The 52,814-nt window shown below is 41.8% G+C and overlaps 2 protein-coding genes across 3 annotated transcripts; both read right to left on the bottom strand.

Moving 5' to 3' along the window:
* Positions 1-252: 252 nt before the first annotated feature.
* On the bottom strand, positions 253-27,955 carry far1 (fatty acyl CoA reductase 1). Of its 2 annotated transcripts, none has more exons than XM_061721191.1 (13): positions 27,840-27,955; positions 21,444-21,547; positions 20,543-20,659; positions 18,972-19,147; positions 18,292-18,471; positions 15,554-15,731; positions 14,714-14,758; positions 14,299-14,426; positions 14,160-14,227; positions 11,902-12,073; positions 8,261-8,390; positions 7,698-7,825; positions 253-5,493 (listed from the first exon to the last, which is right to left on the bottom strand). In XM_061721191.1, exons 2-13 carry the CDS (start codon positions 21,513-21,515, stop codon positions 5,334-5,336), a joined length of 1,554 nt encoding a protein of 517 aa, XP_061577175.1. In that variant the 5' UTR covers positions 21,516-21,547; positions 27,840-27,955; the 3' UTR covers positions 253-5,333. The 2 variants fall into 2 exon arrangements, with proteins under 2 accessions (XP_061577175.1, XP_061577174.1); XM_061721190.1 differs by lacking the exon at positions 11,902-12,073 and adding an exon at positions 12,657-12,828 and having other exon boundaries at positions 507-5,493.
* A 5,446-nt stretch (positions 27,956-33,401) lies between these two features.
* dkk3b (dickkopf WNT signaling pathway inhibitor 3b) lies at positions 33,402-40,600 on the bottom strand. The gene is made up of 7 exons (XM_061722516.1): positions 40,338-40,600; positions 39,243-39,368; positions 39,057-39,137; positions 35,568-35,660; positions 34,435-34,579; positions 33,740-33,890; positions 33,402-33,639 (listed from the first exon to the last, which is right to left on the bottom strand). The coding sequence occupies exons 1-7, from the start codon at positions 40,533-40,535 to the stop codon at positions 33,615-33,617; spliced, it is 819 nt and encodes a 272-aa protein (XP_061578500.1). The 5' UTR covers positions 40,536-40,600; the 3' UTR covers positions 33,402-33,614.
* Between the last annotated feature and the right edge of the window lie 12,214 nt (positions 40,601-52,814).

The raw sequence follows: 52,814 nt of genomic DNA, 5'->3' as shown, positions 1-52,814 counted from the left end.
TGTGGGAAGGAAATTAAATCATGAGCCCTTGATGTAGGGAAAAGTTCAATTCATAGCAAGACTTTTCTTTTAATTGGTTTAACACAACAAATCTTCAAAGGAATTTCATAAATGTATTTTGTACTGCTAAAATGAACTTCCACATGACATTTAATGTAGAATGGAGAAGGAGATATTTAGAAATAAAAAAAAACAGAAGTCAAAACGATGAGATTTTAAAGTTGAATTTTGACTCAATAAAAAGCAAACAATCATTTGATCAGTTTCCATCATAGTTGTGTTTATCTCACCATTATTCATAAAACATTGAATAATGGACATTCAATAGTGTGTTCATTGTGGTTTCAGTGAATACATATGCTGTGTTTTTACAGCCATTTACAGATAAAACTACAGCAAAAATTGCTACTTTAAGATCATCACAGGTCTTTCCTGCTTGGCACTGTGTTCACACACTCCTGAAGGCTGCAGATCCAAAACACTCAAAGCAATTGCTTTGGCAGGGATCCACACACTCGCCGATGATCATTTCATCACAGGCTGATTTTCGGCAGCATCTGCAACCACTTTACCCTCTTAGAAAAGTCTGGAAGCAGTGATGGGGTACCATACCCTGATGGATCAGGCCCAGATCATGACCCAGACGGTCTCCCCATCCAAGGGCAGCACCAGCGGTTGTTCGTGCTCCAACCAATCAGAGCAACGGACAAGCTGACATATTCTGAGCAATAAAAGAGTGAAAAGGAAGAGTGTCGTGTAGAAGAGTGATGGAGTGAGAGATGGCATCCAACGATCTTTAAAATCTTGTATTTTTTAAAGCTCATCTAAAGGGTTTTAAAATGAAATACTAAGCACCAGTTTTGACAAATCTGATACAGGACGGGTCAAACGTCACGATGGCACCGACAACCTCTCGCTGCCGTCGCTAGAAACCGCTCCCAGTGATTTCTAGTAAATGAAAATTGAGCCATCTAAAAACGGCCCAATCCTCCCGTCCGTGGCGTGAAGTTTAATCCTGAAAGGCAGAATTAAATCTTAATGGAGCTGTTCAATACGCCACTTTAATCTGGCTTCCAGATACGGCGGAAGTGAAGGGCTCAGCGCAGCAGGACACAGGTCAGCTGGATGGTTCATCCGCTCCTCCGTCAATCACCGCCACGTCTCAGACGGCAACAAAACCCTCACTAACATGTAGTCGGAATGAAATCAAACCTCTGGATCAGGAGGATTAAAACAGTTTATTCCCTCTTTTTGGTTTACAAAAAAAAAAAAAAAAAAGGCACCAACAGAGTCATTCTTCGAGATTCATATTGAAAAATGACAAAAGCTCCCTTCGTAGCCAGCGATGGCCACAGTGGACAAGAGGCGCGTTTCCACTAGTGGGAGTTCCAGGTAGGTTTTTCAGGGCCGGGCCATGTGTGCGTGTTTCCATTACCAGGAACAGGCCTGTAACGAGGCCTTCAGGAACCTTTATGGGGTCAAAAAACGCCGGTAGTAGGAGAGGGACGTTTTTCGGCCTAGAGGGGCTGGTGGGGGGGTCTCTGCTGATTGGGTTTTCTAAAAGCAGGAAATTACTTCAACCCTCTCAGGTGCACTTAAATCATGTGACCACAAATCATTTAAGCATTTTGGCCAGAGACATTTTGCTACCAGTACATTTGATGAAGTTGGAGATTACATAAAAAAAACAACTTTGGATGGACCGATGAGTCGGTTCAGGTCTTGCTGTCGTATTAAACCAATATAGAGGTCCTGCGGGGGGTGGGGGGTTCTTTTAATCTCAGTATGTTTTTAAAAAGCAAGTAGCATGCATTGCTTACGTGTTACTTCTTTTCATTTTTCTGCTGGCCGTTTGCAAACTGCGAAAAATGAGCATTACCGCCACCTGGCGATTGGCGGTGCTATCTTCCGATCAAAAGTTCTCGTGTGGCGCTACGGTGTAATGGAAACGCAGCGGCTGAACGGGCCGAAGAGACGGTCGGGCCTGATGGGGTTCCTGTCTGGCAGGTTTAGCCGAAGCTCCCGCTAGTGGAAACGCGCCTCTGTGACAGCTCTGAACCAAGAGTGGGAGGGGAAAAAACACAAAACAGATTAAACTCTCGCCCTACGGCAGCTTAAATATATGGACCCATACTTTGAGAACATTTAACAATCAGGGAAATGATGCTGGAAACAAAACAAAGATGGCCGTTACCAACATAAACTTTTCCAATTCGACTCATGCGTCAAGAGGGTTCAGCAGGATGCCTAACATCCTAAAACCGCAAGAAATTACATGAAATAGAGAATAGCAGAAATTACAGAAGAAGAAAGACAAAAATAAATCCCAGAGCCTCAAAAGGTAGTGATAATTAAAAGTGTTTAAATATTCTCCGCGTTTCAGTTTTGTTCTGGCAAAAGGACTAGAAATGTGCTTGTTTATGCTAAAAAAAATAAAGAAATCAGGATTTTGCAACATCTGAATAATTTCACACCTTTGAATAAGAATTTTTTTGTCTAGATTTTTTTGGCCCAATAGACAACGATGACCCAGGAAACACTCATCACATTAAGGTGAGTGAGCAGAACCAGAGAGAGACGAGCAGCCTGGCAGGTGAAGATGAGGCCCATTTGCATGTTCAGATATGCCAGATTACATGAGGCCCAAGACTTTGGTAACATAATAGTCATTTTAAAAAAGGCATAAGCGCCATTTTCACAGGAAACAACATTTTAACTGTGCAGTATATAATGACCTGGTTTGTTAATGGGGAAAAGATTTTAAAAAGCAAAGAAAATCCACATTTTAGTTCCACAGTGTGCACTAATAAGCCATTATCACCAAGAGAGACAGAAGCCCAGCAGGACTGAAGTTTCCAAACCTTTAATGACACCTGTGGCGTCATTACTTGGATTCTCGCTACTCGCAGGAGGTTTCAACCCAAGATCCTGCCTGTTCATTTAGTTTAATGGAGAAATAAAGAGTAGCATGCATTTTGTGTCAACTAAGCAACTGATCAAAATGACTCATTAACATGAGATAAATGTTTATTTTGAGGCATTGAATTCTTTAAAATATGCTTATCTAACTTGTGGGCAATGTCATCTGATAAAAAAACAAAAACAATAAAAAAAAGCCAAACAAACAAAGTCTTGATATGATTGATTAAAGCCTGAGTTCCTGACACTAGTTTTCTTTGTAAATGAAGATTGAGGAGGAAGCGAGGGCAGGGAACAGAAAGAAAAAAGAAAGAAAAAAAGCCATTTTCCCCGCCCTAAACATGACAAACATAGCAACCATTCACAAGACAGATTTAGTCACTCACACTGTAACAAGGACTTACAGCAGCATGCACTTACTCATCTGACTAACAGCCTACTAAAAGTACAGGCATCATTAGTATTGATCATTTGTTTCAGTAAGAGGGAGAATCTGGCTGTGCAAAGAAGTTATTCTCTTACATTCAAAGAAGGTAACACACACACACACACATGCGCACACATCGTTAAGTCCAATGACAAGCGCCTTAAAAGTTAAATTCACCTCTGAACATCAAGTCACATAACTGCATTTATTGTATTCTTATTTACAACAGCTGACGCTGGTTCAGTAAGCTCTCCATATGTAAACGGACCACGCAATGATATTTGCAGGAAAATACATTTCACCATCCGCTGATGTTTATCTAAATAGATCTCTACAGAAAATGTTAGAAAACATACATTTGACCTTTTTCACATTAGAATATTGACAAAAGTTCAGGCACAAGTCGGGACCGACTCCTCCATGCTTCTGTACAACGGCTCATGCTGTGACAAATCACACTCCTTAATGATGTCAGTACAGGGAAAACACGGGCACCTCAATTTCCTAGGACACTTAGGACGCACACAAGCACGCAACACCATTAACTCAGAAACATCCTAATAAATAAACGGAACAGACAAATATGACCAGGCAAGACGAGCCTTGGTTACGGTAGTATGACACTTAATATGGCATGATGGGTTCATTCCCACAAATAGCTCAGTGATAATCTCAAGGTCTGTGGCAAGCCGTACAATAACGTGGAAAGCAAGAATTTTAAAGCAAGAAAAATAACATGGAAGAGTTCAATAGTAGGTCCTGCAGTCTTGTATAAATATAGGCTGAGCAGATATTTAGTGAACCAGTAACATAACAGACTAACATCCCATAAACGCTAAACAAACTGAGCTGCAGTAGAGCAAATATGGTAACAAAACCTCTCACGAAGAAACCGACCTCAAGAGTTACTTGAGAAGCAGTGTATTTGAAAGAAAGGTCAACGGGAAAGGACATTTAATAAAAAAAAAAAAAATAATAAAAAGTTGTTGGGCATGATTCAGCATATAAATGGGTACTGGATGTGTTTAATTTCATATAAAGGGGGACACAATTTGTCTTCTCAGTCTCAACTGCTGCCGAGTTTCTTAACTAAGAGGTTAGAAAAAAAGAAAAAAAAAAAAGGCAATTTTGACTGACTTCCAGACATGAGAAAAGGGACTTGAGGAGGAAGCTTTCACAAGGTCTGCTGATGCAGGAAGAGTCGTGAGGCACTCAGTAAAGCCATTACCATCCGCATTGTGCTTGGTTGTACGACACGCACCTGGCCACCGCCGCGTGAGGCCATGCAGGATCGCAATTTTGTAGAAAGGTTCTTTTTGCCCAGCAGCGGGGAGGAGGAGGAGAGAAGGCCGGCGACAGCTCCTGGTGGACGTGACTCAGCACAAACCGCCACGGTTAAACAACGGGCCGCGCTGGCAACCTGCCTGCACACCAGTCCATTTAAAAATGTTGAAAAGCAAGATTTTCCAGGTTTATGCTCCACTTTCCAAGCGCTGAGCCCCGCTCAGTAAACATGGATTTATACGGTGGGAATGCAGAAGTACAGCTCGTTTTAGGATGAATGCAGAGACCTAAAAGACAAACGTCTGAACCGACTAGGAAACCAGCCGGGGACCTTCGGAGCAGAGCGTAGCCAGAATGCTTGACTCTGTTAAGCGAGGCAAGGTGTGAGCAGGTAAAAAGCCGGCACCGGCAGTACTGGACAGACCGGAGAGGAACAGGAGGAGGCCATGTCGTCGTTAGAGTCGGTCCGAGCACTGCGAGTCGGAGAACTGGTGTGGTGCGAGATAAACTTCATGAAGGATCAACTTGAGACTTATTGGACAGCTACACACTCCAGTAGCTCCTCTTCTTGTGTATTGTGGGATTTTATTTCTTCACTCAAGCGTTGGAAATTATCGATTTGAGCGCAGGCTCCTCTCATCGTCAACAGGCAGCGTTTCCGTCGTTTATCCGCGTTGCCACCGACCACAGCGCTGCCGAGTCATTATCTCATGGTGGAGGAAGCTCGGAAGTAGGAGAGGAATTTGAAGCAGAGGCTCACCACGAAGTACCAGATGTTCCGAGCCATCTGGGACCGGGCGATGAAAACACGCCAAATCAGCACCACCAGGACGGTGTTGAAGGTGTAGCGGATGTTCCTCAGCCTAGAGAAACAGACACACACACACATATCACACCTTTTAAGTCCCATTTCTGCATGCAGAAACATATTTACACGAGTTCTGGTAAAGCTGACAGGATTACATTTCTGTAACTGCTCCATTTATTCAAGCAGCACAGAGTGGAAGGATAAAACAGACAACTGTAAAAGATATCTGCAGTTAATGGGAGGATGAAGCCAAGTATTAGATTTAATAGAGATTTATGTATGAGGTAGTGACCTAAATGGAAGAACAGTCATGTGATGGCACTTTTAAAAGCCCACATAAGGGCATCAGAAATGAGCACAGACCACTGGAACATCACAACTAAAATAATAAATACATGGATTCAGATAACTTCAGCCTCCGCTGCGACACCTCTCTCTCTAGAAAGCTGCTCTGTCCGTCCTGATGTTTTTATGGGGCTGCATTTTGCTGGAAGGGTTTGTGTTGCTACCCAACAGCGGTTCCACTGATTCAAGACAGGCGGCGTACTTTGCTTATATAAAAGGTACATCCTACTCTTCTCCTCCTCTATTCTTTTCTTCCTTCCAACAACGCGTGTCTTAGGCAGTCTGCTTAAGTTCACGATGCCGAAATATTCACAAGTCTGATGTAACGATTCCATGGAAGAGTCCATGTGGAGTTGAACCGCGGGTTTGGGATGGTCTTAACGAAAGGATACTGGAGGAATACACCAGCAAGCTTTGGGAAGCAAAGATGGAAACTTCCCCTACAGGCCACTGTTGACACTGGTTTCCATCAACTACGAACAGAAGAGCCGTATAAAACATTTACGAGAAAATGTGTCCTTATAAGTCATTTTTATACTTTCCCTTCTGTCTGTTTGTGTCACGATCCTTAGAAGGAAAAACCAAAACAGGCCAACCAAGGAGGTGAAAAACTGGAGGTAACCAACTTTTTTTTTAAGCATTTTTGATTTTGCAATGATGATTGAATGTAGAGACATGGGATTAAATACATTTTTCTAAATTGCATTCTTTACAAAAGAAATCATATTTAACTCATTTGTCCGTATGCATAGTTTTCACCTTTGCACACCAAAGATGAGACAGGCAGGAGAAATGTTGCTGGTGAGACCAGGAGTCTGGAGGTTTTACAAGACACTTCCCCTCAATAAGTTGCGTTTAAGATCTCTTTCTGAAGCATTATTTGCTACATTAACTTAAAATAATGAGGACAAAACAAAAATAATCTCTCTCACAATGGAGCCCTGTCCAATCACTGAGACCCTCGCAAAGTCACTGTCCGTCAACTCAACTCTCTCCAGTAAACAGGCATCGCCCCTCTTGCCAGCGTTGGAGTGGCGTATGAGGCGGGTCTGAAGGAAACGGGTTACTCTCTTTAATTGATCATTTTCAACATTGTGCTGACCTCGCATTTCCCCAACTCAAGCTTTGAGAGGAGTTTGCTTGGGACGGCACTCAATGTGGTCGAGCCTCCATGGGGACACAGTTAAAGGTGTTGAGGTGAATGTGAAACTGAGCCAGCCCTCCCGTCACCCTTGACGGAGACTTTGATGTCCCCTCCGACGCCTTATTAACTCATGCAGCTCATAGTTCAGCGTCTGCAAAGCTTTGCATTCACAAAGTGAGATTTGGCCAGATTAATGCCAACCGTCCTCGAATCCATCTGACCAGAACAAATTTATCTTTGCGTTTCATCAGCTACTGTGCTCCAAATATACTTCATAGTTCATGTTATTTAATTTCCTCCAGTTTTAGAGCTGCAGAGCAAACAAAGAGGTTTCAGTTTTTCTCAGATGCCGTTCACAGCAGTTGACTTTCCACAATGTGCGGCCTTTATGATGCGTGACAGAAAGTCTCACTGTGCTAAGTCAGAAGTGCTGACCCGTGCGATTTTTAGCCTGAACATTTCAGCGGATCCTCCTACACCTCCTTGGTTTTGAACCAAACCCATGACATGCCTTGCGTGGTTTCTTTTAAATTCCAAAACAGATCAAGTTCTGACATATAAAGGTTATCTTAGCAAGTGCAACATGGGAATTGTCAAGAAACCTGTGCTCATCGCATTCATGCTAACTTGGAGGTGATAAATGTTACTTTTGATTGTCCATGAGAGGAAATAGTCTGTTACCAAAGCTTAGAAATGATGCAGTTTGTAGTGATCAGGCCTGCAACCGACACGGCAGAGCACCGACTCCTGCGCCTGCACAGGTTCCTTACTTGTTGAGGTGTTTCCGTGCGGCCGGCAGCCCTGACAGCTCCTCATTCAGGACGTATTTCTTGGTGCCCATACAGTAACTTTCCATGTACTCGGCCCAGTGCAGCTGACGCACGTCAAAGTTAAACACCTGCAAGGATAAAGACGAAAAGCCTCAGTTCTCTTCAGTGTGAATGTGAAAGTGAGAATATGATTTTAATTTTGTGATTACAATCAAATAAATACCACTGTTGATACCTCTAAACAGCTTTATTCACAGAACTAGATACAACAGTTTGTGCTTTTTTTTTTTTTTTTGATGAATGGAAGCATATTTAACAAACTTCATCACATTTGCGTGAACAAGCATGTCTTTCAGAGACGGGAATTCTTCTGGACAGTTGTGGGGAACAATGGATCTTTTCACTCCAACCTGACGTCAGCAGTGAGTGAGTGGCTTGCTGCCGTTTCCAGACTACTAGCAGACATTAATGCACTCCGTTGTTGGTCAGGGTGTCCTGCGTCGCAGGGGCGGACGTGAACAAGAATATGACCAATCCAGAGTACAGACGCGAGTCCTTTATACCTTCCTGTCCTCTGGGCTCATCTGGGCCTGCAGCATGGCCATGTTGTCCATGTTCCACACCCAGGAGTGGCTGGTGAAATACTCCAGAACCATCATGGCTTTGTGGAGGCGAGTGATCGTCTTCATCATCCTGTCACCAACGACATGCGAGTGAAGGATGGGAAGAAGAAGCATGAGGCCAGAAACAAACAAACAAAAAAACACAGTGATATGGACAAGAGGTGGTGGAGAAGAGGAAAAGGAGGGATAAAATGGGTGGAGAAAAAAGGACAGTCAGGATTCAGAGGCAGAAGAATTTAATTAATTACATCACGGCCGTGACTTTCCTATAAATATTAATTCAATAAAGACAATTGAGCTTGTGTACTTCTCAAATCATCTCTGGTTTCGGAGACTTTCTGCACTGGGAAATCTTAAAACTCTGAAAACAAAACAAAAAAGACTCCTGTTAACTCTAAATTAAAAGGCGAGGACTACTCAGTTGTCCTTTCAGCAGTAGCTCTAATCCTCCACTTGGGTTTCTCCGAGGACTTAAAGAGCTAAAGAGAAGCTGAATGGCAGGTTTAGACACCTCTAGACTTCAGTTAAACCACCTGGCTCCAACTCACTTCTGACATAAACGCAGGAGTGCCACTAACTTTCTCCAGTCTCCAGCACAAAGTAGATCTTGAATTTCTCAAGATTCAAAAGTCTTTCACCTGACTGCAACAGTGGTCTACTCTAACCGTTTTAAACTAAAGGGTTGTTTAAGCAGTTGGTGTTTGCAAATACCTGCACAAACTCTCACCCTAAATCAACAACTGGAGAATACTTTTACAGGGCTGAGCTAAAGAGTGTTTCTGCGTGTCCGTACACCTCAGCCCATCCCTTCTGACAGAGCACCCATGTGAACCATCATCTAGACAAAACATGAGATCTAACTGACTGCAACGTTTTAAATAAGCTCTCGCTTGTTGCTTTTACACACACGCACGTGCACGCACACGCACACACAGAGAGATGGCAACAGAAATGTTATGAGCAGTGAAATAAGAATAATATAGGAAATGCAAAGCTGTGGGAGTAACATCCACTGCACATTAGGTGACTAAGAATCATAATTTGAGTGGCTATTTTTTTTTTTTTTTTTTCTTTTTCTAATTTTCTTAGTCTGCCTTTCATTGATGTTAACAGAAGAAAGGGTTTCAACATTTCAAAGCACTGTTTGTACTGAGGGCTGCCATTTCACTCCTGTAGAAAGTGATCGATTCAAATCTGCACAAGACAACTGGATTTAATGTGCGTTAAAGACAAAGTACTTTTTCAAATAACCCAATGATGCAAATTTTACGCAGACAAATTTACACAAAGTTCAAAAAATGAAATAAACCAGAATAAGCACCAGCTTCAGTCCCAGTGACCTACTACCCAGGTACGTCACCTTCTTTATTACACAATTAAATCCAGTCAGCATTCATTTCTGTGTTAATCCATGATTAAAAATCAAAGCGACAATTATTCAAAGCATGGAGGTAGGTGGGAGAACACAGAAAACAGCAATAACCACTCTTGTGAGACTTATAAGAAAGAATCTGTGTCTGTTTTCAGGGATTTTTAATGTAACATTAACTAGAAGGCCTTGTTTGTTTTGTTTTATTAAAGCCGATTAAGACACAGAGTCTTTCAGTGCAGGAAAATAATTCAGAGAAAGTGAAGCATGCGTGGTCGATCAGCACAAAGCAGGCAAGGATAATCAAACTGCAAGCCAAGCTAAAAAAAACGCAGAGGGAAAAAAAAAATGGTTAAATCTTTTTGAGCATTCTGAATTACAACCTTAAATCAGAGGTTTGTACCGTAGTGGGGGGGTAGGGGGTTCGAACATTTACATCAGCTCATTCCTTTGCAGACATTATGAAACCCAGATATTTAAGTTGAAATTGTCAGCTTCACTGGTTTATATACATCCACTTCAGCATTTTAGGTCTGCAGCACATTCCAAGAGTTGGGGCAGGAAGACTTTTAGGACTTTTTAATGTCGTCATTGCTTTTCTCAACGTTTAAAAAGGCAGCCCGGCACCAAGGAAGGGGTTTAAGGAGGATATGATCCATGTCAGTTGTTACTTTTGTCCCATTCTCCCAGCAAATCATTAAGTGTGCAACAGTTCATTGTCACACTTTTTAATTCAAAATTCTCCAGGATTGCAGAAGGCCAGTCAGATATCCATACCCTCTTCTTCCTCAGCCAAACCCAACATACATAAAATATGTATTGCATAGTCTTGTTAACAAAACACTGACGTCCTTGGAAAACATCTTGAAGGATTTTGTGGCGCTCCAAGTGTCAGTATTTTTCTGCTATAATTTTAATGCCATTAAAGCAGGAGCCACTGATACCCCGACAAACCATCACAGACCCAGATCTTTGGACTTGGTGCTGCTAACAGTCCGTCTTTAACGTGACAGTACTTCTCCCGAAGTGCCAGCTTGCTTATGTAGATATATCACTCTTTAATGATTAAAAACTTGATTCAGAACCATCCAACTAGGCTTGTGCAGATGGTCTTATACACCAAAATTCCTCCAGAATCGTTTAATGATATGCAAAAATCCCTTCCAATCTTTCATTAGGCAACGTCACTTCTAAAACATCCATCCAGATTCAGGTCAGCGACAGCACCCTAAGAAAGGAGGCCTAAAATCCCTCTCTGGGAACCTCCCCCATCTCTCCCAGGCAGATACAGAGGCGTTCTCAGGCCAGCTGAGGAATCCCCCCCTGACTGGTGTGTCCTGTGTCTGGCTCAGGCCTCAGGCCTCCTCCTGGTTGGACATACCAGCTCAGAGAGGCATCCATCTCTGCCAATGCCCACAGCACCTCCACTGGCTCCTTTTGATGTGGAGGAATGGCAACTCGACTCTACGTTCTTCCAGGATGACTGAACTTCTCACCCTCTCTCCAGAAGAGTCCAGTCAGTGACGGAAAGGCCATGTCAGCCGCTTTCATCTGCTACCTCTCAGTCACCAGCAGAACAAAGTGACCCTGGTGCAAACCTTTTGGAATGTATTGCAGGGCTGAAATCTTAAATGAATAAATGAGTCAACAACTTTCCGTGGATTCATGTTGTCTATAAAGAAATAAAAAGCCAAAAATAAACACATTCGCTAACTAATTCCAACTTGACTTGGGATTGTTGTAAGAGGAACTACCAAGCTCTGCAAGACATTCACTATCTGAAAATCTACTTGGTTAAGACAAACATTCAACATGCAGTGGTGTTGCTTTCAGTGGGATGAGGGGTATTGCCCAAGAAATCCTTTGGTGCCTCAATTTTTCCCATGATTGGATGACAGACGTGGGGGACAAGGAATGGCGCGTTAACAGCAGTTTGTTCTTTTCTTGAAATATATATATATATACATCTATATATAAATAAATGCTGGCGTGGAAGGCGACTCGTGATGTTATGACACAGTCCAGCTGATGCTGTAAGGCCAAGCAAACACTGCAAACACGGCCTCTTCCGCCCTGGACCCATCCTCGTTTCCCCCAAGTCCCAGTCAGGAAAAGAAACAGGCAAAACAGGGAAGGGGGGGTGGGAACATGTGGGGAGAGCGAGGCCGGCTGTCGGGGAGGAAGGGGAGCTGGGAGGCAGTTGCAACCTTACCGGGGTTTGCGGCCCATTAGCCTGAGATAGCCGTCATAGAGGAGGGCGGGCAGCGTGTGGCTGACTGTGGTCCAGTACTGATTTGTAAAGGGGTTGGAGCGCAGATTGACATTGGGCCTTCTGAAGGCCTGCTCTAAGGGATTGGTCTTGAAGATCATGTTTATACAATACTCTGTAGGAGAGAGATACATATGACGGGACAAGGAGGACAGAGAGGATGAGATGATGAATAAAGTGAGCTTCCTCTTCTTAGCAACACAAAGCAAGGTGCAAGCCCTGCATCACAACCAAAAGTGTCTGCTTGACTGCCACTAGCTCCTTCGTGTGACAGTGTTTCCAACTCTCCCTGTTGGGATAATGCAACAACGAGCAGAGACCTGCCCAGGGCCAACACCTGGGGGGGGAAACTTGTGCAAACTTGTGTCCATCTCTTAGCAGGACTGAGGTGAACTTAATGCCTTGCTAAGGGAAGAAAGAAAAAAAAAAAAAACTGAAAACAAACTGCAGAGTGGCAGAGTGCAGAACCCGTCAGCAGCCCCCACTGTTAGGGAAAGTGGTGAGTTATGCATTCATCGACTCTTGCAAGACTGCACACAAGCATACTTGAACACATTAACAGTGCGGCTAAAATGTTAGACGACTACAGTGAAAGAAAAGTGACAGAATAAAGCAGCAGAGATGTGGGAGTGTGAAGGAACGTTGGCCGTTAGGACAGCACAGAGGCAGCACAGTGGAGCCGGCAAAGACGAGGTTACCTGGGATCTCGTCCAATCAGCCTGAGGTACAGATCATAGAGGAAGGCCGGAGCCTTGTGGCTCACAGCGATCCAGTACTGATTGATAAGGTGATTGGATGTGAGATTAACATTGGGCCGTCGGAAGGCCTGCTCAAGGGGGTTCCTCTTGAATGTGGATATTACATGGTACTCTAAGAAGAGAAGGTTGTTCAACACAGAGGATCAATGAGCATTTTAAGACTTGACACATGTGGGCTTTGTGCCTAAAGAGACAAAAATGGCGAGACTTGAATTGTAACGGATCAACTTCAACTTTATGTTCCAAAGAGAAACTACTATCAATTTCCATGAACACCCCAACTATATAGTTGACAAAATGACAACTAGATTTCCTTAAAAGACAAACATTTGACATAACCATCTCTTCAAGAAAGTATTTATACAACGTTTCTATGCCAAATGCTTGAATGTTAAATATCCATTTTCAGTTAATTTGTCAAATGCAGATGATATGAAATTGATTTATGAACTTCAGATTTTAAGTTAAGAAGTTGCATTTTTTGGTATTTTTGCATTTCATTTGGTTCTTTAATCCTGAAAAAACACTTGTTTTTCCTTTAAGATAGACGTTACATTTGGTCAAAGGAATCCTGAAATGATCCATTTGGGTAAATAAGTTAAAGTATAAATAAATAAATAGCTAAATAAGACTATACACACATACCCACCACACTGCAACCCATACCAGGTGATGGAAAAATACAGCTGCTTCACCAAGTCATTAAAATGCCAGGTTTGGCACCAATTTTATATTTTGTTTCCATAAAACTGAGACCTTGGTAATGAGCAGGGTCTCCGGGAGAAAGAAACTAGAGCAAATTACATTGTTGCTCCCCCCAGCCTCCCTTTCATTGTTTTTGTGATAGTCTGGGCCCAAAATTCAATCCAATTTTCCACAGACCTACAAGACATAAGGACTATAAGACTTGATATTGGATGTGGATTGTAGATAATAAATGGGAATTAAAAAAACCCCAACTCAAAACAATTTGAACGTAACCACTTTAGTCAGCAATAAAACAGTGAGTGACTTGTGAAACCCCTTTGATTTGCATTTTCACGAGTTCTCCACTAATCGCCTCAGAAGATATATGTCTCAGCAAAATGAGAACCAAGTGTCATCGTGTGAAAGAATTTACTGAACTTAACATTAAGAGCAGCAAGGTTTGTGTCAACCATAACGCACGGAAACTAGTTTGTATTAAAGATTCTCAATGAAGAGACAGAGTGAGGCTCTGAAAGAGGACAAAAACAAGCAACATAGACCTCCCTTGTTTGACTAACGCTCCTGCAGTAAGCCAGAGACACAAAGAAACAGCTCCTGGTTTAGGTGTGGCAGGCAGTGGATCACATTACAATCAGGGCATCTTATTAGAGGCCACATTTAAGCACACTTCAAAGCTTCCATTGTAAGAGGATTTTACACATGCTGCAATAAAGCAAGATTAAATCAAGTTCCTACCGACTTCACCCCAGCGAAACGGGTTGATACCACCAGTGGTGCAGTTGTAGACCAGGATGTTTTTTGGCCTGAGGGAAGGATGAGATATTTTAGAGCAACTCAGATGAATAGCGAATAGTGACGCGGGTGATCCTCCTACCTGTTAGGCACCTGCGACCCGGAGTACCAAGCTGCAGCTACCGTGGCGTTTATGACCACATCTACCGGTACCAGGTCAGCCACGGCATCATTTGAGGCCCTCATTGTACGGAGGATTCCCTTCCCAGCCTGCAGGGAGGAGGAGAAAGACAAAAGCTCAAAAACAAACACGCCAGTGAAAACTGTAAACCAAAGTGATTAGCCAATTAATTTTCACTGATAATCAGCTGGAAACAAAGGAGACAAAAAGGTTTCGTATCCTCAAGTGGAGCCTTGTTTATTTATAACAAACAGTCAGGTAAAAGGCAGCGCATGGAACATTCTGTCACTTAATAATAACTCCATGACTCATTTACAAGATAATTCATTCAAACTTTCATCACTGCGTTCACGGCTTACTGTTGCTCTGGACTTACTGCAATGAATATTCCACTAGGTCCATTGAAGTTGTCGATCCAACCCTGAAACCAGAGGTCAAAATGTGCATACAATTAGAGGAGAAACAAGTCAAAGTGATCACATTTCTGATAAATTAAAGAAAATAATAAAACAAAATCAAATAACTACGTCAAAACATTCTTAAGCTGAAATTCTGCTTTCAGACAAACATTCAGAAACCAGCCTCACCCAGACTATTTTACAAACCCTCCTGGTCTTCTTGCTTCCCAGAGACTGACCGGGTGCCAAGGTGACCTTCACTTCTCTGAACCACATTTCACGCATTCCTCCGCAGACATCTCCACATTACATAACACATTACCGTGTAGGCGGGAGAGAGACTGAGATGTGGATACATTATGAGTAATGACGAGGAAATCGCTGGGACTCATGCCTTCCTTCAAGCATAGGTGGTGTTCAAGGTAGAACATTAACACTTGTGAGCTGCCCGTTAATGTAAAATAAACACTTTTAATTGCTTTATTTAAGCGCACCCCATTCCAGTTAACTTACCCCTGCTCAGATATGAAATCAGCATTCTGGGGACAGAAGATGCTGATGTCATGAGAGGAGAGGAATGACATGATCGTATTATTGCACAAATATTGAGAACTATAAAACTAAAAAAATCCAAGAAAGTCAGGTGTTTTCAGTGTTCAAATCCACAGTCCTGTACCGTTTTCCACTTTAATCTAAGAGCATGTGCTCTTTCTTGGTACATTTCAAACTGAACCCAGAATCTAGAAACATTCTCTGTGATTTCAAGTGAGAGTAATTGTGTAAACAGCGCTGCAATGCCCCCAGTCTGAATTACTCACTGGAAAAGGCTCCTTCCAGCTGGCTCCGACGATAGACGGTCTGACGATGGCTATGTTGAGGTCTCCGGCCTCCTGCTGCAGCAGATACTCCGCCAGAGCTTTGGTGAAGGTGTAGGTGTTCGGCCGCTCTCCAATCAGCTTGGGAGTCAGCGCTGAGACCAGGTCGTCATCCATCCAGCTGGACCCAGAGAGACCAAATGTAACTTTTTTCTACATGAAACTCATCCATCCTCACCGTTACATTATCATGTGACAGATGTGAGCAGGGTTACATTTAAGCATAAGGTTGATCATTTTCTTAACTTTTGATCATTTAAAAACCTATTTCCATTTTCATAATTTAAGTATTTGGATTGTATTTATGTACATTTCCTTCTCCAGATTAAATGCTAAAGTTGATCTTAATTGCGTCAAAACAGCGTCCAAACTCAGAGTGGAGTGTTAGACTGGCATTATTTGTAGGAAAGCATCAACGGAAGACAAATAGATTTGTTTTCGGTGAAAATGTGTACAAAATTAGATGAAGATTCACGGCACAATATTTCAAAAGGAACATCTGAAAAATGCAATGTGATGAGTTCCTTTCACAAACATTTTGTTGCCTTAAATCGAGAGGTAATTAAAAAAAAATAAAAAATCCTCAATGCTATACAGCCGGTATGCAAACGTTCACTTTTACAATTATATATACACCGTAGTTCAAATTAAGATTCTCCAGAGCGTTTCAGCTCCACAATCACCCTCTTGATAGTTATTCAGTCCCATTATAAGTGATAAATCCCTGATGTGTCTAATCCTTCACACAGTTCGTATTTAAAGGTTGTTTCAGCAGAGTGACAATAGTTTCAGAGCTGGACAGGATCAGTTGTCTTTATGTTCATAGTCACGTTACAATAAAAATACGGTCGAGATTTTACTCGTAGCTTGAGTGTAATGCTCAAGTTCTTCTTTACAGGCCAGTTTAGTTTATTAAGGGTAATAAAGTCATTTCTAAACCAGTCTATTCTGATAACTAAATGTGGAGATTAAAGTAGTTTCAGTTGAAAGTTTGCATAGTCAGTTATCAAAGTAACTCACCATCCTAGTTGTATTATGTTCATTATGTCTTCAGATAGATATCCTAAGGATTCTTTTCTCCAGACAAAGTTCCGACTTCTTACCTTCCGTTCTGACAGTTTCGGCGGTTCTCCCGCCTTCCTCAGAATGACACTCTGAGGAACGGAAGGTAAGAATTCGGAACTTTGTCTGGAAAAAAGAAACCTTAGGATAACTCACCATCCTTCTTCCAGTTTACCCTTCCTGTGGAAATTGTAAAACAAACTTTCTGGAAGAGCCCCAAGGGCAGCCAACATTTGAGTGTCCTCCTCACAGAGGCGGACTGCATCTCACAAGCTCATTCACCATTACACATTTTCAAAACTACCCACAATTCTTGTTCCTGTTTATGAAGAAACTGCAGACGCAGCCAGATTTAACAGCTGGCATACACGTGTGCAAACAAAGTCACTCTGCAGCACACTCAATATACGACTAGCACAGCCAGAGCATTCAAAAGTGGGACAAATGGAAAAACCTTACACCTTAGTCGTTTAAATCCAGTTGTATCTGCTACAAACCAACTTCGGCCATTTCAGACAGTCAAGCTGGACTTTACATAAGATGAAACTCTGGTGTCTCTCGGCACACACACAGCCAGTTTCCTTAAAAGCTTCACGCTACAGTACATACAATCCTTCACTGCATTAATCTCTACTCTACAGACTTAATGTCTCACTAATCAAGCTCTCAAGCAGAGAAAGGTAGCATCTACATTAGTGCTGTCAAGCAGCAGTTTACTTAAGCGGAGTGGAGCAGACTTACTTGCTGCATCACTGACATTAATCTTAATATCTTCCTCTTTGCTTTTAATCCACACAGCAAAGTAAAAAAAAAAAAAATAATTAAATTAAATTAACTAGTGATGCACCGAATGTTTGGTAACCGAAATTGTCCGGCCAAAAATAGCAAAAAATACTTTTGGTGTTCGGTGGAATAATTGGGGGAAAAAAAACGAACAATTAATAACGGCGTGTGATGACGCAATCAAACAGCGAACAGCGTGGAGTGAGGGGCGTGCGGTGTTAAGCAGCAAACATGTCAGCATGTCAGATCATTACTTGGATGTGGGGAAAAAGCAGAGGACCAAGAAATGATCCAGGCTGAGTTGGATTTGGCAAAGCCGCTTGGTGATGGAGACGGTCACGGGACGCACAGCAGATCGGGGAGAGAGCGCAGAGAGAAGGGCCCGTACTACCGACGCGGTGGAGAACCCTCACTGTCTGTTTGACGAGATCCTCCAAGAAAATAACCCAGATTTTTAAAATTATTATACAAGGCTTCAAATTGCGGAGATCAGCCCCGCCCCGCCCCACCGCGACCTGATTAATTGGATTTGAACTGGAGAAAATGAAAAAGGATTATGAGAAAAAAGTACAGTACAGTAAGACAAATTGTGACTGGCGGGTATTTCACTGCACATTTATTTGATTTATGCAATGGTGAAAAAATAGGCAAAATAAATGAAAAACTGCGAAGAACCATTGTTCGGTATTCGGCCAAGTGTTTATTATTATTTTCGGTTTCGGCCACAAATTTTCATTTCGGTGCATCACTAAAATTAACCCATCTGGTTCAACCAATCCATCCCGACATCCGTGCGCAGAGATCAGAAACTGCTGCTCAGAAGCAGCTCAACTTACTCCAGAGCATCGATGAGTTTACGGTAGTCTACAGGTGGGGGGTAGACGACTTCCTCGATGAGCTCTCGATCACAGTGGGCGTAGGCTGTGGAGATGTGAATAAAGATCTCCAGGTGCCGTATTCTGTGGGCCAGTGCCAGCATCTTCTGAGTGGCCAGGACATTCAGCTGCATTGCATCTCTGAGAGGAGGAGAGAAGTGTTTAAACCATGGAACAGGCTTTACTGAGACAGCACCTTTCTAGTGACAAATACTGCTCTAAGTGCTTTACATCTGATGGAGGGAGGAAGAAATGGAAAAGGGATTTGAGAGACTAATTCACATGGAAAAGGTTAAAAGACACTTTTCTTGGCAATAAGAACTCGGTACTAATTCATCAAAATAGTGTTAAGCAGTAAAAAAAAAAAAAAAAAAAAAGCAAGACAATGCAAGCCAAGCCAGGTATTATGCGCATCAGCGAGCCCATCTTTAGTAAATGTGTTAACACCGCTTTCAGACACGAGTCAGAAAACATCCTCTATTACTTTAACACCCTTGATTGAAATAACTCTGAGCTCAGATCACCAGCAGCTGTGAAACTGGTACAGTCAGCAGCAAGTTAAGAAGTCACCGGCGAGAAGAGAAGATCACATCTTAACAGGACTATGAATAAAATCTGAAAACTAAAAAGATATGACTCACTTGAGAGGCTCATTAAAGCGGATGGTGGCGGCACAATGGAAGACGATGTTGATGTTTTCAGTCAGGGTGTTCTGATCCACTTTACTCAGACCCAGCTCCGGCTGTGTGAGGTCACTGTTCACCGCTATGATCTTCTCTGCAAAGCCCGGCTGCTCAGCTTGCAACCTTTCAAACAACTGGGAGCACGGTTCTCAGGTCAGAATGATGTCACAGCCACATGAGAAACATTGAACACGTGTTTGAAAATTCACTTCAGTTAGTGCAAGTCACAATTTGTGTTTGCCAGGGGCTTTGTGTACAAAGAATACAGTACAGACCAAAAGTTTGGACACACCTTCACATTCAAACAAATGGGGAAGTGTGTCTAAACTTGTCTGTACTGCATGCCAGTTTCCACGCACACGTCGGGATGTTCAAAAATGTACTTTGCATGGATTTGTTGTGCGTACCGCCATCCGCCACGCACATTTATGACCCATCGTAAAAAATGTGCAAACTGCAACGCAAATTTTAACAGTTGACAGTTTCAATAAAATAGTGAAATTTGCTTTTATACACCAAAATATGCTCCACTAGATCTCCTGAAGTAAAGCAAGTACACAAACGCTAAACATGAAGCTTCACAAACCCGTATCAACACAATAAACCCACAACTCCTCATGAACACAACACAAAGCAAGGAAGGACACCCATAATGCAATGCGGTCAAAACAACCAAAGCACAATACACAGTTTTCTTTTACAGCTTAAATCGAAAGAAATGCCCCCAAATAAATTATTTTTCCAGGCCTCAACTTCTGACAGGAGTGTCTCCAGCTCAAGGACAATTTTTTTTCCCCACTTGCTTTTGCAAAAATTTTGTTTGGATTTGATATCCTCATCATCATATTCAAATTGATCTACTTGAGGGAGGATACAGTGTTTTGCTCTCGGATCTGCGTTCAATTTCCCATTGGTTGTGATATTCAAATGAAAATGGATTTGGGCGCATGCACACTTTTGAACATTTGAATTTTCTTTTGTGTTGGCAAGATTTCTGCCCGAGGATTCATGATGAAATCCATGCACTCTTTGAACATGATGCCCCTGGTCTCTCATATGTCAAATGAAGACAAGCCCTGTGGAGGAAGGGGTGAGGAGAACGGTGGAGAAGCCCACTGCACTCCCCAGTACCAGCTGGGATGAAATGAGGCAGCGAATAATGGTGAGAATCATTAGGAAGAGAAATTAACACATTTCATCAAGATCTCAAGAGTCTGTCGGCTGTTGGGGAAAAGGTCATGCTGCTCACAGGTTTCATTACTAGGTTAATTGCCTCATTTGAAATCCACCGTTGTGATGCACGTACACAGGCAGACTTACATAAACCGGGCCATCATTCAAATACTTGAGGTTGCAAAAAGTGTCACCCGTGTAGTTGCGTGGGAAGATGTATGAAACAACTTGTTTTTACTTGCAGCACCATCTTCACACACCAAGCACACAGCAGGTGCAACAGGCTGCTGGGCATATTCCTCTTATCTCCCACACCCCCCCTCTTCCTCCCTGAGAAATAAATAATCATCTCTTACCTTGCAGTTAATCATATCAGCAATCCGGGCCTGTGGGCTCTGGCCAGCTTTGGACCGGACCATCACGTAGACGGCCCTTACGTCCGGGCATGACCTCAGCAGCTTCTCCAGCAACACCTTTAAATGACAAACAGGAAGTGCTTAATTCATTCTTCCTCTTCACACACACAGTGCGGCACAAACATTGAATCCTTCTCCTCCTCTGACGCAGATGGACACAAATGAATTTCAATGACACTCAGCTGTTGTGTTTCAAAGCACAAAATAAAAGAAGAGAGAGAGATTCATCACGTCTGTTGCAAAAATAAAGAGTAACAGGAGTAAACATATTATTCATCACAGTTCTGCTAAAAATCTGAGTATCATCTTGTTGTGACTGATGGATGATCAGGTTGATATCATTTATGGTAAAGTCTTAAAGGGGACCTATTATGGCATCTAATACCTCTTTTAAACAGGCCTTGAATGTCTTAAAAACAAGCTTTTGATTGTTTTTGCTAAATAAATTAGAAATTCAGCCTCTGAGCCATGTCTATCTTCCCCGTTTCTAAACTCCATCTCTATGTGGGATTCTGAGTGGGCGGGGAGGCTATGATAATGAGGCACTGTGCTGATTGGCTGCCTGACGCGATGAGGCGATACACCGCTACGAAAAAATGGATGGCTCATCCGGGCGGCTGTACAGACACTGCAGAATTTGGTTGCTTTCCTCCTTCTCTGAGTTGGCAGGCTGAGGGGAGACCACTTTATATATGTTAAAGCAAGAAAAAACGTGTGTTTCATAATAGGTCCCCTTTAAGTAAGACTCAACCTGGGGTGAGCACCTAAAACAGCAGCATTTCATTTGAATTTTTTGTTGGAAATTTTGACAAATAAATAAACAAATAAACCACAACTGTACCTTGCCCATGAACCCTGTTGCTCCAGAGAGCAGCACATTTTTCCCCGTGTAGTATTCTGGGATGTTCACCATGATATCTGCAATCTTGTTTCAGCAAACTCCACCTGCAGAGAGAGGTAGGAAGAAAAACAGTTTAAGAGTTTTTATTTGGGATGGAAATAATCCAATAGTGTATCAGGTATCAGAATAAAGACACAAATAAAGTTGCAAATAAAGTATTGTTTTGTTATATTGGTAAAGTAAATATTTATTTTTTCCCTCACAGTTGTTGTTCTTGCATAGTTCTTGTTAATACTGGAGGGGGTATAGATGTGGAACCAATTACTATAGAAAATGCCTGACTTAAAATAAATTAATAAATTAATTTAAAAATATTAAATTAAAAGACTGGGAGATGTAATAAACAGTCCAGTTTCAGCTTTCTATGGTCTTACTGTTGCTGGAACGTCCACTCGACGTTTCTACCTTAAAGGATCTTTCTATCTCTAGAATGATGGACTTTTTATTTATTCATATATTCATTTTTGTAAATGGCCTCGTAACTGTTTTCATATTACTGGGCAGCAATTGTGGCTTCTCTCAGATCATTGATGCAACGATCAATGACCAGCAGTGAGGCTGCAGGAAGATGGTTGATGCTCTGCTTGGATGAGAAGGAACTTTAATCTCAAAGGGGATTAAAGTGTTGAGTGTTTTGCTATGCTTACAAGATGTACAGTGGGTGGTTCTGATCTCACAATTAAGCAAAACTGGTTTGTTGGGCAAGGCAGAGAAAAATAAATGACCCACATTACCTCCTCAAGACACAAGTTTAAGATAAATACAGAATTGGCCTAAATGAAAAATGAAGTAGTTAAATAAATGCGGAATGAACCAAGCAATTAAACGATTTTATTTTGATGTCCAGTATAAGTTTTGGCAAGTACATTGTTTGGACACGTGTTGTAATATGTTTAGTCACAGTTTACTCAAGTTAATGATTGGATGACTTATCACCTGAATTGCCTGTTATCAGCTGAACAGCATTTGTCTCTCATTAAAATCCAAAATAATCCTGTTTTCACATGCCACCATGTTTATCTTCTCTAATGTCATGCTTGTCTCACACACACAGGTCTATGGAGATCTACAAGGAATATTTCTACAGCGAATATGCAGTGCTTTTTCCAATCTCACACCCTCACAGAGAGAGTGGAGGCAACGTGGTGTCCAGAATCAAATCAGCCGGCTCTTCTTCCTCCTCAGCCATAGTGTCTGATTTTTGACTCTGCGGTCTTAAGTTACTGAGTTTGATGTTAAAGGTTACGACAGTACAATTAGCCCAAAAAACAAAACAAAAAAACTCACAACAGGGAAAATAATGACCTTTTTGTAGCAGTTGCCTGAAGAAAACCTGTTCTCTCTAAGAAGAACACTGCATCTGAAGTTTGTACAGTTTCATCTCAACAAAACAAGAGATATGGAACAATTTTCTTTAAAAAAATATTAAAATATAAATAAATAAATCCAAAGTATATATGTTTGGACATGAGGACCAGCACCTCATCTGCGAAGAGGCAAGACGAAATAAGCACAAAAACCTCATACCAAATGTACGGTAAGTAGATTTTGCGGCCCTGAGACCTGGACACCTTGTACTAACCGAGTCCCCCATGAACTCATCTGTATATTGATTGATATTGATGATTTTTATCAAGACATATGTGAGGTTATTCTGTCCTGCAGATAATGCCATGCAAGAATAAACACAACCATGCTGGCCAATCTGCTATAGAGTAGCTTGGGGGGCTTCAATCTAGTTGAAAAGATGTAGCAGGACCATAACGAAGTGTGTGTACATTAATGTTTACAGATTTCCCGGCACTGAAGCATCACTGTCAAGAAGAGCATGCCAGATCCATCCGCAACAATGCGAGAGTGATATGACACGGATAACAAGTACGCTCAGATACTGCAGATAAAGGTGCTTCAACACGGGACTGAATCATGGGGTGCACTTTGTTTCCTTTGGCTTCGTTTTTTAATCAATATGACATCAAAAAATACGTATTGTTCATCTGGGAGGTTATAATTACCTTATTTGAATCATCAATGGAGCCATATAACTTTAAAACTGAAGAATTATGCTTTTTATTTTCCCATCAGATTTTCTATGCCTCAACTAAAGCTTGTCCACATGAGAAAGAGGGACAGGATACCCAAAACTTCTGGTATTATCTTTTGTTAATCTTTAAATGGATCCCTTTCTCATCTTCTCAAAGAAAGGTACATTTACCTAACTGTTGTTCTTAGTCAAACATACTCACAAAATAAGTAGCTATAAGTAAGGTAGCATAACAATTTATTCCTGAAGCCAGAATTGGATCGTTTTTTCCACTGTCACTGCTCGTGCAGTTACAGTTTACCCAGTAACTCTAAATAAACTACTGTAGGTAGAAACTCATGTCATAGCACGTGAAGGTGAGGAAGTGCAAGGCTTTGAGTCAGTGGTTATTGCTCACACTGCAGTCCTCACTTCCTCCTGGGTTTGTCACAGCTGCTGTGACGAACTCAGAATGCTGAATACGTTTGAGTGTTTACACAAATACTGAAGCAAAAAAGCAGAAACTGCAAATGAGCTGGTCACGATTCAGCACCACAATGGACCCCTTCTTACCTAGCAGGACATCTGGTAGCCACCAGTGAGGGAACGAGGGGACAGTGGAGTATTTCAAGCAGCAGTGACAACAGTCCTGGCTGATGAGAGGCCTTTTTGACTTGTGTGGTTCAAACTATGGGGCACAAGTGGTCCAAACTGAACCCAAACATACAGTTGTGACTCCAGACCAGGGATACAGACCTTTCTATAGCAGTTTCAAAAGAGAGGGGGAGGGCGAACACTCAAGAAATCTGCACGGTCATAGTCACAATGAAAATAGTCTATTTTCTGTCACCAGCGCAGCAACATCCTCTTTTGCCATGGCTGGTTCAGTTTGCAAAAGGGACATTTAGTTTTTGAATATACCAATCTGAAAATGAATGAGCAGCTGCCACCTTGCAAATAAAACTGCATGGATTGAGTGAATGGAGTGATAAAACACATTTTATACTATTCAGACTTGTTTACGAGAACAGATAATCTTCAATTGGCTCTCATTTGTTCCACCGCCTGTCCTTTCCTCCAATAATGTTTTAAAATACACTTGTAAAGCTTTAATGGTCATTGCTGTGTGATGAATAAACAGTTCAGTTCAATGCAACTTCAACGGTAAGGCCCTGCCCCTCACCAAGATAATAGTGGTACAGAAAACAGTTGAATAGATTTTGGATGCTGTCAATTGCTGAATATTCTGGTATTTATATGCCAGAGAGCAGAAGAGCAACATTAAAAGAGGATCTGGACTCTCACACAGCCGAGGGATAACCGAGGGTGATGAAATCTTTGGCAGGGATCAAGAATGACTGCGTACGAGTGGTGGCGTTGGGTGCTGCATTCACTGGCACGAGTCAAAACAGGCTCAAGTTTCCTCATGCTGCTTTGTCTACAATCAAGTATGGCTAGGCTACATACGAGACAACAAACGGGACTTGTTAGGGGTGAGTTGCTGCCCTAAAAACGCTCCAGAGATTTTAACCTCAAGATGTCCCTTGCACATGCCCTCTTTCTGTCACTGCACTGGTGTGCACATCACTGCAGTGCAAACAATGCAGAAATGGGACAAAAGACAACATTTAAGGAAGCTTCCTCTCTGCAGTGCTCCCTGAACAGCCTGGTGCACCACAGTGGGGTCGTTCTTGAAAGATCAGCAGAAGAAACCAATGTTGTCTGCATTAAAAAAATAAATAAATAAAAATAGTTCTGTAAAGCTGGATCCAGTCACCCCTGCACTGGTATCTGATCACATGCCTGTGAAAGAGCTACTGCATCACACAGTCAGACCCCAAGTTGATCCCTGATACTCTTAATAATTAATATTACAAGCTAACGCTCAAATTAGGAACCTAAGACTTGACAAGTCATCTCAAAACGAGCCATCTGTGTCTGATTAACGTGAAATGCAGCGGCACTTACAAGAGCAAGTTTTCCAACTTGAAAATTTCAAAATGTCATGGTATAATTGCCGCATAGATCATTGTGTCAGATTTACAAAGTGTGACAGAAGAACGCTGCGAACCACCAACAGCATTTGAGAAATGCAAGTAGTAAATACAGGGTTCCTACACCTTTTTCAAGGTCAAATTCAAGCCCTTTTCAAGCACTTTCAAGGGTCATTTTCAAAACCTTCAAGCACCTTATCTCTGGGATAAAATATCTACAGGAATATATATATATATACTCATAATTATTTTTTCCGCTTTTTATCACAATTATGTACATTGTATCATGCTGTAAACATCTGGTTATGTTTCATCTTACTGATTTTCAGGGTTCTACGGGTGCTTAAATTCCTTGAATTTCAATGTTGTGTTTTCAAGGCCTGAAAAGTGCTTGAATTTTAGTTTAAGTGCTTGAAATTATAACTCTGTCTTTCACAAAATTGGGATCAGACTGTATAGTTTAGTTATTACAAGGAGAAATAAAATCCAGGATTCCTACACCTTTTCAAGGTCAAATTCAAGCACTTTCAAGGGTCATTTTCAAAATCTTCAAGCACCTTATCACTGGGGTAAAATATCTAGAGGAATATATATACTCAATTATTTTTTCCGCTTTTTATCACAATTATGTACCTTGTATCATGCTGTAAACAACTAGTTACCGTATGTTTCATCTTACTAATTTTATTTCTCCTTGTAATAACTAAACCATACAGTCTGATCCCAATTTTGTGAAAGACAGAGTTATAATTTCAAGCACTTTCAAGCACTTAAACTAAAATTCAAGCACTTTTCAGGCCTTGAAAACACAACATTGAAATTCAAGCACTTTCAAGAATTTCAAGCACCCGTAGGAACCCTGTAAATATTGTTTTAAAGAGAATAGTATAGTTGAAAAATGATCTTCAAACACTAACCATAAAGTGACTGCAGAAACCAGCAGTCACTTTAACGCCTTGGGGGTAATGGATGAATGTTTCAGCAACAGGCAGAGGTGGGTAGTAACGAGTTACATTTACTCCGTTACATTTACTTGAGTAAGTTTTGGGAAATGTTGTACTTTTAGAAGTAGTTTTGAATCACTATACTTTTTACTTTTACTTGAGTAGATTTGTGAAGAAGAAACTGTTACTCTTACTCCGCTACATTAGGCTACGTTGAGCTTGTTACTTTTCTTTTATCCCTTTTATCCGTGTATGCGTCATGATTCTTTGGGATTCTTTGGGAAAAATGTTTGTTTTTGCATTTTTTGTCACATTTACACAGACTCAAAGACACACAGAGTTTCTATGAGTTCATGGGTTTGTTCTAGTTCTGCCTGGTTAAAAAAGAAAAGTACAAAGGCTTGACATTTTGTGCTACTTGTGCTTAATTTAATTTTTTATTCTGCTATTATTTTATTTATTATTTATTAAAGTACTTGAATTTACTTTAAGATTATTTTAATTTAAGCTATTTTTTATTTTTCATTAATTTTATTATTTTATTGATTTAATTTGCCTGAAGATGATTATTTTGTACTTTTGTCTGTTTGAATGGTTGTAAAAAAATAAATCAGTAGTTTTTTCACCAAGTACTTTTTTACTTTTACTCAAGTAATTATTTGCATGACTACTTTTTACTTCTACTTGAGTCATATTATTCTGAAGTAACAGTACTTTTACTTGAGTACAATTTTTGGCTACTCTACCCAGCTCTGGCAACAGGCAGCAACAGCAGCCAACTTCCTGCCCAAGTTGGGGTGCAACACATCATCATCCACGTGTTTGCTGCTGCTGACATGTATTACAAGTCCAATCACTCTCATGAGGATCATGAGATCAGCAGGACGGGAGCAGGTCGTTTAGTGAAAGGGCTCCTGTCTGACTGTAAAGCCTGAATTAACGGTCTGCGTTAAATCAACGCAGAACCTACGCCTTGCCTACGGCGTAGGGTACGCAGCGACGCGCACCGCACTCTGCGTCGGTGTAACGCGGAACCATAACTCAGCCTTAACACACTCTCACATTGCATCCAGCCAACACATTTGCAGGCAGGGACCACCTCTAACATGGTTGTTTCACACACACAGCCACGTAGCCACCGCGAAGGGACAGGTGGGACACATTGTGGGAGAGTTAAAGTGGACCTGAACTCGTAAAGTCGAGACACATTTCCTCGAGCAGCGTTTTTCCTGCCGCCCTCCCCTCACTCACTCCGCCCTGCGGCGCATCTGCGATCAACGCGGAGCAGCCTGTTGCGGCGACTGTAAACCAGCACAAAACCCTTCAGGGAAGGCTGGGGGCTCCGGAAAAAAAATCATTAAAAGTGCGTACGTACCGGAATGGTCGCCGTGTGTTCCTCCGTGGAGAGCTTGCAGGCGGAGCAGGAGGAGCAGCAGGCGGACTAGGAGGAGCGGAGCTCTGACTGACTGCAGCCGCGCAGCTGAACGGAGATACAGACCGCCGTGACGTCACGGCAGAGACGGGCGGGGGGAGAGAGGTCTCACTCCCTCCCGATTCACTCCGACCACGGTGTTGATACGAGGAATCTGACGATAGTCAGGGGGCAAACCCTAAGATTGATAACTATGCTTACGCTTCTGGGTAAAGTTTGACAACCTTATTTTTTTGTTAGAAGGAACCCCTAGGAGGAATAATAGGGGTGTTGTCATCTTGGATTTTTTTGCTGATGACAATTCATGCATATGGTCACAATAATGGTCAAAATGTACAGTTTATGCCAAATCTTCAATGTTCAAGATTTTATATTTAGGGAAATGGATAAAACATCAATTAAAATACTTTTTTTTAATTTAATTTAATTTAATTTAATTAAAAAATATGACTTTTTTATAGGTGTTTTTTACACACACATAATAAGCATCTTTTTTTTTTTTTTTTTTACAGTGAAACACATTTTCTATGAAATCAGGCTTTTTTAGTATTGTTTTATCTATTTCCTTAGATATACAATGTTTTAATCTTGACAATTATGCATACAAATTGTACAGGTTGACCAAAACTGACCATATGCCTGAATTGAGAACTTGAATATTCTAGCGCCTCTAGTGGTCACCAGCTAAAAAATTCAAGATGACAACACCCCTAAAATTCCTTCTATAGATTTGTTCTAACAAAAAAAATAGGTTGTCAAACTTTACCCAGACATGTGAGCAAAAGTCTTAACGGAGGCTCTTTTCTAAAGTTGCCCCTTGACTACGAGGAGTGAGAGGTCCATCCATCCAGGGGTGCAGATCCGATGTCAGGATTGGGGGGGACACCAACGTGATTTAAATTTTTTGCCAATATGCAACTCATACCATGCCATGAATTGGTAAAAGTTCACCAAAAATGCTGCACAGGGAATCATTTACTGTGCTTACCTTTCTTGTTTATTTGTCCTAAACAGCCAACAGTGTGTGTCACTGCTTACTTAACTGTTATATTCGTAAATCATAATTTTAATATTACTTAAATAATAAAATAATACTTCTCTGGGAGAAGTGAGCAACATATTGGCTACGGGCAGGTACAAATGTAAACAGAACAAAAAGTCATTGCCCGTCAAAAATTTTAAAAATATTAATTCAGACTAAGCAAAAAAAAAATGTATGGAGTAGCAATACTTTCATTCTGTACACCTCAAAACGCACCGTGGATGTATTATTTTTTTAGAAATATATTTTTAATAAATATTCTACATATTCAACTTTAAGTGAAAATACATTTGTTCAATTTTGAATAATTTAGGGTATTGGGGGGGGCAATTCATGTTTTTCAGAAATTGGGGGGGACATGTCCCCCCCCGTCCCCCCCGGGATCTGCACCCATGCATCCATCCATCTATTATCTAATTAAATGATCAATTGCAGGGTCACGGGGGTCTGCTGGAGCCCATCCCTGCTCATTTATCCTCTCTTCACTGGCTCCCTGTTAAACAAAGAGTAGATTTTTAGAATAGAAGACTTTATTGATCTCCCAGAGGAGAAATTCAATCGTGCAGCAGAAACATGCTCAATGGTTTATATAAAAAATTCAAATAGAAATAACCAATAAATAGCTAAATAATAAAATTAATAGGGGGCACAGTGGCGCAGCAGGGCGTGCAGTGCGTGTTAGTTCCCCCATGACTTCAGTGCCCACACACCCTGTGTGTGGGCCTTTCTGTGTGGAGTTTGCATGTTCCCTCCCGTGTTCCCTTGGTAGCTAATGGGAGCTACCCTCACAAAAACATGCAACAGTCCTGGGCTATACATGCCCCCTCGGGCCAACCGGGGCGCCAGATGGGGTGGGGGGGATCCGGCCGGAATAACGTGATCCTTCCACGCGCTACGTCCGGCCGGAGAAACCCCACCCTGTCTGGTGCAAAGATGCAGCCTGCTCACTCCTCAGGTTAAGGAGGAGACCTGAGCTCAGTGCGGGGCCCTCCCGGGGTTGGTAGAGGATGGCAATGCCCAGGACTGTTAGGTAGGAGCACTAGGTGATAAAATGGGGAAAAAATATTTTAAAAAAAAATAATAATAATAAAAAAAGAGCAAATGTAAAAAAAATGAGTAATGTACAGAGCAAAAATAGTAAACACAAAAAAACGGATAATAATTACATGTGCAAAAATACGTGAGGTGTTTAGCGGGCAAAGGTTATTGCACTTACAAAGAAACAGGTTATTGCTCTCGGGTGGCAACAGTTGGTTATTATAAAGTCTGATGGCGGTGGGGATGAAGGACCTGCGGTAGCGTTCCTTCTTGCAGCGCGGGTGGAGCAGTCTTTGGCTGAAGGAGCTGCTGAGGGCTCCCACAGTGTCATGTAGGGGGTGAGAGGGGTTGGCCATGATAGAGTTTAGCTTGACCAGCATCCTCCTCTCACCCACCTCCTCGGCAGAGTCCAGAGCACAACCAAGAACCGAGCCAGCCCTCCTGACCAGTCGGTTTAGTCTCTTCCTCTCTCTCGCCGAGCTCCCGCAGCTCCAGCAGACCACTGCATAGAATATTCTATATATAGAATATAGAATATTTTAAAGTACTTCTTATTCTCTTTAAATATATGAATGGCTTAGCTCCCCCCTACATGGTTGACATGCTCACTACTAATAACAACATGAATAATAATGTTTCTTACACTTTGACACAAGAGGACCGCTGTATTGAAAAAAAAAAACAACAAAAAAATAAATAAATATCAACTGTAAAACAATGCTAAAAAAAGTTTGTTTTACTTCTGATAAAGCTTGTCGCTCTGTGTGACTCACAGGTTGTGTGAGTGTCCTCCCATTGCGTAGTGTGTAGTGACTTGTATTTGCAGACAGGCTCTGGATCATTGGGCTGGTCCCTTCTCTCAGTAGCTGATGGAATTCCCTTAAGGTGCCTCCTCTCTCCTCACCTCCAGAGTGGGGAAGGACTTAGTTGGTATCCCTATGATACAGCAGCACCTTTTCTGCAGACATTCCAGTTCCTGGATCAAGTGCTTTGGGAGGCCGGCCCAGACGGGTGAGGCATATTCCAGCACTGGTCTGATGAAGGTCGTATATACCTGGGTCAACACATCTGGGGGAGCTGTGCTCGTTTGGCCACACTCAGATAATGGACCCTAGGCTGAGCCTTCTTCAACATGAACTGGACTTGTGCGTCCTATTTCAGGTCAGAGGAGAGCTGTATTCCAAGGAGCTTGAATATGTCCACCCTCTCTACAGCCTGGTTGTTCAAAACGATAGGAGGGGGTACCGGACGGTTGTGAGGCTCCCTGAGGCTAATAACCATGTCCTTAGTCTTGCAGCATTGGCTGCAAGACAGTAGGTCTGACCCCGGGCTGTAACTGCATCAACCGCTGCTCGCATCTGTCCTGGCAGGGAGCCCATGAAGTGTTCACTGAGAGTCAAATCATCTGCATATTTTATTGGCTCTACACTACACTACACTAGTTGATAACAAATGATCAAGAAAGTTAATGCAGAGAACAAACAGGAGAGGGGATAACCCCCCCTTGTGGGACACCAGCTAAAACTGCCTGCGGCTTATAAAGATGGTTTCCCCATTTGACCGTCTGCTTTCTATCCTCCAGGTCCAGGTTTTATCCTCCAGATCCTCCTGCTCACTGTTAGCCAGATGTTCTTCGATACTCCACGTATTTTCAATTTCAGATCCCTTAGGCTTAGATCATAACTAGAATTCACACTAGATTAGATAGATAAATTTGCCTTGCCTTGCCACCTGAAAAACATTGCTAGAATTAAGGGGTTTCTGTGTAAACAAGACATGCAAAAACCAAAGGTATATAAAGTACTTGAAAAAAGTAAGTAAAAGTAGAAATACCATAACTGAAAAAAAATTTTGGTAAAAGTTAGTCATCCATAAGAAAATTACTTGAGTAAAAGTCTTAAAGTAGCTCACATTAAATGTAAGTATCAAAAGTATCTTGTGAAAAAATATACTCAAGTATCAAAAGTAAAAGTACAAGTATTTTATAGTACGCATGAAAAGAAGCAACACAACGAAAAATTATCCTTCCCTTGTTTTTTTTATTTCACTTACAGGTGAATGAAATGTAAAAAAAAAAAATGCAAAATTTTACATAGGGACCACTTAACATTTTTGATTATTTTAATTTGTAACGAGCAACGAGGTGGCAAATGTCAAAGTAACAAAGTAAATGTATATTTTTTAACTCTTAAATGTAGTGAAGTAAAAGTAAAAGTTCTGATAAAAAAAAACGCAAGTAAAGTACAAATCCTCAAAAAAACGACTTAACTACTTCGTTACTATACACCTCTGGGAAAAACGTATTTATTCATTTTCAGTAGGTTGGATTATTGCAATGGCATCTTTACAGGCCTTAACAAGATATCAATCAGGCAGCTGCAGCTGATCCAGAACGCTGCCGCCAGAGTCCTTACAAACACCAGGAAACTGGACCATTTACACCGGTCATGAAATCACTACACTGGCTTCCAGTGAGTCAAAGGATAGAGTTTAAAATCTTACTGCTGGTCTACAAAGCACTGAATGGTCTTGGACCAAAATACACGCTTGATCTGTTAGTTCCCTATGAAGCTCCCAGACCCCTGAGGTTCATCTGGATCTGGTTTGTTGTGTGTCCCAAGAACCAGAACCAAGCAAGGTGAGGCAGCGTTCAGTTATTCTGCTCCTCACCAGTGGAACAAACTTCCTGTAGACCTGAGGTCTGCTCCAACTGTACATCCTTTAAATCACGCCTAAAAACATTACTGTTTACTGAAGCGTACTCTTAAATTCAATACTTACCTGCTGTACTCTACTGCCCTTACTTTTAACAACTGGTGTTTTTTATTATTTTACTTCTTTTATTTTATTTATTTACTGCTTGTGTCTTGCCACTTTTAATGTTGATGTAAAGCACTTTGAATTGCCTTGTGCTATACAAATAAACTTGCCTTATTACAAGGGTTCACCCTGGACAGGTCGTGTTAAGTCTAATGATGTCATTGTTTTACAGGAAACACCTAGTTTTGTGATAAGAATGACAACAGGGCTACATTTGGGGCTCATGTTGCAGCAGATAGAGCTTACATCCATGACAACACTTCCTACTTCTTGCATAAATGTTAAAAATAAAGGTTTTTCCATGCACCATTTACAGGGACATTTTCCTACAAATACTAATTTAAATCAAGAGAGAAGGGCTCATTTCAACAATTTAAGGAAACCCTGAGTTTTAATTCAACAATCTTGCCTTCTTCTATGCAAACTAAATCAATAACTTGTTTGAGAGGAAAGAATGAATTAATCCAACCCTGATCCAAAATCCATCCATCATCGGCTTCTTCCTGTTCAGGGTCAGTGTCTGCTTTTCCAAAGGTGGAACGCACACACAGGCACGCACACACGCACGTCTGTGCAGAATCAGTCAATACCAAAACAGCATCATGGGTTTTCAATCAAAACTATAACAAGTCTTTTATTTTATTATGTTATACAATATACAATAGTATTAAGGCATAAATAATGTAATGAGTGCAATTGTTGTCCTGAAGCATCATCCTGTACTTAATAAACTGATGGTCCTCATGTGGATTGTTCTTCAGTGAATCCTTTATATGGATCAGCTTAATGCAACTCCCTTGTGCTCCCTGCCTCCAGCACTACCCTGCACAAACAGATCCCCGGCTACAAGACAAAAAGAGAGCTGTTATAGTTGGAGGTGGGGGGGAAAAAAAAAGGAAAAGTTATTATTTTTTTCATCTGCAGACATGTTGAGCATTCTCACCCATGGGGTTGGCACTGGAGATTGTCTGCACATGGACAGTGATCCCGGGGACCCTCCTGGTCCCAGGCCAGCATGTCCGTCAGAAGGTTGGGGTGGCTCAGACATGACTCCCCCTTCTCTGGCATGGGGTTGCATACCGGAAACAAAAATTCTGGTGGGAGCAGTGGAGAGTAATAAAAAAAAAAAAAAGAAAAGTCCACAACAGTCTTTTATTGGAATACAGTTTTGCACCTTTATTTTCTCAATCTATTTCACCTTTGACACTCCACCAGTTTCATCTTTTGTGGCACTCCCATTAACCCCCCTGTTTATGCCTTTAGTTTTTCCAATTCATTTGCAAGTTTTTCCTATTGTGTTATTCTCTAAACTGAGGCTGCTATACCAATAGCAGCAAGGAGGAAGTTCAAGTTAAGACTGTTGGCAGACGAATAATAGGAGATTTTCTGTGAAATACCACTAGAGGCCAGTAAAAGTATCTTTTTATATTCAAGATTGACGATGAGAAATTCAACATTTATTCAGAAATGAAAAAATGTAATAGCAAAAACATACAAAAGAGAAAACAGCATTCTCAAAGGGCATCAGGAGAGTAATGACTAGACTTTAAAGTAACAAATACTCAGTGTAGATAGTGCATCTAGAGTGATTTAATCTTGGATTTAGTATGTGTTTATCACTTCTAGGATAAATCCCACCTCGTTGGAAGGCGCAGCAGAGGCCTGGCCTGCAGTCGCTCTGACCCTGACAGATGGTCCCCTCGGTTCCACTGGTGGCGTTGAGCGTACACTGGCCCCACACGCACATCTGGTCTGAGCAACACTCCTCATCCTTGGCACACGGCTGTGTGGGGACACAAGTTATCGTTACATCACTTTAAGCATTTCTATTTAGTTTAAAAAAAAAATAAAATGAAAGAAGTACAACCTGTAGCCGGATAACACGTCAGTCGACAATTTGTACAGCTGCAGTGACTTTGGTGTTAATGTACTTTTTTCGTAATCTCATTTCAATTTCTTTGAATATGTTGGTCTCAAAGATACAACAGAAATAAAGCTTTGATTGGCGTTTATAGAACACCTGTTCTGTAAAAGGAGCAGCTTGTACCCAGAGCTTAAGGGGGTAACAGGTTTACGCAGCATTTCCATGAATTGACACAAGAAACATATGTTTCAATGTGTTAATGTGTGGCACCTGAACAAGATGAGGCTATTGTGATAAAGTGTGAAATGATAGAACTCAGCAGGACAGTCTTATAAATCATGACTGTCATGATTTCATATAACAAAAACTCAGCAAATATGGTCTCCTTTGTTTTACACTGTGATGGTTCTATAACCTGTTAAAGAGGCATCTCCCCACCTCATCACCTGGTGACAGCTGGGAACGCTCTTCACCTGTGACCCTTGAAAGGATGAGGTGGGTATTTACATTTTGAAAAAAAACATCTTGACATTTTTGTACAGTTCCATTTTTAGGTTTCACAGATCTGTAGGCTGGTTCTCCATTTATACATATCGTCATAAAGTCTCTAAAATACAAACATTGCAATTTCTCAAAGAGCTAAGATGATTTTATGCTTTATCTCAATATAAAAGAGCAAAATTTATGACTCTGCATCTCCAGCTTACAGATCGATTACTAAACCATCTCTTAATATAATAATACTCAAGTATTATACTTTGAGAATATACAGATGTTAAATACCAAGGTAGGAGCACATGTCTCTTGCGTGATTAGGCTATATCGAACAGTAGCGTCAACAAATTACTGCAAAACTGCAGTTTTTTGCAAATTGTTTTTTTCAAGTCAACAGTGACTGAATGCCCACCATATCCGTCGGTATGCAGGGGAGACACTTCGAGTTCTCAATCTCATACAGGCAATATTTCAGATCGCCACAGTCCTCATCCACCATACATTCCTGCAGCAGGAGAGAGAGAGAGAAAAAAAGTAGGTTGAATAAGACAAGCTCACATGTCAAACATTATTAAAATTAATTTGAACAAGATGAATAAATCCAGTGATGCTCACATCTCTTCAGTGTCAAACCATTACAAAGCACTAATCTAAGAAAGAGTCCCATTTGACTTTTCATAGTAACTCAGTTGACACAATTGGATCTAAAAAAACAACAAAATAGAAAGAAAAAAAGAGAAGACATTTGACACTTTCTTAAGTTGTTATTCTGCCAGCAGCTCAGTCTCCACCACAACCATGATGCATATCACGTGTATCATTTGACCTAAACACAGAAGGTGAGTAATTATCAATGTTCTGGGAAATATTTCTTTGGAAAGAAAAAACAAAACAAAGATACCAGACTGACTCCAGCGGGATAAGAGGATCTCACAAGAAGATAATGATATCCAAGATTAAAGACAATCACACATCTACCTCATCTATGATGCACGTAGACTGTATGTGTGGATGACCAAGCATGTGCTGCTTTCAAACACACTTTTAGCCATCTACTGTAGTCAGGTTTCCATACAGAAGCTACACCCTACAATGAAACTTTGTTTCTGATGTTAACGGCACAGACATTTTCAAAGAACAAGAAAATACAATGAGGATATGTTCCTTAATCGACTCTTTTCCGAACTTCTGCAGACTTGTAGTAACTCTATAGTCACACTTTTTAATTCTTACTTCTATAAGACTGAACATTTCTATCTTTATATTTACCAGTCACACAACTTATAAAGTGGCTGATGAGCGTTTATGATCTGTACCTCTTTTACACTAACCAAATCTTATCCAATGTTATTTGTGCAGCACTTTTCATATAACTTGAGCCACACAAAAGTGCTTTACTGTTTTAACCCCCCCCTAAATCCCCCCCTGCATCGTAAATGTTGTTTTTTTTCTAACTCTAGGAATAATTAAACATCAGCCACCAGACAACCTGAGGGTCGGTGGTGGTCCACAAAATCCAAGCAACTCTGAAAAAGGGGGAGAAAAATCATGAGGAGTTTCATAAGCTAGTAAAAGTGTTAAAATAAAACTCCCAAGGGAAACAGGTGGCCAGTAGAAGACTTCAAAATAAGTCATGTGTGCTCTTCTGGTTTTAGTAAACGTACACGCTGCTGACCTTTAAAGTAAATGAGAATAATTTTCCTGGGGGAGAGAATTACAATAATCCAGTCCACATGTACTGAAAGCATGGATCAATATCTCTGTTGCCTTGAGAGAGAGACTTCGTCATAGATGACTGCAGGATCCATATTTAGAGGGATATTCTCTTTATTTCCCCCTGTTGAATTTTCCAGGAGACTGGAGACTCCCAACAGCAACCACAGTACCCTGCACTTATCTTAATAAAGTCCAGATGAGCACAGACCCTGCAAGGCCTCGCAGCCGCATTATCGCTGAACGCTCACGCTTTGCACTCGTTACTTTGTGGAGAAAAAAGAAAAGAGCCTCGAGCCTTTGTTTAGAAGTTCTAATAGGTTTAACTCACAAATACGCCTGATGGAAATAAAGTGCTTCAGTCCCATCTTCCCCATCACACTGACTGAGGCTTGGTTTTATTCAAGGTAACTAGGGAAACTCGTATGTTGACAGTGCTTGCCTACTAAGTAAACACAATAAAACACCACAAGTTTGCGAGCAGCGTTCGTGGCACAGAGCCCAGCTGGACTCATTACAACAAATTTCGTCACCCGACCTTTTGCGCCAGGAAGAGCATCCAGTTTTTCCCTCCTGCAACCATGGCAACACATCGGACTCCAGCAGCAATGGTGAAGCTCGGATCAGCACTACTAAACGTGTCACACTGGGACAGCAGGGGAGAAATCTTTTTTTTTATTGGTGTCTATTCTGCACCATTTTACTCAGAAATGATAGACAAAATCCCCTCAGTGACCAGAAAGAGGCTGGTCGTCACCCATGGACAGTCAAACTGAATGCAGCGTCCCTCTTCAGATGGTAGAGCGTCGTAATGCTTCAGGGAAGTTCTCCGCAGCCCAAAACGACTCAGCGCATGTGTAAAGAAAGCAGCAATTCCAATCTTTGTTTGTGTTCCAGTACTTGATCCAAAAATCCAGTCATCTTAAATCTTGCAGTGCAGGAAAAGTCCTAATGAATGCAGTATAATCTGATGAGAAGCCTACAGTCAACATAAAAGCTTTCACTCTTCCACCACATGTCCCTTGTATGATTTACAATTCTAAATATTACGAGTTACGTATTTATTGTTTAGGTGACCAGAAACTTCACTGCGATTGTAAATGGAGAAGTTCTTTAGGAGATGGGAGCTCACCCAGTACGTTTTGCAGATTTTTTTTCCCCTTCCTTTCCATCAACCTCTATTAACCAAACCACCATCTGTGCAGCTGCCAGGAAAACCACAGATCAAAGCCATCGTTGTAAAAGGAAAATGGGAAAACAGGCAGCAAACAGTATTAATGTGCTCACGAGTGAAGACTCATGCTGGCAAAAACTATGAAAAGTATACGGCACGTCTCTTTCCTGGATGAGCTCACTCCAATAAAAGTGAGTACAGACAATGCAGCTACAGTTCGGAGAGGACTCGGCCTCGTCAACATTTTTCTTTTTACTGACAGTGGATACTTATAAAACAGCAGGAAAGTTGCACTTTGGTACGTTGAACTATTTAGCAAGAGTTTTGGATTAAAGACACTCTCAGGAGAGTGCCGGACGTGAGGGGGCTGAGCCTTCGTCCAACACAGAGGGACTGGTTTTACACTCAGCTTCCAAAAGAAAAAGAGATGAAATCGGAGATGCTGGATTATGTGTTTCTGCCTAAAAAGCAAACATTTCCAAAATCCTGAGTCAACATGGTGGCCGCAGCGCAACATGAGGAGTGTGTTCAAAACTGAAGTCTGAACACAACCAACAACAGCTTCATGTGCACGTCAGGAGAAATGAAAATATAAGCAGGACATTCAACTACCCGAGTGCGTTACTTGGTTTATATCGTCTCAGTTATCTGGTCTGTAACTTTGATAAGATTGTATTTTTATCCAGAGATTTCTTGGACCATCTCACAGCGATCTCACAGAGATCCTTACTCCTTATGGAAGCTCTAGGAACTGGATACTGATTGCTCACGTAGTTTCTTGTGTCTTTTGACCTCTTTAAACTCAGTTAAGGTGTTAGGTTTTGTTATGCATCTGCATTTGGGCCCAATTGTGAACTCTTGAGACACCCTGTCCTATCGTAGTCACAATTATTAAAAGAACAAAAAATGTATTTCTCTTATGGCGAAAACATTATTTTGTGTTGTGGGTTGTAAAATATATAGATAAAATATAAATAATTGAAAATAATAGCAATAAAGAAAGAAAAACCTTACATGATTGACACTGTTCCACTGGCCAGACATCTCCATGTGCATGTGTGACAGATGAGTGTCACCTGTTCTGTTGTCTGTCTCCTACAAATGATAACAAGGGAGAAACACAGTATCGTTTGAACAACTCTTGTAACTCATGTGAGACATCCTGCACCCCATGCTTGTGTTTTAAACCTGACCTCCCACCTTGTCAGTTCTATCCAGGACCCGGGTCACTTTGTCGCCGCTCTTTATCGTCTTTGTGGTCTTGTTGTGGTAGTTGGGAAGCAGATCCAGCGAGCCTGAAGAGAACCTTGCACTCTCAGTGGTTATCTGTCGGATTCAATGTTAGGATAAGATTCATACATCACATGTAAATCACTGCATCACCGATCAGTCATTAACTAACTAACCATATGGGATTTTAGTAGCAAGGTTTTTTGCATTCACTGGCACGAGTCAAAAAAGGCTCATGTTTCCTCATGCTGCTTTGTCTACAATCAAGTGTGGCTAGACTACATATGAGACTTGTTAGGGGGGAGTTGCTGCCCTAAAAAAGCTCTGGAGATTTTAACCTCAAGATGTCCCTGGCACATGCCCTCTTTCTGTCACTGCATTGGTGTGCACATCCCTGCAGTGCAAACTATGCAGAAATGGGACAAAAGACAACATTTAAGGAAGTCAAAACAGTTGGGGATGTTTTAAAGTCACCTGCTGGCGTTAATGGACCCAGCATAAAACAGCAGGTAAATATCCTGTTTTTAGCAGCGTTCATGAGTGCCGTTCAACATCTGGACTGATGAGATGTGGTGACGAAAGTGGCGTGCATATAAAACCAAACCAGTTCTTAACAAGGCTCCAACGTAGAAGTCAACTGGGTCAGTACCAGCTTCAAGTTGGTTAAAAAGGGAGTTTAAGAATCTTCAAGTTGATGAATTGCCTTAAATTACACTGATCTAGAAGTCCTGGAGGACAGTCAGAGAAAAGCTGTCAGTGATTCAGGACTGGAGAGACCTGTGGGGCTCAGACTCATTAGGACTAGTCTGGTATAATCCCAGGTTGGAGTAGGTGTCTGTGTCTCTTCCCCGCTTTTCTCTCCTGCTGGTCAGATACACCCCAGCTCGGGTCACCATCATGACAGGCTCATTACTGGGTGTCAACACGAGGTGAGTCAGACCAAAGCAGACGTGGAAACTATGTGCAGCACGAACACCCACGCAGTCAAAGGTGAGAGTTTCCACTCTGCGATGGAAAACACGCAGTAACCCGTGTGGAGGGGAGAGAATAAAACGTGAGGCAGACCTGATCCACGGCCTCGGCCAGTATGTGCTGCGTGTCCTCCATCAGCTCCTCCACCTCCCGGAACATGTCGTTGAGGCTGGCGGGGCCCCGCTGCAGGCGGGCCCGCAGGAGCGCGGCCCCGCCGGCCCCGCCAGCCCCGCCGGCCGCACACAGCAGGCACAAGCCCCACATCCACCACAGCTGCTCCACCCGGGACATCTTCTACTCTGTTCTCTGTTCTTCCTCTCACCGAGACACTGGAGCTGTGAGCAGAGCCGAGCAGCACTGGCGGAGCCGCACAGCTGGAGCCGGTTTTATCTGGGAGGAGGAGGAGGAGGAGGAGGAGGAGGAAGAGGAGGCTCTCCGGGCTCAGAGAGGATACATCTGGCACAGACGTCTGAAAGAAAATATTTAACCTGTTATATTGTGCACTTTGAGAAAAAAGTCGAAATGTCTATGGAGGTAGATTTGTTTCTTAATTATTCAATCAAAAAAAAAGATTGCTTCAATCAAAAAATATATTTTCAATTAAAAAAAAATCACTTCAATCAAAAAATTATTTCAATCAAAGAAAAAAAGTGTTGAATTTGCAACACTGTTTTTCTTTGATTGGAAATCTTTTCTTTGATAGAAGTGAATTTTTTTTTTGTTTGAAGAAGTGTTGTTTTGTATTTGGGCCATATTATGGGTAGAACATTTGTGTCTTTATCATTTAATCAAAAAAGAAGAAAGAAGAAGAAAATATTTGATTGAAGCAATCTTTTTTTTGATTGAATAATTAAGAAACAAATCTACCTCCATAAATGTCGAGAAAAAAGTTGAAATGTCGAGATTAATGGTGAAACACAATTTCAAGAATAAAGTCGAATTTTCGTGAATAAAGTCGACATTTTGAGAATAAAGTTGAAATACATTTCGACTTTTTTCTCGAAATTGTACTTCAACATTATTCTCGACATTTTGACTTTTTTCTCAACATTTCGACTTTTTTCTCAAAATTGTACTTCAACATTAATTGCGACATTTCGACTTTTTTCTCGACATTTAAACTTTTTCTCGAAGTGCATAATGAAAAAAAAAAATTCCTCTAAAATATTATTTTTAATTTTCTCCTGCCCGGCCATAATACTCTTCTGTAGGGGTCGTTATGTTTATATTGCTGGCGGGCAGTGGCGGCACATTATTCACTTTTTTTTTCTTACCCTTTTCCAACTCAGTCGACTGGTTGAAATAACCAACTAAAGTGTAATGAAAAGTTCTATGCAGTCATTGTCTTACTGCATACTTTGCTTTGGGTTTCGCTTTGGTATGCTTGGTTCTGATAATGTTTTATCTTTTAGTTTCACATGGATGCCATATTGCAAGAGCTCCAACAATCTATTTTCTTTTTTTTCTGATCAGAAGCCAACCTGGTAGTAAGAAAAGACCCAGTTCATCAACTGACCACTAGGGGCTGGCTCCAAAAGTGAGTCAGTCTCCACTGACTAGTTCTTCATTTGAGAAAGAGGGAGTTTAACTCCCTGGTATAATTCACTTATCCGCATGTTGAAACAAAAAGTGTGTAAAATGGTACTCTTGTAAGTCTGTTAATTGTCATTGTGCATGGAAGGATGGTCTACTAGTGTATAAAAAAGTCATTTGCAAAGCTAAAACAGCTTATTATTATTTGTCATTGATAGAAGATAATAAAAACAACCCACGTTTTTTCTGTTCAGCACTGTAGCCAGGCTGACAAAGAGTCACAACTCTGTTGAGCCGTGCATTCCTGCAGCTCTCAGTTGTGAAGACTTTATGATCTTCTTTAACAGTAAAATCATCAAAATTAGAGAAGATACTGTGACTGTTTTTTCAGCTTCAGCAACTTCCTCAGGTCCCAACCAGGTCGTTCCTACAGACCTTCCTGAGCTGAACTCCACTCTGAATAAGTATCAAATCAAATCAAATCAATCTTTATTTGTATAGCCCTTTTCATGCAAATAAAAATGCAACACCAAGCGCTTTACATAAAACCTAAAAGTCCACTCCCAGCATGGAGGCTCTCCATGAGGAAAACACTGGAGCTAAAAGCTACAAGAAAGCAGGATAAGAGGCTATGAGGTTAAAATACACACTAAAAGAGTTCAAAAGTATAACATAAAATCCTAAAAGTAGGTCTAGAAAGCAAGACATGCTAAAACAAGCATAAGAACTTAAAACCATAAGACCATAAAACCTGAGTTAAAACAACAAGTGAGTCTTGAGCCTGCTTTTAAAAACATCAACAGTCTCTGCGGCCCTGAGGTTCTCCGGCAGGCTATTCCACAGACGTGGGTCGTAGTAATGACATGATGCCTCACCGTGGGTTATGGTTCTGACTTTGGGAATGATTAAAAGGCCGGTGCCGGAGGACCTCAGGGTCCGGGAGGGTTTATAGGGTAAAGTAAAATCATCCATGTGTCTGTCAGACCCCATTTCAATTTGACTACTCAAAAATGTTTTCTCTCTTATGTTGAATCAGATCCACTTATCCCTGACATCAGGATATATACCACAGGTTTTTAAAGTTGCAGTAGTTAAAACTATTCTCGAAAAACCTTCTCTTGACCCAGACATTTTAGCTAACAGAGCTCTCCGTGGCCGTGCAGGCCAGAGCTTCAGGAGTTACGCTGACCTGCAGTCCCACCCTCTGATCATCCAACTGCTTGCTTCCACCTGTCTGTGTGGATGTCTGGTGGATACCTGCTGACATCCTGACCTGCAGCCCCCCCTAACAACCTCTGTGTCTGCTGTCTACATCTGTTTATTTACTGTATTCGTCTCTGTACCCCAACTACTCTTAGTTCTCCAGTTAACAGATAATGACTACTAATATATCTTGTCTTTTGTACATTTGACAATATATTTGTGCCCCTCTCTTTACTGTTCTGCATTCTCTCATTCTGATCTCCCTTTTCCTGCTTTACCCGGCTGGCCTTCGGCAGGAGAGCCCCCACTTATGAGTCAAGGTTTCTTTCCTATTAAAGGGGAGTGTTTCTTACCACTATTTCGCTTAAGGTTTTCTCCCACTAGGGGGAAATTGTTTTCCTGCCATTGTGTATGTAATAATTGCTCGGAAGTCATGTTCTGGATCTCTGGAAAGTGCCTAGAAACAACTTGTATTGTAATAGATGCTATTTTATATACATAAAATGAATTGAATCTATGTCACACTAGCACTTCTTTCCTGGCTGAAAAGTGGGGCATCATGTTGTGGTGGTTTCCAGAGTGTTTGCGGTACCTCGTTCAGCTATTTTCTGCATTGTCCACAGAGACAGAAAAGGTTGCGGCCATTAACAGAAAGGTCAGTGATCTTCAGAACACCTGGAAAAAAGTTTCTCATGAGTTAGCAGGGCTGTCAAAACACAGGACTTGAATGAAATATACAGGAAATCATCATGAGTCAAAAGGGAGAGTACCATGTAGCTTACTTACTCTTCCCTCGCAGGACACCGTGCAACTGAGGACATGTACATTTTTTCACGCCTCACTCAAACATGAACTACAGGACACTTTTCACTGTGATATGTGTTATAAGTTTCGTCAGGATTATGTGTTGTGTTTATGCTGATTTACCCACTGAGAGTTTTACTTTCATTTTATTCAGTTTATGTGTGTATGTATTTATTTTTTGGAATATTATAACAGTAAGGGAATGACAGCTGAATTGATAACTAAAACAAGCTGTAAAATTCCTAATAATCAAACTTCCTTCCCCAGAGCTAGATACTGTTTTGGAGGAAATTGAATCCAGCATGAGTCAGCTCCCTCCCATAAGAGTCTGGGAGCAACCCAGATGTGGCCAGTATCAGTTGTACAAGGAAAGAAAGAAAGAACGCCTTAGAACCAAAATATGTGGTTGTGTGCTGCCCTCAGGTGGTGCATACCTGAAACAACACCCTGAAGATATGACACAAATGTGTTTGTGGAAGCGTAGGTCTTTTAGTGTTTGCAGCCAGAAGTTGTATGTCTTCTATAAGTTATGAGAGTGCAATCTTATCTGCAGTCATCTTTTGTTGGGAGCAGCTCAAAGCCAGTGTCTTAAAGAAACTGATCAAAGTGATCAAGAAGTGAACAATCAGCCTCTGGAGCTGATTGTTTAAAGGATATAATCATGGAAAAACCCTGAAGCTCATCTTCACAACACAGTGATTCAGTGACGTTGTAGTGGTCTGTTGCAGGAGATCTGAAGAAGCCTCTGACTACAGGAAATCCTTCCTGCCCACAGCTCCAACCCTCTCCAATGAATCATGGAACTACTGTAACAATTACATTTTCCTTCTGGGAAAGCTGAAGTACTTTTTAATTGAATTCAAATCACATATTAGTTTCTTTAAAATATGGGTGAGTGCATTTATATATTAAATGATTCTATTTTAAAAGATGTTTAAACTTGCTTTTTTAATACAACTACATACAACACAACTTAATGCCAGTGCTTTATTACATATATGTAATCAAAAATACGAGAATAAAAATATGCAACATATTACAGAAACCAAAATAGATCCCATTTTGTGCCTTCTTATGATAAAGTAATTATTTGGGAAATTCAAAAAACAATCCAAACTGAATTTGGAGTCTGACCACTTTATTCATTCATTTATGAGTTAATTTTACTGAGATCAAACCAAGTTCAAACTTGGTGTTTGGTGTTCGTGTCCGGTCCAGCCACCGTCCGTCCACTGTGTCCACGGGGCCAGCAGTCCACTCACACCCAGCCCCAGCATGTCCTGAGTCTGCCACAAGACCCCCTCCCAGAGGTACGAGCCAGAAATATCTCTAGGGAGGTGCGTGTCTAACTTCTGATCCAAGAAGCCCTTGAAGCCATTAACAGAGGTGCCTTTTGAGGTGGAATTAGGCCATTTCACCTGGGCGCGCAAGAGTCTGTGAAACACCTCGACTTATCTCTCCCAGTCAGTTAAGTGCACTCATCATAACATATACAGAGTTTGTATTACTGTGTACTTCATCTTTCACGGTATTTTGTTTGATTCCTATAGGTGAAATGTTGGTTGTGTGCTAAAGACTCAGGCAACATGGAGAACACCATTGTTGGTGCCATTGCAAAAGAAGGATATTCATTTGTATATGGACTACTACCAATGCCCACAATAGAAAAATCAATAGTTAACTGAAAATGAATGTATTTCTTGTTCTTTGCTGACCTTTTCCTTATGCCCAAACAGTGGAAATGCAGCTTTGAGAATACTGTATCGCATACAGAGACTAGTTTGTAGCATTATTATATTTTTGAAAAACATTTATTTGTCACGTAAACCTACTAGTCTCTCTTCTCAGCTGTTGCTCGCTAGTGATAGTCACAACTATGGCACTAGACAAGCCTTGAGAGGTGTTTTCACCTTGCCTAACCCTAAAACTGATGCCTTCAAAAAAAACTGTGATGTACAGGGCAATCACATACTGGAACAGACTTCCACAACACTTAGTTTTAATTTCCAATACAGTTGATTTTAAGAAAATACTTAGAAGAGCTGTAATGCAGAAAGAGGTTGTTGTAGAATGTGACTAATGTTTTTGTCAGTTCATTGTAATCTGTTAGGAGGTATGAATGTTTGATTTTCTGTTTTAGTTGCTTTATTATGTCTATGCAGAGAAAAGACTTGTAAAAAACTACGAAACTATGTACCTTAAAATTGTGAGAGAATTGATGAAAACAATGTCCAAACCCGTCCAGTGTCTGAAGAAAAACTTTGTCAAGATCTTCAGAGGTAAAGACAAGAAAAAGCTGGAATCCACACAAGTTCAGGACTTAGAAGGTGAGAAGAGCTGTGACATCCAACAATCAGAAGCTGATGATGTCTCAAAGCTGGAACTGAGAAATGAGCCCGAATCTGAGCAGAAACCGGCAGATGTCCCTGATGGTGCTGGAACCATCTCAGTGTCTACGTCTGACTCGGAGGTCAAACGTGAAGAGGCTGCAAGAGCACAAAAGGAAGAATTTAAAACGGCTGTATACGTATTTCTCAGGAGTCTGATTTTGTTGATTATTGAAAGACTTGGAAGACTTGCTGTGGTAAAAGGAACCATGAATTCTGCTGTCTACCAAAAAATCCTGATAATCCGTTCGTGACCTCAGGCTGAAGCGCACTTGGTTTCTGCAGCAGGACAATTATCCAAAACACACCAGCAAGTCAACCTCTGAATGGCTTAGAGAAAAACAAAATGAAGACTTTGGAGTGGCCTAGTCAAAGTCCCGACCTCAATCCAATTGAGATGCTGTGGCATGACCTTAAAAAGGCGGTTCATACTCGAAAACCCTCCAATGTGGCTGAATTACAACAATTCTGTAAAGATGAATGGGCCAAAATTCCTCCACAGCGCTGGAAAAGACTCATTGCCAGTTATCGCAAACGCTTGATTGCAGTTGTTGCTGCTAAGGGGCCCAACCAGTTTAGGGGGCAATCACTTTTTCACACAGGGCTATGTAGGTTTGGATTTTTTTTCCCCCACTCTTGGCCCCCAGTACCTGTCTGTCTGACCTCCTTCATCATCACACTCCCTCCCGGAACCTGCGGTCTTCAGACCCTGGTCTGCTCTCCTTCCCCCGGACCAGACTGAAGACCTTTGGGGACAGAGCCTTAAAGGGAAAGTTCGGTTTTTTACAACCTGGACCTTATTTCTGGCATTTTTTATGGTTGTATACTCACCCAGAGGTGTTTGGTGTTATTTGGAGTCCTTCGGAAGATATTAGGAGTTTTTTGCGAGCCTCTTCTCCTTATAACGGTAGTGACGGGGTACAGAGGGACACAGACGTTGCAGCGTCTAAATAACACATGATTGCCGCGAAACTCTTCATTTCTTTTATGAATCAATAGATCTGCATCCAGGACCTGTTGTAACATTGTGGCGCTGTCTGTGTAATAAATAAAATAAATAAATCCGTTTGTAAACAAGACCTCTGAACTCATGACGTCATCGCGAGTGCGCGCACTCTGTCCTCCGTTCAGTGAGCTCTTCAGCCGTATACTCCGGCTCAAAACGGTAAGGACGTCCATCATAGTCAAAGTCGTCGTCCACAACCTCAGAATTTGACAAATATTCAGACATGTTTCAAATAACTATCAGTAAACTAACAGTAGCGAACTCCAGCTGTACACGGAGCACGGACCTTGGGTTCCTTGAAAGTGAAAGTTATTATGGGCATGCCAAGTAGTGGCATGACCATATTGCAATCGTCCAGAATGGCCCAAAGGGCAATGTTGCTAGCATTTTGCTAACAAGCTAAAGTCGCAAAATTCCCACTGCGCACCAGCGGGTGTACAGCATGACCCCGCTCGGATGTGGAAAAAAAAAATCCCCAAAAACTAAAACACGGCCGGAAAAACGAGGAAAAACATGAAAATGAAGGCGATATATTAGTATCTAGAAAAGGTTTCCCTTTTCTTATTATTCCGCACCTTTTTTCGTCCGTTAATGCGGCCCGAACCGGAACGTGCACCCATGCATGGCATACATCGTTGGATGCGTCTCCATCGTGCCTCGATGGGTATTACTTTTCTCCGTAATAGGGGTTACCGTGGCAACGCTAGTTGCCAAAAAGCAAAAAAAAAGGCAAAAATTCCCACGCTTATTGCTCGGCTGAACTTTATCGTAGAGACATCGTTCAAACTTTCAAACACTCGGCCCGATTGTCCCTAACCGACCGTACAACCTTATTATGCCAAGTATTACAGTTTTTGTGATATTGACCTTTCATTTTTTTTTTTTTTCCGTTTGACTTTGGACGCTTGTTGCTAGGCAACAGGTTATCGTAGAGACATCGTACAAATGTTTCCCGACTCGGCACGCTGTGGACTTCAATATACTCAAATTTCATGAAGCTGGGATTTAAGGAAATTTTATGTCAAAATCCAGGCCACATGGCCCCATTCATTCGGATGGAGTTTTTTACCATGGTGAAAAAAAAACCTATCCGTTAACATAGCCTGAACCGGAACATGCACCCATACATGGCATACATCGTTGGATGCGTCTCCATCGTTCCTCGATGGGCATTACTTTTCTCAGTAAAAAGTGTTACCGTGGCAACGCTAGACGCCAAAAAGCAAAAAAAAAGGCGAAAATTCTGACGCTTATTGCTCGGCCGAACTTTATCGTAGAGACATCGTTGAAACTTTCAAACACTCGGCCCGATTGGCACTAACGGACCCTACAACCTCATTATGCTAATTACTACAGTTTTCGCGATATTGGCCTTTCATTTTTTTTTTTATTTCTGTTTGAATTTGGACGCTTGTTGCTAGGCAACAGGTTATCGTAGAGACATCGTACAAATGTCCCCTGACTCGGCACGCTGTGGACTTCAACATACTCAAATTTCATGAAGCTGGGATTTAAGGAAATTTTATGTCAAAATCCAGGCCAAATGGCCCCATTCATTCGGATGGGGTTTTGTACCATGGTGAAAAAAAAAACCTATCCGTTAACGTAGCCTGAACCGGAACATGCACCCATGCACGGCATACATCGTTGGATGCGTCTCCATCTTGCCTCGATGGGCATTACTATTCTCAGTCAAAAGCGTTACCGGGGCAACGCTAGATGCCAAAAAGCGCGCCCCATTAATAACTATTGGGAGCACAGGAATGAATGAAATACAAGCGTAAAAACACCTCAAACTGACATAGAACCACCCCGAACACAAACACTACAGCCCCAAACCAAAGCAGCAAGAGGGGACGAATGGGCGGTAGGGCATGCCCATATCAAAATTTCCAGAAATTTTCTAGTTATTATTATTATTATTATTATTAATAAAACCTTCATTTAAAAACTGCATTTTGTGTTTACTTGTGTTATCTTTGTCTAATATTCAAATTTGTTCGATGATCTGAAACATTTAAGTGCGACAAAAAAATAATAAATCAGGAAGGGGGCAAACACATTTTTACACAACTGTATGTACAATTGACCCTTTTGTCAGCCTTCTGATTGGTCCCTGAATGACCACATGCTACATCCGGGCAGAATATCCGGTTGGGCAGAATATCCGGTTGGGCAAAATATCCGGTTGGACAAAATAGCCGTCTCTTTCGTTCACATAAATTAAAAAAAAACATAGTTTTAATTGCCTTGTATCACATTTTAAATCACTAGATTTTTTTTTTTTTTACTTTTTATTAGTAAAAAGGAACACTTGGGAGCGCACTGCACACAGTATGGTGAGGGTACAACTTATTTTTTATCCACAAACTGGCAGAAATCCAATCTGTACTCCCAAAACAAAGTCGGCTTGGCAGCAGGCTACAACCGCAAAATCGATCTTAAAATGGTTAAGCGGCGTGCTTGGAGATACTTGTAAAAGTGACAGCTTCTACCCAGAGAGAATCACAGGAATACATTTATTCCCTTTCCCAAAACCAACAACAAAAAAAGAAAATGTCTGCTGTGCAGGCCAACCTATGGCTTCGGTGTGAAAGGATTTTAGTTATTTCCCTGCATCAACACACCTGATTCTAATTAACGGTCGTCACCACCTTGTCATCAAAGTCTGGATAGTTCTGTTGATGGCCAAGCTCCAGTGGAGAAACAGGTAAGATTACACATTCCCGTATCTCCTCTACTTCAGCGCAGCCTACCAGTGACGAATTAATGCCCCTGTCTGAATTTCCTTTGGATTAACAAGCTAACATCTCATTTCTATGTCTCTGTCTGTCTGTCTGTCTCTCTGTGTCTCTCTCTCTCTCTCTCTCTCTCTCTCTCTCTCTCCAGTACAACCTGCCAGTGGAGAAACAAATCCATGTTCACCTCTCCCCTCTACATCAGCACTACCTGACAGCGAAGAAACAAGTCAACCTGTCCCCTCCACTCCTGCACAGCACTGGCCATCTGTTTTAACTAACACGGTAAGGACAGAATTTGTTGTCAGAGGACCATATCGGATCAAACACACATTCGTATTTCCGAAACACAAAGATGGGAGAAGGTGTCGGCACGATTACTTTGACAGAGTATTAGTCAATGGCGAAAAAAATCACAAGAAGCTGGTTAATGTACTCCAAGAAAAATGACAGTCTGCACTGCTTCTGTTGCGCTCTTTTTTCCACAAAAGATCTCAAATTGAACAAAGGCGGACTCACAGATTGGAAAAATGCAACTTCCATTCTCAAGACCCATGAGAGTAGAAGTGAGCACAATACAAACATGGCAACATGGAAGGACATGGAGGCAGGGACGTAGCCAGAAAAAAAACTCTGGGGTGGCCACCTGGGGCCAGTCTTTTAATTGGGGTGGCCAAGTGACCAATACAAAGAAGACACAACAGAACAATAGAAATGCCCAAAAATAATAAAATTTATTATGAAATAACAAGAATAAAGTTTTCACAGCTTACAGAATTATCTCTGAGGGCATCGTGCTCCAAGGCACAGTGGTAACAGTGATCAAATAAAAAGCAATCAAGAAAAAAAAAATACAAGTAGCCCATAAAAACTAAACATAAAACCAGAATATTCAAAACAAACAACATTCTCTTTACAGTTATGCTACTTGTACATCCATTGTGCTCTCCATTGGGCTCTCACAGTAGCTGTATCCTTCTGTTGTGAGGATTTGCAGCAAATTTATCAACAAACTCATCTAAATTTAAAGACGCTGCCCTTCTGTGCTCTATGCTCAACACCCCGAGATCACTTAGCCTTTCTTCTCCCATAGTAGTTCTCAGGTGTGTCTTCACAAGTTTCAAACAGGAGAAGCTGTGTTCACAAGCAGCTGTGCTGACAGGTATTGCCAGTGCTATTTTGCAAAGCCTAGAGAAAACATCAAAGACCTCTTGGTATGGTTCGATAAATGCTGTGAGGTCTACAACTGCATGTGGTCTCTGCATCCCTTGTTTTACTTTACGGTCTAAAAGTCTTTTCACTTGGTGGAATTCATGCTCTAGATCAACAAGGTCACACCCATACATTTTGGCAAATGCAAAAAGCCTAGTTTTGTAAAAAAAAAACTGGTACTGCTTGGATTTAAAGCTTGTATTCCACTCATTATATCACAGTTTTGATGGGAAAATCGGCTTCTGAGCTCACTAAGCATCCTATCCAAAACTACATTAAATAGTCCCGTCCTGTAATACTCTGTCATTACCCATTTCCTGGCTGCCCACAGTAGACAGAACATGATATCCCTGTAGCTTTGCGCTTAGCTTTCTCTTGCGTTTTGGAACAGGCTCTATACTGACATCACATTGCTTTGCAAAGTCCAAAACAGTGTTCCACAAATCTCCAAACACCTGCTCTCTCTTGTAAGACTCAAAAGTGTCAATAAGGGTCTCCACAAGGTTTACAGCTTTTGCGAGAGGAAGACTTGAGCATATCTGAGAGTAATTTGGCATCTCCCAGAAGTTTCTTGAATATGGCAAGAAATGCTATGAACTGCAGGTTGATTTGAGGCAACAGGCCCCTGGCACCTATTGACCCCTCCCCGAAGACGGACCTCCATGATGGAGGTCCGTCTTGCAAAGGGACTAACAATTGATAAGAGATGGCACTCCTAGAGGCTGAGAGAAAGAGGTGGCGTGAAGTGCTCTGTCACGGCTCAGACAGGACAGAGAACCCAAATGCACAACACCAGGCAGGATCCGAGTCCAAGAGGCTTTAATCTTTGTCAAAAGGCAGGCAGGGGTCAAACCGGGTAGTCAGGCAAACAAAACCAAAACGGGCAGGCAAAAATCCATAAACCAAGAATCAGGCAGGGTCAAAGACAGGCAGGCAGGAACAGGACAGAAATCAGGAAGGCTGGAAAGCGGGGCAAAAGCACACGACAATCTGGCAAACTAGAAGGTGGAAATGGGCCGGTATATGAGGGGAACTGCTGATGAGGGAAACCAGGTGTGGAGCTGGGTGGGGAAGCACAGGTGAAGGGAATGAGTGGATTTCTGGCTGATTAGGGTGGCAGGATCTGGAAAAACAGGGGAGTGAGTTAACCAGTAAAAAAAACCTATCCTACACTGTGAAACTGTGACAGAACCCCCCCCTCAAGGGACAGATTCCAGATGTCCCAAAACCCCCCACCCCGGGCAGGAGGAGGGGGTCCGGAGGAGTGCCCCGGCCAACACATGGCCAAAGCTCCGGGGGCCGTCCTCGGTGCCGGGCAGACCGGCGAGGTAGTTCGGGGGGTCGCCCTTGGGGCGTAACAGGCGGATCTGGGGGTCGGTCTGGGACTGCGGCAGGCTGGTCAGGGGGTCAGTCTGGGACTGCGGCAGGCTGGTCAGGGGGTCGGTCTGGGGGCTTGGCAGGCTGGTCAGGGGGTCGGTCTGGGGGCTTGGCAGGCTGGTCAGGGGGTCGGTCTGGGAGCGCGGCAGGCTGGTCAGGGGGTCGGTCTGGGACTGCGGCAGGCTGGTCAGGGGGTCGGTCTGGGACTGCGGCAGGCGGGTCAGGGGGTCGGTCTGGGACTGCGGCAGGCGGGTCAGGGGGTCGGTCTGGGAGCTTGGCAGGCGGGTCAGGGGGTCGGTCTGGGAGCTTG

Source organism: Cololabis saira, chromosome 5 (assembly GCF_033807715.1).
Source record: "Cololabis saira isolate AMF1-May2022 chromosome 5, fColSai1.1, whole genome shotgun sequence".
NCBI classification, from domain to species: Eukaryota; Metazoa; Chordata; class Actinopteri; order Beloniformes; family Belonidae; genus Cololabis; species Cololabis saira.
This window is presented reverse-complemented; position numbering and strand designations above follow the sequence as displayed.

Bases quoted from the DNA above. Each gene is read 5' to 3' on its own strand.
- far1 (XM_061721191.1), bottom strand. From the start codon at position 21,515: ATGGTGAACATCCCAGAATACTACACGGGGAAAAATGTGCTGCTCTCT. The intron at 18,472-18,971 runs GTGAGTCATATC...TCCTCCTCTCAG, and splicing joins CGCTTTAATGAGCCTCTCAA to AGATGCAATGCAGCTGAATG. The intron at 14,228-14,298 runs GTAGGAGGATCA...TCCTTCCCTCAG, and splicing joins GGGTCGCAGGTGCCTAACAG to GCCAAAAAACATCCTGGTCT.
- dkk3b (XM_061722516.1), bottom strand. From the start codon at position 40,535: ATGTCCCGGGTGGAGCAGCTGTGGTGGATGTGGGGCTTGTGCCTGCTG. The intron at 39,138-39,242 runs GTGGGAGGTCAG...TATCATTTGTAG, and splicing joins TCCTGGATAGAACTGACAAG to GAGACAGACAACAGAACAGG. The intron at 35,661-39,056 runs GTAAGGTTTTTC...CTCCTGCTGCAG, and splicing joins AGTGGAACAGTGTCAATCAT to GAATGTATGGTGGATGAGGA.